Below are 72,089 nucleotides of genomic sequence, written 5' to 3'. Positions count from 1 at the left end.
TTAAGTACTGGATCTACTGAGCAATCAGCTATGTCCGTTGTGACTTATTATAAAGCAGTAGCCACTTTTCTTTGAATGCCTCTCATCTCTCCCCGACTCATTTTCTTTTTCCCTATCCTTTTAACTGCCAAGTGAATGCGTGCTGATTGCATCAGAATTAATCCTTGCCTTGGGCTCTGTTTTGATGCAGACCTGTGACAAATGCGTTGATGGATGGATAAATGAATAAAACAAATATTTATTATTATACCAAGTATGTCAATATAATATGAGAAGCACTATTATAAAAGTCACATGTAGCCCCCTATATCTAAGTCCAGAAATCATAACTGTAAAATTTTTTACAAATGTATATTTTGGTCCCTTTTTAAAAACTTCTTCAGCTTTATTGAGATACAACTGACATATAACATTATGTAAGTTTAGGGTGTACATTGTGATGATTTGATATATGTATATATTGTGAAATGATTAACACAATACAGTTAGTTAACACATCCATCACCTTACATAGTTACTTTTTTTTTTTTTTGGTGAGAACATTTAAGATCTACTCTCTTAGCAATTTTCAAGTATATAAAACAATATTGTTAACTACAGTCACCATACTGTACATTAGATCTCTAGAACTTAACCCTCTTATAGCTGGAAGTTTGCACCCTTTGACCACCTTCACCTATTTCCCCCACCTCCCCACTCCCCACCCCGGATTCTAGAGGCTGGGAAATCCAAGATCAAGGCACCATCGGATTTGGTGTGTGGTGAGGACCTGCTTCCTGGTTCATAGACAGCTGTCATCTCACTGTGTCCTCACATGGTAGAAGGGGCAAGGGAGTTCTCTGAGATGTATAAGGACACTAATCCCATTTATGAGGGTTCTGCTTTCATGATCTAATCACCTCCCAAAGGCCCCACCTCCAAATTCCATTACACTGGGAATTAGGTTTCAATATGTGAATTTGGGGGAGACACAAACATTCAGTCTTTGGCAGGGCTGATGCTAAAAGAACTATTCCTGTGTAAATTACAGGGTCTCCAAAATAGAACACAGCAAAACCCAGTGAAGCCTTCAGCAATATCTGTATCTAAAGAAAGGAGAAATCCTTAAAAAAGCTTTTTTTTGTTTTTCCTGGCACCTCTTATCAGCTTGTTTACAAAGATCATTTGTGGACTGGCCCAACTCTGGGAAAATAAACCAGGCTAAAGGCGGCTTTACTGATACTATATCATGAAAAAGAAAAGGTGGCAAAAGTCAACCAACTATGCTTCTAGGAGAAGCTTACAAGTATGTTTGCTTCTTCCCTTGGAAGCGAAGCTCAGGAAGAATGTCAGGAAGAAGGCCACACTCGAGAGAGGCTACATGTAACTGGGAGGGGGCAGCTAAAATTGAGTAAGGCTATAACAGCGAGAACATAAATAAATTTATTTCCTTGTTACCTGCAACTTCTACTTTTCTGCAGAAGTGAATAGAGAAAACCATCTGATGGAAGTAAAATAATGCACTCTTCCCACTGTAACCTTATGAGTGGTAATATATAGGAGCATCCCTTTTAGAAACAATTCTTGATTTTAGTTTTATCAATGACATTCAGGTTTGGAATTCATATTTGATTTAGACTAGGTCCTGTGCTGAATTTGCCATTTAAAAATCATAAATAGACATATATATAGAGAGATAGATATGTGATTTGTCTATTTTTATATGCTTTAGGAATGAAAGGATTCAGTGATCTTGATCATTTCTTGAAGCAATAATATAGAGTTGGGAGAGCAAAGGCATTTGAATTCTGAGTCTTTTCTTAAAAGACAAGAAAAAACAAAATAAGATATTTTTGAAAAACACATTGTCTGGCTTTTTCTCACTTTTCAATTCTCTATTTGCTTACCACAGGGCTTAAAGCATTTTTTGGAGTGGTAGGATTAAACAAAGGCAAGCACGTTTCTCCACAAACTTCCCCATGTTCTCTCACCTCAACTTTTAATTAAAATATTGTCAGCTGGGGATAAGGGGAGCAAAATACAAAAGCAGTTATGTACAGAAAACAAAACAAAACAAAAGCGTATTTCACCACAGCATAAGCTATCAGCACTTTCTTAGCTATCTGACCATCTGAATTTAAAATCACATGCTGAGCTCCTGTGAGACACCAGCATCCAACTCCGTGGAGAGGGGGAGTCAACATCAAAGCAGGGAAATGGAGCAGATGCCCTTGTGAATGAACACAAGGCCAGAGCTAAGGACAGGCTGCCAGTCTCTCTATGGTAAATCCACACAGGCCTGAGCCTCATCATGAGGGGCACCAATGGCTAGTCGCAGTCCCTTTCAAGGGACACACAACAGACATGAGTACCTAGGAAAGTAGAAGCCCTGGTTTTCTACAAATGAGGAGGAAGAGAAATCAACTGTGATCAGTGAGTCCATTGATCGTAATTCCCACCATGTTGTTTGGAGGCCATGATTCAAGCAAAAGTTTAAAAGATAATGAAGGGTTCACATGGAGCAAGAGTCAGGCTTGCACCTCCGTCGCCTCCTCTCACTGACACCCCCTGAGCTCTCCAGAGCACTTTGAAAATCACTGATTTGGGACATAACTGTTGCCAGTGCTTGACTCTCTCTCCAACACGCCTGAGGGATTTAACATTCTGTCAGTCCTGCCCCTACTCTGCAAATGGGTGGCCAGATTTCCACTGGCTGAAGATTTCCACCTACTTTCGATCCACGAAACTAAAGGTATCTACTTCAGTTGGCTTTGATTCCCTAGTTTGGTTGACTTTGTAATGTTACATCAGAAAAAACATAGGTTTTTTGTTTGGTTGGTTGGTTGGCTTTTTCTTTTTTTGGCTGTGCCAAGCGGCTTGCAGGACCTTAGCTCCCCCACCTGGGTCCCGGCAGTGACAGCGCCAAGTCCTAACCACTGGGCCGCCAGGGAACTCCCAGAAAACATAGGTTCTTAAAGGCTGTTACAAAAAGGAATGTTAATGCGTCTTTTTAAACATCTATTATGTGAGAAGTGCTTGAAACAAATTGCTCATTTCATAATCTGGATGAGACGCATATTATCTCCATCGTTCACATGAGAAAACTCACCTGGATCATGCTGCTTAACTTCCCCGAGCCTCAAACAGCTAATGAAGAATGAAACCTGGATTTGACATCATACACACACACACACACACTTTTACCTCCCCTACAAATGACAACTCACAGGGGCCCTAGGGAACAAGAGTATCTCTCTTCAGATCTTTTTAAGCAGGCCAACTCATCTACTACAGTTCATCTCAAAGAGAGGTGATGAATTTGAGCTGATGATTGGATGTAAACTTTGGTTTAAAGAGGACTTGGAAGAAACTGCAGGAGGCTTCCGGGAAGATGGCGGAAGAGTAAGACGCGGAGATCACCTTCCTCCCCACAGACACACCAGAAATACGCATACACGTGGAACAACTCCTACAGAACACCCACTGAACGCTGGCAGAAGACCTCAGACCTCCCAAAAGGCAAGAAACTCCCCACGTACATGGGTAGGGCAAAAGAAAAAAGAATAAACAGAGACAAAAGGATAGGGACGGGACCTGCACCAGTGGGAGGGAGCTGTGAAGGAGGAAAAGTTTCCACACACTAGGAAGCCCCTTCGCGGGCGGAGACTGCGGGTGGCGGAGGGGGGGAGCCTCGGGGCCACGGAGGAGAGCACAGCAACAGGGGTGCGGAGGGCAAAGCGGAGAGATTCCCGCACAGAGGATAGGTGCCGAGCGGCACTCACCAGCCCGAGAGGCTTGTCTGCTCACTCGCCGGGGTGGGCGGGGCTGGGAGCTGAGGCTCGGGCTTCAGTCAGAGCGCAGGGAGAGGACTGGGGTTGGCGGCGTGAACACAGCCTGGAGGGGGTTAGTGCCTCACGGCTGGCCGGGAGGGAGTCCGGGGAAAAGTCTGGACCTGCCGAAGAGGTAAGAGACTTTTTCTCACCTTTTTGTTTCCTGGTGCGCGAGGAGCGGGGATTCAGAGCACCGCCTAAATAAGCTCCAGAGACTGGCGCGAGCCGCGGCTAAAAGCGCGGACCCCAGAGACGGGCATAAGACGCTGAGGCTGTTGCGGTCGCCACCAAGAAGCCTCTGTGCGAGCACAGGTTACTATCCACATCCCCCTTCCGGGGAGCCTGTGCAGCCCGCCACTGCCAGGGTCCCGGGATCCAGAGACAACTTCCCCGGGAGAATGCACGGCGCGCCTCAGGCCGGTGCAACGTCACGCCGGCCTCTGCCGCCGCAGGCCCGCCCCACGCTCCGCGCCCCTCACCCCCCCCCCCCCCCGCCCGGCCTGAGTGAGCCAGAGCCCCCGAATCAGCGGCTCCTTTAACCCCGTCCTGTCTGAGCGGAGAACAGACGCCCTCCGGCGACCTACACGCAGAGGCGGGGCCAAATCCAAAGCTGAGCCCCGGGAGCTGTGAGAATGAAGGAGAGAAAGGGAAAACTCTCCTAGCAGCCTCAGAAGCAGCGGATTAAATCTCCACAATCAACTTGATGTAACCTGCATCTGTGGAATACATGAATAGACAACGAATCATCCCAAATTAAGGAGGTGGACTGAGAGCAAGATTTATGATTTTTCCCCTTTTCCTCTTTTTGTGAGTGTGTATGTGTATGCTTCTGTGTGAGATTTTGTCTGTATAGCTTTGCTTCCACCATTTGTCCTAGGGTTCTATCCGTCCATTTAAAAAAAATTTTTTTTTCTTAATAATTATTTTTTATTTTAATAACTTTATTTTATCTTATTTTATTTTACTTTATCTTCTTTCTTTCTTTTTTCCTTCCCTCCCTCCTTCCTTCCTTCCTCCCTCTCTCCCTTCTTTCTTTCTTTCAACTTCTACTACTTCTTTCTTTCTACTTTTTCTCCCTTTTATTCTGAGCCGTGTGGATGAAAGGCTCTTGGTACTGCAGCCAGGCGTCAGTGCTGTGCCTCTGAGGTGGGAGAGCCAACTTCAGGACACTGGTCCACGAGAGACCTCCCAGCTCCACATAATATCAAACAGTGAAAATCTCCCAGAGATCTCCATCTCAACACCAGCAGCCAGCTTCACTCAACGACCAGCAAGCTACAGTGCTGGACACCCTATGCCAAACAACTAGCAAGACAGGAACACAACCACCTATTAGCAGAGAGCTGCCTAAAATCATAATAAGTCCACAGACACCCCCAAACACACCAACAGAAATGGACCTGCCCACCAGAAAGACAAGATCCAGCCTCATCCACCAGAACACAGGCACTAGTCCCCTCCACCAGGAAGCCTACAAAACCCACTGAACCAACCTTAGCCACTGGGGACAGACACCAAAAACAACGGGAACTACGAACCTGCAGCCTGCAAAAAGGAGACCCCAAACACAGAAAGATAAGCAAAATGAAAAGACAGGAAAACACAGCAGTTGAAGGAGCAAGATAAAAACCCACCAGACCTAACAAATGAAGAGGAAATAGGCAGTCTACCTGAAAAAGAATTCAGAATAATGATAGTAAAGATGATCCAAAATCTTGGAAATAGAATAGACAAAATGCAAGAAACATTTAACAAGGACCTAGAAGAACTAAAGATGAAACAAGCATTGATGAACAACACAATAAATGAAATGAAAAATACTCTAGATGGGATCAATAGCAGAATAACTGAGGCAGAAGAACGGATAAGTGACCTGGAAGATAAAATAGTGGAAATAACTACTGCATAGCAGAATAACGAAAAAGGAATGAAAAGAACTCAGGACAGTCACAGAGACCTCTGGGACAACATTAAACGCACCAACATTCGAATTATAGGGGTTCCAGAAGAAGAAGAGAAAAAGAAAGGGACTGAGAAAATATTTGAAGAGATTATAGTTGAAAACTTCCCTAACATGGGAAAGGAAATAGTTAATCAAGTCCAGGAAGCACAGAGAGTCCCATACAGGATAAATCCAAGGAGAAATACGCCAAGACACATATTAATCAAACTGTCAAAAATTAAATACAAAGAAAATATATTTAAAGCAGCAAGGGTAAAACAACAAATAACACACAAGGGAATCCCCATAAGGTTAACAGCTGATCTTTCAGCAGAGACTCTGCAAGCCAGAAGGGACTGGCAGGACATATTTAAAGTGATGAGGGAGAAAAACCTGCAACCAAGATTACTGTCCCCAGCAAGGATCTCATCCAGATTTGATGGAGAAATTAAAACCTTTACAGACAAGCAAAAGCTGAGAGAGTTCAGCACCACCAAACCAGCTCTACAACAACTGCTAAAGGAACTTCTCTAGGCAAGAAACACAAGAGAAGGAAAAGACCTACAATAACGAACCCAAAACAATTAAGAAAATGGGAATAGGAACATACATATCGTTAATTACCTTAAATGTAAATGGACTAAATGCTCCCACCAAAAGACACAGATTGGCTGAATGGATACAAAAACAAGACCCATATATATGCTGTCTACAAGAGACCCACTTCAGACCTAGAGACACATACAGACTGTAAGTAAGGGGATGGAAAAAGATATTTCATGCAAATGGAAACCAAAAGAAAGCTGGAGTAGCAATTCTCATATCAGACAAAATAGACTTTAAAATAAAGACTATTAGAAGAGACAAAGAAGGAAACTATTTTGGAAGGATTGATCAAGGGATCAATCCAAGAAGAAGATATAACAATTGTAAATACCTATGCACCCAACATAGGAGCACCTCAATACATAAGGCAAATACTAACAGCCATAAAAGGGGAAATTGACAGTAACACATTCATAGTAGGGGACTTTAACACCCCACTTTCACCAATGGACAGATCATCCAAAATGAAAATAAATAAGGAAGCACAAGCTTTAAATGATACATTAAGCAACATGGACTTAATTGATATTTATAGGACATTCCATCCAAAAACAACAGAATACACATTTTTCTCAAGTGCTCATGGAACATTCTCCAGGATAGATCATATCTTGGGTCATAAATCAAGCCTTGGTAAATTTAAGAAAATTGAAATTGTATCAAATATATTTTCCAACCACAACGCTATGAGACTAGATATCAACTACAGGAAAAGATCTGTAAAAAATACAAACACATGGAGGCTAAACAATACACTACTTAATAACGAAGTGATCACTGAAGAGATCAAAGATGAAATCAAAAAATACCTAGAAACAAATGACAATAGAGACACGATGACCCAAAACCTATGGGATGCAGCAAAAGCAGTTCTAAGAGGGAAATTTATAGCAATACACTCCTACCTTAAGAAACAGGAAACATCTCGAATAAACAACCTAACCTTGCACCTAAAGCAATTAGAGAAAGAAGAACAAAAAGCCCCAAAGTTAGCAGAAGGAAAGAAATCATAAAAATCAGATCAGAAATAAATGAAAAAGAAATGAAGGAAACAATAGCAAAGATGAATAAAACTAAAAGCTGGTTCTTTGAGAAGATAAAGAAAATTGATAAACCATTAGCGAGACTCATCAAGAAAAAAAGGGAGAAGACCGAAATCAATAGAATTAGAAATGAAAAAGGAGAAGTAACAACTGACACTGCAGAAATACAAAAGATCATGAGAGATTACTACAAGCAACTCTATGCCAATAAAATGGACAACCTGGAAGAAATGGACAAATTCTTAGAAATGTACAACCTGTCAAGACTGAATCAGGAAGAAATAGAAAATAGGAACAGACCAATCACAAGCACTGAAATTGAAACTGTGATTAAAAATCTTCCAACAAACAAAAGCCCAGGACCAGATGGCTTCACAGGTGAATTCTATCAAACATGTAGAGAAGAGCTAACGCCTATCCTTCTCAAACTGTTCCAAAATACAGCAGAGGGAGGACCACTCCCAAGCTCATTCTACGAGGCCACCATCACCTTGATACCAAAACCAGACAAGGATGTAACAAAGAAAGAAAACTACAGGCCAATATCACTGATGAACATAGATACAAAAATCCTCAACAAAATACTAGCAAACAGAATCCAACAGCACATTAAAAGGTTCATACCCCATGATCAAGTGGGGTTTATTCCAGGAATGCAAGGATTCTTCAATATATGCAAATCAATCAACGTGATACACCATATTAACAAATTGAAGGAGGAAAACCATATGATCATCTCAATAGATGCAGAGAAAGCTTTCCTCAAAATTCAACACCCATTTATGATAAAAACCCTGCAGAAAGTAGGCATAGAGGGAACTTTCCTCAACATAATAAAGGCCATATATGACAAACCCACAGCCAACATCGTCCTCAATGGTGAAAAACTGAAAGCATTTCCACTAAGATCAGGAACAAGACAAGGTTGCCCACTCTCAACACTCTTATTCAACATAATTTTGGAAGTTTTAGCCACAGCAATCAGAGAAGAAAAGGAAATGAAAGGAATCCAAATCGGAAAAGAAGAAGTAAAGCTGTCACTGTTTGCAGTTGACATGTTACTATACATAGAGAATCCTAAAGATGCTACCAGAAAACTACTAGAGCTAATCAATGAATTTAGTAAAGTTGCAGGATACAAAATTAATGCACAGAAATCTCTGGCATTCCTATACACTAATGATGAAAAATCTGAAAGTGAAATCAAGAAAACACTCCCATTTACCATTGCAACAAAAAGAAGAAAATATCTAGGAATAAACCTACCTAAGGAGACAAAAGACCTGTATGCAGAAAATTATAAGACACTGATGAAAGAAATTAAAGATGATACAAATAGATGGAGAGATATACCATGTTCTTGGATTGGAAGAATCAACATTGTGAAAATGATTCTACTACCCAAAGCAATCTACAGATTCAATGCAATCCCTATCAAACTACCACTGGCATTTTTCACAGAAGTAGAACAAAAAATTTCACAATTTGTATGGAAACACAGAAGACCCTGAATAGTCAAAGCAATCTTGAGAACGAAAAATGGAGCTGGAGGAATCAGGCTCACTAACCTCAGACTATACTACAAAGCTACAGTAATCAAGGCAGTATGGTACTGGCACAAAAACAGAAAGATAGATCAATGGAACAGGATAGAAAGCCCAGAGATAAACCCACACACATATGGTCACCTTATCTTTGGTAAAGGAGGCAGGAATGTACAGTGGAGAAAGGAGAGCCTCTTCAATAAATGGTGCTGGGAAAGCTGGACAGGTACATGTAAAAGTATGAGATTAGATCACTCCCTAACACCATACACAAAAATAAGCTCAAAATGGATTAAAGACCTAAATGTAAGGCCAGAAACTATCAAACACTTAGAGGAAAACATAGGTAGAACACTCTATGACATAAATCAGAGCAAGATCCTTTTTGACCCACTTGCTAGAGAAATGGAAATAAAAACAAAAATAAACAAATGAGACCTAATGAAACTTCAAAGCTTTTGCACAGCAAAAGAAACTATAAACAAGACCAAAAGACAACCCTCAGAATGGGAGAAAATATTTGCAAGTGAAGCAACTGACAAAGGATTAATCTCCAAAATTTATAAGCAGCTCATGCAGCTCAATAACAAAAAAACAAACAACCCAATCCAAAAATGGGCAGAAGACCTAAATAGACATTTCTCCAAAGAAAATATACAGACTGCCAACAAACACATGAAAGAATGCTCAACATCCCTAATCATTAGAGAAATGCAAATCAAAACTACAATGAGATATCATCTCACACCAGTCAGAATGGCCATCATCAAAAAATCTAGAAACAATAAATGCTGGAGAGGGTGTTGAGAAAAGGGGACACTCTTGCACTGTAGGTGGGAATGTGAATTGGTACAGCCACTATGGAGAACAGTATGGAGGTTCCTTAAAAAACTACAAATAGAACTACCATATGACCCAGCAGTCCCACTACTGGGCATATACCCTGAGAAAACCATAATTCAAAAAGAGTCATGTACCAAAATGTTCATTGCAGCTCTATTTACAGTAGCCCGGAGATGGAAACAACCTAAGTGTCCATCATCGGATGAATGGATAAAGAAGATGTGGCACATATATACAATGGAATATTACTCAGCCATAAAAAGAAACGAAATTGAGCTATTTGTAATGAGGTGGATGGACCTAGAGTCTGTCATACAGAGTGAAGTAAGTCAGAAAGAGAGAGACAAATACCATATGCTAACACATATATATGGAATTTAAGGAAAAAAAATGTCATGAAGAACCTAGGGGCAAGACAGGAATAAAGACACAGACCTACTAGAGAATGGACTTGAGGATATGGGGAGCGGGAAGGGTAAGCTGTAACAAAGCGAGAGAGTGGCATGGACATATATACACTACCAAACGTAAGGTAGGTAGCTAGTGGGAAGCAGCCGCATAGCACAGGGAGATCAGCTCGGTGCTCTGTGACTGCCTGGAGGGGTGGGATAGGGAGGGTGGGAGGGAGGGAGACGAAGAGGGAAGAGATATGGGTACATATGTATATGTATAACTGATTCACTTTGTTATGAAGCAGGAACTAACACACCATTGTAAAGCAATTATACTCCAATAAAGATGTAAAAAAAAAAAAAAAAGAAAAAGAAACTGCAAAACTGTTTCGCAAAAGGACTGTACCATTTTGCATGCTGACCAGCACTGCATTGAGAAGTGCTGACATCCTTGTCAGCACTAAGTATTGCCAATTTAAAATAAATTAATAGCCATTGTAAAAAAAAAAAAAAAAAAAAGAACTTGATTCCTGTATCAGGGTTCTTAGTGCCAAGCAAAACTGACTCTTGTAAGTTTAATCATAAAATTCATGCATTCATCTCCACTCTTGACTATGTCTGTGTCTTTGGCAACTTACTCAACTCCTTGGACACTCAGCTTTCTCTTCTGTAAAATGGGAATCACAGAGATTCCCAGATAGAGTGGATGTGAGCTCAGAATTTGATAACCGATATAAAATACCAAAACAGTGTCCAATAACTGTGAGTTCCTTTCCCTGTCCCCATTGTCAGTGGACAAAGGAAGTCTGACCCTGAAGAAGCAGGGGGGAGTTAGCAATGATGTCAGACTGCTTTAGAAAGCCGGAACTTTTAGCAGAAGCAGAAAGCATCTCTACAGAGAAGCTTCAGGTCAAGGGCCACATCCACAGACAGCTCCAAATGTAGAGTAACAAGCATCTCCAGTACTTCCAACATTTTTATTCCATCATGTTCAAGGGTAAGTGACACCAGCAGACGTAGAAGCCATTTTATTGGCAATTTTCACAAAATGCCCTGAGCAGGCACAAGAGCAGACTCCAAGGTGAGGTGATGCCAAGTGATGCCAAAGCAAGTACAGCCCACCTCTCTGAGCTGCAGTCTGGATTCTGAGCCCATCGCTGTGTAAATTGACATGGCTGAGGGAGGGAGGGGAGGACAAGGCATTGCAGAATAATTCAAATAAGTGTCCGGATGCAACCAGAAAAGTCTGGAAAATGTTGCTAGAAGTAAAGGAGAGACATCTGAAATATTGGTGCTGGAGAATTTCCAGAGGTAGGTTGGCCCATAAGGATTTTATGATTCTAGGCAATTATATATTCTAGATGATGAACAGCTATAAGGATAACTAGAGAATCTGTGGAAGGAATCTTGAAGGATAACTTAATACAACCTGCTCTTCCAGTGCTCAGTCCTCTCCACCACACATTGGCCAAGTGTTAATGCAGTTTCTAACTGAGCATCTCCAGTTGCCCATTCAGCGTTCCAACTGTCACATGGTAAAGTGCTTCCTAAGGTCAGACTGCAATCTTCTTCACGGTGATCAGAACCCATTGTTTCTAGACCGTACTTCCAGGGCAACGTAAATGAAGACTCACTCTCCACAGGGAAACCCTCCAAGATCCTGGTTCCTCATCCCTGAAATGAGGATGGTTTGTCAACATTCTGCCTAAAGGACCCCAGAAATGCTTACTTTCAGTAGATAACAAGAGCTGAAGGACAGTGGAATTTTCCCCTCCCTCGCTTTTAATATTTTACTTCCATTAACTCATTCTATGCACTCATTAGTTTTCTGATAAGCCACAACAGATTGAGAATAAATACACTCAAAATTTATTGAACTCTTGATATGTGCTTTAGGTACTTTATTATTATTATTATTTTTTTTTTTTGCGGTACGCGGGCCTCTCACTGTTGTGGCCTCTCCCGTTGCAGAGCACAGGCTCCGGACGCGCAGGCTCAGCGGCCATGGCTCAGGAGCCCAGCCGCTCCGCGGCATGTGGGATCTTCCTGGACAAGGGCACGAACCCGCGTCCCCTGCATCGGCAGGCGGACTCTCAACCACTGCGCCACCAGGGAAGCCCAGGTACTTTATTATTAATACTTTACTTAATCCTCTTTTCTACCCTGGAAAGTGTTGTTTAAACCATTCATGAGTGAGCTAATTTAAGCCAGTCTGTGGCTATACAGTTAGAAAAAGTTAAAGCTTTCCAAGGTCATATCCAGGTTTGTCTGCTCTAGAATTCATGCTCAAGCCCACCAGTTTCTTATACTGTTCTTGTTCATGTGAGCTACAAACACAGACAGAGGTATTTTCAACACTGGTTGCACAGGCATGGTTTAATCTTTGTTAGTCAACAAAGCACTATGACCTACATCAATTAAAGAAAGACAAGTATTTTCTGACCTTCAAACCTTCGGTGTGCTCAGTTTCATACACAGTTCTATCAGGGAGAGAGGAAAAGGAGAAAAATCGGAGTGGGAGGGATGGAGAGAGAATCTGCCCTTGAGAAACTTTTGATGGAATTAGGAACTTGAAATAAACTAGCTTAATTCAGTTAGAAAAAATTACCAGGCATAACATGATAAAATATTAAGTAGTATAGGAAGGACCCCACACACTCCAAAAGCACAAAAGATCAATGCAGAAATGAAGTAGTCATGGGGGGCTGTACTCAAGAGCTGGAATTTAAATCAGTTCTTATAGGATAAGTCTGTATCCTGAATAACAGAAACTGCTGTTATTCAGTCTACCAGGCAGGTTTTTAATATATGCAAATTCTATGCAAATATATACAATTTATGCAAAAAAGATCTTATTGGAAGGATATATTATACCTCATAGAATCAACAGAAAGCAGAGAACAGAACTAGGAAAATGAGCAGGAACCAAGCGAGGACAGCATAAAAGTAAAACTCAGCCAAGGTCATTTGGCAGGATGCGTCTGAAGACCACCACTGACATGCAGCCAGAGTAGTCACCGGACAGCTGGTGTCACTACAAATGACCCTTGACCCTGCTGCTGTAATTATGAAATCCTTCACTGCTGGATAACTGCCTCAGTATTCAAGACAAAAGAGCAGGAAGGGAGGAGGGAAAAGGAAGGGAAGGAAGGAAGAAGAGGAAAGAGGGGGCAGAAGAGGAAGTGGGAGCAGAGGGAAAGAGGATGAAGACAAGGAGGAAAAGCTTTTGTTAATAATAAAATAGGGGCTTCCCTGGTGGCGCAGTGGTTGAGAGTCCGCCTGCCGATGCAGGGGACACGGGTTCGTGCCCGGCCCGTGAGCCTTGGCCGCTGAGCCTGCGCGTCCGGAGCCTGTGCTCCGCAATGAGAGAGGCCACAGCGGTGAGAGGCCTGCGTACCGGAAAAATAAATAAATTAATAATAATAATAATAATAATAAAATGGTGTCGTGAATATACAGATGAAGAAAGAAAGATCCCCTTAACCCTTTACCCAACCCCCTTCAGTTTCTGAAATTGGAGGCACTCCTACACTATATACAATAGGGAACTTATTCTATATAGAAAGTTTGAAATCTGAGTAGCCTCAAAGTTTAAATTCCCACCCCACCACGCCCTTCACATGAAAGCGTCTTGGAGTTTAGGTGTTAAAGTTGTACCAGACAATTAAAAAGGACTAAAATTAAATAGATTATGAAAAGGACTGTGAAGAAGGTAAACTGGGTGCTAGTTACAGTATTTCAAGAAAATTACTTAACATGCTGACTTTAACTTTCTAAGTGTCTTCTCCATGTGTGTTCACAGGGAAGACCTCTGAAAAGTGACACTGTAGTTTTTTCTAGATTAATGGCTCTGTTGAGAAGAGGTGGGGTGGGAGAAGTTTTCCCATGCTAATGTAAAGGGCCATTCACTTGGTTTTAGACTCTCTTTCCCAGAATGAATTGCTCACCTGCCCCAAACCCCTCCTACAGAAGTTCTGGAGTCATCACTGATTCAGTGGTAACCCCTAATAATAGAGTGGTGAATTAATAATGAGACGTGAATACTGAGAGTTTGGAGGAAATGGCAACATTTTATTTTATTTTATTGTTTTTTATTTTTTTAGCATCTTTATTGGAATATATTTGCTTTACAATGGTGTGTTAGTTTCTGTTTTATAACAAAGTAAATCAGTTATACATATACATATGTTCCCATATCTCTTCCCTCTTGCGTCTCCCTCCCTCGCACCCTCCCTATCCCACCCCTCTAGGTGGTCACAAACCACCGAGCTGCTGTGACAAAGTGAGAGATTGGCATGGACATATATATGCAACATTTTCAAATACTCGTAAGGTGTGTTCCCCTCCCGCCACCCAACTGGTGCTCATTTTGCTGGTCAGCTACTTTTCTTGTCAGCCATGTGGCCAAAGGGAGGAAGAATGTCTCTCAGACTTCAGCTCTGAGGAGGAAGAGTTCAGATTTCCAGAACTGGACTGGCACTTTTGAATTTCCCAGAATGCCACGTAATGTGGTTTCCTCGGGAAGCTCTGCATCCTTTCTAATCCCCCTCGGACCCTGGGCTGCTGGAGGTTGGGGCCACTTGGGTCTGCAGCCCAAATCCCGCCTCATTGTTTGGGGCCAGGGAGAGTAGGGAGGGGTTGGGAAGAGGGCCCGGCAGGAGGTAATTGTCGCCTTTGCAAGGGGAAGGATGGCTTGCGCCCTGGGGACTCTGGGAAAAAGGCCCACTCTGGTGGCGCGGATTGGATCTCCGCACGAACCTAATAAAGGTGACGTAACTAAAGATGTCATAAATAACGGGTGGAACGTTAGGCGGGGGAGGGGCGCGCGGCTGCTAACGTGAGCGCTGGCGTCGGCACTGGCATAGCGGTTCAGCTCGGATGCAGGATGTGGCTCCGGCTCCTCACTGGCCTGGGTCACTGCGCCTGGGAGCCGCCGCACGTTATGTCCCGGCTGCGCCTTTGGTTGCCACGGCTCTTCCTCACGTGGCTACAACTGTGGCTTCAAGTCCAAGCAGTTCAGCCTCCGGAGTGGGCCCTGGGCCCCGTCCAGGTGACCCCCAACTCCCCGCGGCTGACAGAGGCTTGGTCTTCATACGCCTCAGACCCCCCTCCCAAATTGCCCCATGCCCTTACACCCCTAGCAGAAGCCGGGGGCTTTAATTACTTGACGTCCTCGTCTCCAGTCCTGATGTTGGCCCCGCCTCATCGGGAGTTGACTGAGACTGAGGTTCCATACCCGGACACGGATTCCGTTGCAGAGCTGCCTACAGGGCCAGATCGGTTTGCTGTTCCACATCAGGATCTGAATAACAAGCAAACCCAACATCAAAAGATCCCAGAGGCGGTTCCAGTGCCAGACTGGGGTCAGAATCAGCCCTTGGTTCTGCCTTCTCGACACAAAAGTAAGACTAAACACATAGGTCTAGGTCAGGCTGAAGGTCACCGATCACTTGAAATACCTGTTCCACCTCTAGGTAGTAAGAGCTCAAAACCAATGAAGTTTATTGTTTCTCCCCCAAACCTGAAGAAAGATCGAGTTCAGCACCAATGGCTTGCCAAAGTTGTTGTTGGAACTACAAGCCAATTTGAAAAAACCACTCAGGGTCTAGAACAACAGTTGCAGGCTGATTATTTAGATCCCAGTATGGATGCCTTTCGTCTTGAGGAGAGCCTATCTAGGGCTTTTCTGGGTAGCCCAGATGGACCTCCAGAGCCCCCAGAGGAAGCTGAAATTTCTCCATCCCAGCAGGAGGCCCAAACTCGTCCTCCAGAGCTCACTGAGGAGGCTGAATCTTTACCCCAGCAAGAGGCCCCTGCTCAGCATCCACAGACCCCTGAGGAGGTTGAATGTCTTCCACCCCAGGCAGAGACACAGCCTCAGCAACCAGAGCCCACTGAAGAGGTAGAACCACCTCCACTTCAGCAGGAGGCTCCATCTCAGCCTCCAGAGGCCCCTGAGGAACTAGAAACTCCACGTCCTCAGGAGGCCCTAGCCCAGGTTTTGGAGACACATAAGGAGGTTGTAGTTCAAATAGTAGCACATCATGGGGTAAATGAAGCTCAGCAGTCAAACTTGTACAATGTCACTGTTAAACCTCTGGATCTAGCACTTACCGTAACTCCACAGGTCACCAAAGAGGTTGAGCCTTCTCCAGTCCAGCAGGAGACCCCATCTCAGCCTCCAGAGAGCCCCGAGGAGGTTGAACCTTCTCCAGTCCAGCAGGAGACCCCATCTCAGCCTCCAGAGAGCCCCGAGGAGGTTGAACCTTCTCCAGTCCAGCAGGAGACCCCATCTCAGCCTCCAGAGAGCCCCGAGGAGGTTGAACCTTCTCCAGTCCAGCAGGAGACCCCATCTCAGCCTCCAGAGAGCCCCGAGGAGGTTGAACCTTCTCCAGTCCAGCAGGAGACCCCATCTCAGCCTCCAGAGAGCCCCGAGGAGGTTGAACCTTCTCCAGTCCAGCAGGAGACCCCATCTCAGCCTCCAGAGAGCCCCGAGGAGGTTGAACCTTCTCCAGTCCAGCAGGAGACCCCATCTCAGCCTCCAGAGAGCCCCGAGGAGGTTGAGCCTTCTCCAGTCCAGCAGGAGACCCCATCTCAGCCTCCAGAGAGCCCCAAGGAGGTTGAGCCTTCTCCAGTCCAGCAGGAGACCCCATCTCAGCCTCCAGAGTATGCTGAGGAGGTTGAACCTTCTCCAACCCAGCAGGGGACCACAGGTCAGCCTCCAGAGCCTCCTGTGGAAGCTGAGCCTTCTCCAAGTGAAAAGGAACAACCGACTCAGCCTTCTGAGCCTACAGAGCCTCCAGCAACCCAGCAGGAGACCCCAGCTCAGCTTTCAGAGTCTTTTGGAGAAGCTGAAATTTCTGCAACCCAGGAGAAAGCCTCAGCTCAGTCTCCAGAGCCCCCTAATGAGGCAGAATCTTCTCCAACCCAGCAGGAGATCCCAGCTCTATCTCCAGCGGAGATAGAACCTTCTGCAACCCTGCAGGAGCAACCAGCTCAGCCTCCAGAGCCTTCTTCAGGGGAGGTGGAACCTTCGCCAACTCAACAGGAACAGCCAGCTCAACCTCCAGAGCATCACGAAATGACAGTTTCACCTCCAAGTCACCCTCAGGCTCAGCATTCAAACTTATCCGGTGTCCCTGTCAAACCTGCACATGTGGAGCTTACCATAACAAAAGAACCCACTCCAGAGGTGGGCCCTTCTCCAAATCAGCGCAAGCCTTCAGCTCAGCCCTCAGGGCCCCTTACTAATGCAGAATTTTCTACAACCCAGCATGAGGCCCCCACGCTGCCTTCAGAGCCACCTGAGGAGGTTGAACCTTTGCCAGTTCAACAGGAGGCTCCAGCCCAATCTCCAGAAGCTGGTACACATAATACACCTTCAGTACAAGCGGAGCCCCCAGCTGAGTATCCAGAGCATCCTGGAGAAGAGGTTATACCTGCCACAAGCCAGCAGGCGACTCCAGATCAGCGTCCACAGGCTCCTGAGGTTGTACCTTCTCCACCTCAGCAGGAAGCCACAGCTCAGCCTCCAGAGCCTCCTGGTGAGGTGGAATCCTCTCCAACTCAGTCTCCAGAGCTCTCTAATGTGACTGTAGTTTTCTCTCCAGAGCATCCTGTGCCGACAGTTTCTCCTCCAGGTCAGGATCAAGCTCAGCTTCTGCAGCGGCCCGATGTCACTGTTAAACCTGTGGGTCTTGCACTGATCGTAACTCCAGCGTTCACTAATGAGCTTGAAACTCCTCCACCCCAACAAGAAACCTCGGCTCAGTCTACAGTGTCCTCTGAGCAGTTGGAACCTTTGTTAGTCTGGCAGCAATTTTCAGATCAGCATCCAATCTACTCTGAAAATGTTGATTTTTTTCCAGTTCGCCAAGGACCCCCAATTCAACCACCATACCCCGAGGTGACATTTCCAAATCCAGAGCAAGTTCAGGCTCGCCACCCAACCTTGATTGAGGTCACAATTCAACCATTGGACCTTGGACTGACCAGAAGGCCAGAACCCACTAAGGAGGACGAACCTTCTCCAGTCATGCAGGAGACCTTAACCCAGCCTGCAGAAACACCTAAGGAGGTTTTTGTAGCTCAGCCTCCAGTATATCACAATCCAATAGTTCCAACACCGCATCAGGATCACACTGAGCCTCCAACATCACCCAGTATCACAGTTAAACCTTTGAACCTGGAGCTGACCACAACTCCAGAACCTACTACAGAGTCTGAACATTCTACAGCCCGGCAGCAGACTACAGCTCCCCCTCCAAAACACCCTGAGGTGACACTTGAACAACCAAACCTGTCTCAAGTCACAGTTTCACCTGTGGACCTGGGAGTTAACGTATCTCAGCAACCAAGGCCATCTGAGACAGTTCCTTTTCCTTCGACTCAGTATTCAGTATCCACAGGTCTTCCTGGTGTAAGATATACCCCAGAAAAGAAGCAGCCAGGGCAGAATGCCACCACAAACATCAGCATATGTGAGCTCTGTACCTGCAAAAATGAGACGCTGTCGTGTGTTGGTCTCAGCCCAAAGCAGACGCTCCACAGAGTGCCTGAGCCAGAGCCTAACGCCTACAACGGCACCTTCACCATCCTGTAAGAATCCCCTTTCCTCATTTGTTCTCTGCATCCTGCCTGACAATGCAGTCTTTCTTCAGGTCTTCCTGGGCCCTCCTTATCTCCCCAATCCACATTGACTGACTTTGTGTTTCCACCTTTTGTTTGTCAATGATTCCTTATCTTCATTCTCCTTCTTAACTATTATTCCCTCTCCTCCAGTCTTTTACTTTTAATTGCCCTTATTTTTTCCGTCTCCATTTTTTACCCCATTATTTAATTCCTTAACATCTACTCTTCTCCCATCTTTACTCCATCCTCTTTACAGCAACATGTCCCTCTCCCCATCTCATTGGTGGTAATACAACAATGTGTTTAAGAGTAGAGATTCCGGAGCCAGACTACCTGGGTTTGAACCCAGGTCTGTCATTTATTAGCTTTATGACTCAACTTCCTCATCTGTAAAATGGGGATTATGGTAGTCATCGTCTCATAGGATGACTCCTATGGCTGCTAAATCTCCCAATGACTCCAATCTCATTGGGAGATTTAGATGAGTTAATATACATAAAGCTCTTCTATCAGTGCCTAGCATATATTTTAGTGTTAGCTATTATTATTATCAATCCCTCAGTTATATCTAGAATTCATCTTTGTCCCCTGGCTTTCTATATGTAGCACCCATTTTGTGCCCAACCCAGGGCTAAGTACTGTGGGAGCCACAGAAGTACATGTCATTGTCTCCAGAACATGACAATGACAAGTGGGAAGAAAGGGGATATGCCTTAAAAGGGAGGTAATATATAATTAAGTATTAAGAGAAATACAGATACGTGCTGTAATTCACCAGAACCTGTAATCACAGGGGTGTGGAGGTCACAGAAGGCTGCATGGATAAGCTAAATCTTTAGCTGGGACTTAAAGATTGGCTGTGATTTGTCAGAAAAATAATAGGCAGTACAGTGTAGGCAAAGGTGTGACTGCAGGGATGATCAGAATTTAATAGATTAGCCTGGCTGTAAAGAATTGGGTTAGGCAACAATGAAAGATAGGATTATAAAATATCTTGACTATCGGCAACGGGGGTTTGAAAGTTATGCTGTGAGATATGGGGAGCAACTGCAAGTAGTCAAGCAAGAGAGACAAATGATTAAACCAAGAGGCTGATTTTAGATTTCATATGTAGAGCGATCTAGAGAGGAAAGCTTGGTTCAGGGAGACCAAATAGAATGGTTTATCAAAATCTAGGAGTAAAGTGAGAAGGGGCCGAATTAGAGTAGTTGTGAAGGAAGTAGAAAGAAAATCCTTAGAGTACTACAGAGAAAAACCTGACAAGATGTAGTAATTGACTAGAGTTGGGGGATTGTAGTACAGGAAAGAGAAAAATCACATGTGTTGATGGGCAGAATGATGATGGTATAACAGGTGGAAATACAGCAGTTGGGAAGCAGAGTCAGTTTGAGGGAGATGAGTTCAGTCTTAGGCATCTTTTATTGGTGAGCATAAAGCAACCAGAAGGCTCTGTTTGAGTGGAAATGTCCCTCAGGCAGATGGGCAGACAGGTATCCGTTTTGACTTCTTTCTGACTCCCGTGAAAAATGTGCATATAAACTGAATACTTCCATTGTTGCTGAGGGAAGAGGGCAAAGCTAAAGCGAAAGATTCAGTCATCCACTGAGTTAGTGGTTCAAACTGAACCTCAGGCATTTAACAGCTTCTTTTAAACATGTCTAATTCATGGATACATTCTCACTGTTTAAAAAAAGAAATGTCACAGAAGTATATAGGGTAAAATGTGAAAATTCCACCCCACCTTCCCTACCACCAATAAGGTAACTCCTGTTACTGTTTTGATGTGTGTCCTTCCTTCCGATCTCTTTCCTTTGCATTTTGTTCCCCTAATGAGGTAATAACTTAATTCCTTGCTCAGTGACTTGTGCTTTTCCCTACGCAATATGTTTAAGAGCTATTTTCGTATTAGTCCCTCTAATTTCTAATTGCCCGTATCATTCTAACACCTGGAGAGATTCTGAGGGCACTGAGCCAAAGCTTTGGTGTTGCCATAGGATTTCTTAATATTTATTTGCTGATATTGATAAGTGTTTGCCATTTTTCTCATTGATTTGTAGGAGTCATTTTAGACACATAAGTGATTTTGGAAAAAAAGTAATTGGCATTATGTATCCAAGAATTTGGACAGATAGGAAGTTCAGGTTCTGAGGAGATGCCTCATTGTTTGTTCCAGTGGCCTCACAGTATGTTTTTATTAATTGTGCACACTGGGAAGCTGTCGGAATTAGAAAGCTGGTCTTTTCTGCATTTGAATATTCCCTACATGGTAGCTATGATTCTTTTCCTTATTCTCTACATTCTTTTCCTACCTATTCAAGCATATGAACTGTGTTTCTTCACAGAAATTTCCAAGGAAACTCTATTTCTTACATTGATGAAAGTATATGGAAGGCATACCCCTGGGCTGAGAAGCTGTGAGTATACTCTCCCCAAATATGAATACAAAAACCTAACTGCATTATAAGATCCCTCTTGGTCCAGAATTTTGTGGTCAATACCTGTGAGCAAAGGTATTTCCCCTTCCATATCCCAAAGCAACCTAATGATTGAAATTCTGTGTTTATTTTAAAAATTAAATTTGGCAGGACCTCTTTAAAATCAGTAAGAGACAATTTAAACTTATTTTCCATTATACAAGTAAGACACGATTATATTCTCAATATATAACAGTGAAATAACAGGTATAGTGAAAACCCTCCTTTTGCCCTAATCCCACTCCCGCTACTTTGAGTTTAGTATTAATCCTTCCAGACTCTTTTCCATATGTTTGAGTACATACATATTTACAGATAGCAAAAGAGGTTTGTGTGTTTTTCTTATCTGTTTTTACATAATTAATATCCTGAAACTTGATTCCTTCATTTCATGATATGTCTTAGATTTCTTTCCTTCCCAGTACGTAGAGGGTTACCCCATTCCTTTGAACTCCTGCATAATATTCCATAGTATGAATGTGTTACAGTTTAATAATGCCCCTATTTAAGGAGGTTTAGATTATGTCCAGTTTTCTTGTTACTTGCATTGCTGCCATGAATATCCTTGTACATGCATTTTTGTGAGCCTGGTCGTTTATTTCTATAGAATAGTTATCTAGAAATGGGATTGTTGGGGTGAAGACTATTTAGATGTAAAATTTTAATTGCCCTCAAAAAATTTGTGCCAGAAAAAAAAAAAAAAGTTGTGCCAGCTTACCCTCCAGTCACCATGCTGTGATGACATTCATTTCCCCACACCCTTCCACCACTGGAGATTCTCACTTTTTGTTTTTTTTTTTTTGCTAATCTGACAGATGAATAAAAGGGGTCCCGTCTGAATTTGAATTTTCTTATCATTTGTGAAATTAAATATCTTTATATGTTTACTGAACATTTGTGTTTTATCCCTGAATTGTCTGTCCTTTGCCCATTTTTCTGTTACTATTTTTTTATTGATTTATAGAACAAGTCAGTTTAGACACATACTTATTTTGGAAAAAAAAGCATTCAAAGTAATTTTCATGACAGTCTGTGGTCATATCCTTAGTTCAACTTGAATAGACGTCATAAATGACTTCTGAATTAATAATAAAAGACATAACAGTCAATCTAAAAACTGGTATTATGACCACCCTTAAAGATATGCCCCCTTAGTCTGATATCTTACTGGTAATGAAAAAAATGCTAGAACCAAGCACTTTTTTAAATTTACAGATTTCCTAAATACTATATGTAGTTTATATTTCCCGTGATAGTACCTAACTTGGAGATTTTATTTCCCAATCTTGTAAGAAAAATGAAAGTCATTTGGCACAAGAAATAGATAACTTAATTTCCTCTGGGAGTGGAGGGGTGTGGTAGACTGAGGGACAGAGGTAAGAGAAAAAGTTTGAATTGCGTGCTACATATTTTTGGAATTTTGAGATGTGAATATATATTACATATTTTTAAAAGATAAATTCAAATTAAAAATTAATTTTTAAAAAGCATGTGTTTGGGAGGCGGTACACTATAACATGAGTCTGGTAAGGTTTGAAGATTTCTAAGTCAGCTTGAGGTTTATACCTTATAAGCAGAGGTTCCTAACTTGAGGTCAGTGGTTCCCCAAAGCAGAATTTCTTAACCTCCCTCCTGCTCCCCCGTGTATAACTCTTTGGCAAGCTGCAGAAGCTTATGTTCTTGGGATAATGTTTTAAAATGTATAATAAGTCAAAATATATACAAAAACAAAGGAACCCAACTATATTGAAATAGTTTTCAGAATTTTTTTTTTTTTTTTTGCGGTATGAGGGCCTCTCACCGTTGTGGCCTCTCCCGTTGAGGAGCACAGGCTCCGGACGCGCAGGCTCAGCGGCCATGGCTCACAGGCCCAGCTGCTCCGCGGCATGTGGGATCTTCCCGGACCGGGGCACGAACCCGTGTCCCCTGCACCGGCAGGCGGACTCTCAACCACTGCGCCACCAGGGAAGCCCTCAGAATATTTTTAAAATTAGTGAAATAGTAATAAATATGCTTCTCTTAACACTTTAAATAACAAGATATAGTGGTAGGTCTAATAAATATTATTACTCCAGGGTAGTGATGAGAATAAATGATATTTCGAGGCATCTGCAGCATATACGTGATATGAAATGACCTGTGATTTCTATTGGGGACCAAATTAACTATACTGCTGATCTACTGTGGTTCGTTGCCTACATTCATAATAGAAGGAGGTGCTGATTTTAGTTAGAGATTTGTGAAAACTGAGGTGTAATTTTATTTCCCATCCAAGGTTGGCTCTCTGGATTCAGTCCTCTCGATTCACAGACCTCTGCCCTAAAAGGATGATCCACAAGTTGAAATTGCATGCACACTTGCGTGTGTTCAAGAAAGTGCAGTTTTTTAGGGAAAAGCACCATTGCATTTATGAAATTCTCAAAGGATTCTTGCCTCAAAAGATTGAGTCACAAATGTAGGGGAGAAAAAAGACATTTCTCTTCCTGTAATTATCCTCATGAGTGATGATAAATGGATAATTTGTTTTAAATAAAAGTATCTGATAGTTGATAATTTGTCACTTTCTGAATTCACTCAATAAATATTTTTCGAGTATGTACTATATGCCACGAACTGTTTTACATGCTAGGGTTTCAGGCCCAAGAATGAAACAGCCCAAGTATCCCAGTTCTCAGGGGTTTTACAAATAAATAGAAATAAGTATATAAGTATAATAAATAGATAGATATAATTTCAAGCATTGCTAAGTACTTTGGAGAGAAAGAAAGCAGGGGAAGGAGAGTAAATCAGTTCCAGAAAGGCCGATTGTTTGCATTATATATATAGTTAAATCAATCAAACAAACAAACCCTGAGCTCTCTCAATTTCCTAGAAGTTTCAGAGGTGGAGAGAAGGATAATTGTCAGTATTACAGAATCAAGAATGAATGTGAAGTTCAGAAGATTGCCTTAGACCTGAACCCTGGTCTTTCTTAAATGTTACTTCATGCCTAGTTTTGATATTTTCATGGTGTGAGAAAGTTTTAGATCTGGCTTTAACTCTGATTCCCCATAGTTTAAAAATTTTTTCTTCAGTCAAGATGAATATTTGAAGTTCTACAGATTAATGTATTTTGTTTCAGTTATTCAGTTATTGCTTATTTGAAGCCCCTTTTTGGGTAATTTTTTGGTGACTGACTCATTCTCAGTCTAAACTTTACTTCCAGGCTGAATTTACCATTGTTAGTTTTAAAATTTCTACTGTCCTGTCATGCAAACATCTTCACAGAAAGAAACCCAATTAATTTGAAATACATACTGTTTGGTTAGCCCCTGTCCAACCATGATATTCAAACTCTAACCAGTCTGATATGGGCATCAGCCAATCAGAGAAGACAGTGCCAGAGAGAGTTGAGGACCAGCCCCATCTCTTTGCTGTACTTACTGAATCCTTGTCAACGTTCAAAATTATAATTAGTATATATGAGCTCCACTTTTGTGTAGCCTTTCTTCATACACCATCATTTCCTGTGATGTTTGTATATCATTTATGGTATATACATACAGTTTTGTTACGCGATATGGGGAGGTAGAGTTTTTTCCTACCTTTGATGGTATGAAAAGGGTTACCATACATGTCGTTGGACATATTGATTTGGTTTTTTTCTTTTTGAATCATTTCCATGGAAATATGAAACCACTATTTAGAGGTGAGAAAACAATCAATCTTAACACCATCTGTTGACCATTCCCCCTAACATATATTCTGACAATCACTGCGATTCCTCCTAAAATGGTGAATTTCAAATTGAGCTCAGGGTCTTTGAATCATGCTCAGGTCTCCAAGAGTTCTTTGTGGGAATTGAAGTCTTTTGTGTTTTTGTTTTAGTGATCTTTTAAAAATGTGTGTGACTATATTCTCTATAATATGAACCACCTTAATAACTGAGTTGCAGAGTTTCCAGGTCGTAATATTTTAATTCTCATAAGCTATGAGTAAAGAATTAATTTAAGAGCTGAAATTAAGCTATGAGATGGAATTAATATAAATATGTGACCAAGAGACACTGTGAGTGAAAAGCAGAACGTTTTAAATGCAGAATTCAGTGGAGATAGTTTCACAAGGCAACATAACCTGTGCTCAGATCCCCAAGGCTCCTGAAGGATGTACCATTGTTAATATCACCTGCAAGGAAGGGAATTCTTCCAGGCAAGAGAAACCTACTTTTGACATCTTATAGAGTTTCTTCCGTACTGGCTCTCTCTACCACTCCCTCACTCCACTCTTGGGATACAGGCTATGTGCCTTCCTGCTTATCAGATATAAGAAACTGGTGCAAACCCCCGCCCCTCCACCTCCCCACAGCATGTTCCTAGCCTTTATTGTGAGACCAGGGGAAGCAAAGTGCTTAACATTCCTCGGGCAGACCCAGGGGTCAGGCCTGACTGTGAATCCTTCCTGCTCCCTTCATTCTGCATTCTTGAGAAGTCATTGGCTGGATCTCTCAGTTTCCTAATTTATTCTTTAACTGTCATTTCTGCTGCTCATATACTGAGTTCTTTTTTAATTATTGCTAACACTTTTCATTCATATATTCCTGAGTTGATTAATGGATGCACTATCTGCTTACATCTGTCTGAGGGTAATAATTGTGCTGTCCTAAGGTTCTCTTGTGCTTTGTGAACTCTGATTCATTGGCTATAAGCTCTTATGTTTGTTTTTGTTTTCTGTCCTTAATGGAGTTGGCTTTCTCACATTGTTTGGTCATTCCTGAGTGTAATTCATCTTTGTAGTTGAGATTCTACTGCGTTTGTTTCCCAGCTTTAGGGGAGAAGTGAAATGAGCTGTTGGGGCTTATTACTCCCAGTGGGTTCCCCTGAGAATAAGACAGAGGTGGAAGGTGCCTTCTGGTGGCTAGTCAGGGAGTGCATACCTTTCTTCCAGGGTTCTGGGACCTTGTCCCCTTTATAACACCAATTGCTCCTGCCTAGAGGAAGACACCTTTTGCTGCCTGGACCAAGGAGGGAAGATGTGGGGTTGATGTCTGCTGTAGGCTACTCCTACCACACTATTCCAACTGATCACCCTGTAGGTAGCTCCGGGCCATTTCTGGTAGGGGGGCATTTGTGCAGCTGCTCCCACACATTGAACTAAGGTTGTGAATTTTATGTTATATCTTTTGTATCATTCTTAGCGATTTTGGTGGAAGTTGAAGGGGTGGAGACCTGACATGTTTCAACCTGCCAGCTTGAAATAGCACAACTTCTTAGGAAACAATTTTGTATCCCTAATGCATCCTAGACAAACTCAGACAAATATGTGTCAGGATACAAATACAAGAATGTTCAAAGCAGTACTGTTTTTAATAAATAAAAACTAGAAAAATCTCAGTCTACACCAACAGTTGAATGAATACAGTGTGGTATAATCATACTTAGAAGTCATACACTTCATCAGAAACATAATGCAAGCCACATAAGTAATCTTAAGTTTTCTGATAGACACTTAAAAATAAAAGTAAAATGAAACAGATGAAATATATGTTAATTTCTTTTACTTAACCCTTATATCCAAAATATTATCATTTTAACATGTACTCATTTTATACATTATTAATAATATATTCTACGTTGTTTTCATACTAAGTACTTAAAAATATCCAAAGTAATATCATATCTACATGTCTCAATATAAAAGTTAATGAGAGAGAGAGTCATGGACATATACACGCTAACAAACGTAGTAAGGTAGATAGCTAGTGGGAAGCAGCCGCATGGCACAGGGATATTGGCTCGGTGCTTTGTGACAGCCTGGAGGGGTGGGATAGGGAGGGTGGGAGGGAGGGAGACGCAAGAGGGAAGACATATGAGAACATATGTATATGTATAACTGATTCACTTTGTTATAAAGCAGAAACTAACACACCATTGTAAAGCAATTATACCCCAATAAAGATGTTAAAAAAAAAAAAGTTAATGAGAGAATCTACATTTCTTTCCCATACTAACTCTTTGAAATCACAATTTGGTTTCTAAATTTTACTACAAATACTTGATCGGTATTTATATTTCATAAAATTTACAGTCGAAAAAGTAATATCACATATGTAAATTGTTGCTAAAATAAACATTTTCCAATAATTACATTGAGTATCAGTTTTTTAAAATTTTAGAATAATTAAAGTTAATTAAATTAAAAATTCAACTCCTTAGTCACGTTAGCCACTTTCAAATACTCAGAAGCCTCATGGAGTTGGACATGCAACACTACATACTACAGGCAAACATAAAATAATTTTACAAAATAATGTTGAATGAAAGAAGCAATGTGGCAAATAATACATATAATATGATTCCACTTATATAAAGTTCAAGAACAAGCAAGACTCAACTGTGTTGTTTATGGCTGATAGAGAAAAGGCAAAACTACATTTAAAAAGCAAGGAAATTATTATTAAAGTCAGGATAGTGGTTCCCTCTAGGAAGTCACAGAGAGGGCTGTGATTGGAAAAGGGCACACGGGGGGCTTCTGGGATGCTGGCAGGATTCTTTCTTGATATGAATGGTGTTACATGGGGATCTGTTTTGTAATTATTAAACAGCTGAACAGTTGTTCAACTGAATTATTGAAGTTATGTATATTTTATGCACATATTAGTTTTCAAAAAAATTTTAATGGAGGAAAAATTCAGATGGCTTCATTTGCCCTGATACAGTTCTGTGTGGGACTTCCCATTAAGGTTTGGGGAAAGAGAGGAGGGAAGGGCAGCTCTGCAACGTTGGTGCCACCCAGAGCTGGGTTCTAACAGAGACTTCGTGATCTAGAGAGTAGACATTAACTATATGATTCGGTGGGAAGAGTGGGTGGTGTGTGTGTGTGCGCGCATGCACACATGTGTGGTGGAGAGAGATGGACACAAAGGAGGACGTGAAAAGAAGGTATAAATGGAAACAGAGCAGAAATCACCATCCCTAAATTAAATAAGAATTAGGTTGTTTAGGAGACACCATTACCCAGCTTTCCTCCACATATTGGAGTTAGTCCTATGTAGTATATAGTTGTAGTTATTTTGCATTTTGATCCAGAAATAACCTTTTCATTTTTCAGAAATCTCAGTGAAAATGATTTGATTGAATTGCATAAGGACTCATTTGAAGACTTGCTATCCCTCCGATATTTGTAAGTTAATCATATTTATTTATGAGTTCTTATCTATAAAGTAATTAAGGGGTTCAAGTTAGATAATCTCTTCAATTTCTTCTAGCAATAAACTTCTATAGCTCTGTAAGTCTGTGTAGGGCCCAGCCCATCACTAGCCCTAAATATCTCCTATTCATTTTTAAGTTTTTAATTATATAGGCAAGGTATAGATAGAAAAATACCCTTTAGTTGTAGAGGAAAAGAGGTAATGAGGTCTGAGCAATTATAGACTCCCATATGAACCTTGTTATATAAGTGTTCATATACTCTCCATCTGTATTTATATTTTGTTTATGACCTATGGATCAAATGTGGCCCACAGTCCGTTTTTATACAGCCCATAAGTTAAAAGTGATTTTTAAAGGGCTGTAAATGAGAAAAAAAAGAAATGAAGAAAAATAAGTGACACACATTGTATGTGGCCTGCAAAGCCTAAAATATTTACTTATCTGGCCTTTACAGCAAAGGTTTGAAAAAGTTGGTTTAGTGAAATGAGAGGAATTAAAGTTAACCTCAAATTGTCACCTACAGGACAAGAAAATACAGACCCCTTACATTAATATGAATGCCATTAACTCATAACTTTGATAATTTAATCTAAATTGAATTAACATTTAAATATTAAATATTTAAGCAGATGAATTATGTAAACAGTATTGTCAAGGGACTTCCCTGGTGGTCCAGTGGTTAAGACTTTGCCTTCCAATGCAGGGGGTGCGGGTTCATCCCTGATCAGGGAGCTAAGATCCCACATGCCTCATGGCCACAAAACCAAAACATAAAAAAAAAGAAGCAATATTGTTACAAATTCAATAAAGACCTTAAAAATGGTCCACATCAAAAAAAAAATCTTAAAAAAAAATCAGTATTGTTAAGAACACATTAAGTTACCAAAAGAACAAGCTGTTGTTGAGGATTTCAATGCAGGAATTGTGATGCCAATATTAAGAATGTTTAAGATGATGGTTAAGTGGTATATTTACAAATGTTTACACAAATAAGCCTATCAATAATGCCCCTAACAAAAATCTCTCCAGCCTTTTTTTTTCTTGTTTTTTGTTTGTTTGTTTTCGTTTTGGGGCCACACCACAGGACTTGTGGGATCTTAGTTCCCGGACCAGGGATTGAACCCAGGTCCCCAGCAGTGGAAGCGCCGAGTCCTAACCCCTGGACAGCCAGGGAATTCCCTCTCCAGCTTCTTTATCAAAGAGGAAATGCTTGCCTATTATTTCTTTTTATTTAGGGATAAGGAGCTAACAGTGTTTTTCGCTATAAAAGCTCAGTTCTTGTCCTTTGTCCATGGCCTCCAAAGCTGTGTATGTCATTAATCCTTATTAAACCAATTAATGATCCTCTTTAGCAAATAGATTCTTCTTGCAAACATAAAAGGCTCAAGGGAAGTGGGTATAAAGAGACTCACATGACCCTAAAAATAGTTCTTTTAATTATCAAACCGTCCAAGCCTTAAGGGACAATCACCTTTATATTAATCTCTTCTCTGCCATCTGGGCTCCAAACCTTACAAACACAGTTTGGAGAAAAACAAATAAGATAAGTGCTCAGTGGACTAGGCCCTTCATTACTTCTACTATGAAATACTTTATAATCTGATTATTTCACGTTAGCATAAGTATTCTCATTCTTAAAAAAAAAAAGCCAATCAATAAAAAAGCGAAAAAAGCATATGCTAATAAGCACTATGCCTAGTGTTGTAAACACGACGGCGGGTAAGACAGGATTCCTTTTAGCAGCTCATGATCTCACAGGGAAAATAAACATATAACTCAAACCATACTGACAAAGTGCTGTGGAGGCACCATGAAGTAATAAAATCACATTTCTTTTAAAACAGTCATTTCCTCCTTCTATCCACTCCCCAGCTATTTGTTGATTTTATAAATATTTGAGTTTGCTTTATGTCCACGCGTTGGCTTTAAACATGATAGACGATGCACATAAGCAGTATCTAGTCCATACTTTGAAGGAGTTTATGCTCAGAGGAAATGGGTTGCAAAAATAGCTATGTTTAAAGAAAGAAATGAATATGGGCAATGAGAGCTATAAATTGGTATTGGAGCACAAAAGAGGGAAAGAAGACTTCAAATTGCATCAGGGAAGATGTTACTAGAGCAATGCTGTTTAAATGGGACCTTGAAGGGCCATTGGGTATCAATGACAGACATCTTGGGAAGAATAAGCTTGCAAAAGGAAAGTGGGAGAAAGGCAGAACACAGGAAAAATACTCTGAGTACCTGTAGAGTACAAGTGGGAAGAGTAGGAGATGAGAGCCAGATCATCTAGGGCTTTGGAGGCCAAGCCAAGGATAACATGCCCAGCTACCATGTTACCACAGCAGGGCTTTAGGACAAGCTTGAGCCTGCAAGAGAACCAACCACTGGGAGGGCTTGTGAAAACACAAGCTCCACCCCCATAGTTACTGATTCAAGAGGTCCCCAGTAGGGCTGAATATTTGTATCTTCAATAAATTCACAAGTGATGCTGGTATTTGAGAACAACTTCCGGAGAGTTAATCTGGGGATCGCGTGGAGGATGGCTTAGAAACGGATAGCAAAGAGATGGAAACACCAGTCAGAAGACAGTTATACCCATCCAGGTGAAATGAGAGACTAAGCTGGAATCAATGGAAATAACATAGTCAGCTATAGTCAAGACTAGGTATTTTCGAATAAAAGTCAATATGATAGAAAGTGTAATACTGAATTAAAGTTACATATTAATTGAGAGGAGTAACTTCCTTTCAAGTTGTGTGAAAGGGTATCTTTTATTTCTTCTGGTAATGAATTGGCCTAGAAAAACAGAACTATACTGGGAAGTGTGTAAATATAAGAATATTCCTTTGAATATTAGAAATTATAATGATATATAGAGATAAAAACTTTGAGCTCATAATCTTGAATTTGATAAGACCACAAAAGGTGGAATCTCATCAATGCTTCTGCTCTCAGGAAAGATTACCTCCAAAATCTATCAAGATCTATAGTTGTATATTTAATTTATGAAGATCCTCAAGGTGAGACTCTTAAGAGAGGTGAAGGCAGGGTTAGGGGCTCTGGAAGGTTCAAATAATAATTCCTAAGGTTTGGAGTTTAGACCAAAGCTTCTTATTTATTATTATCATTCTAACCTCTACTAGTTATTCCTACTAATTAGATATCTAATAGCTAATTGAGGCAATATTCTCCTTTTACTTTTCCTAGAGATTTATCCTGCAATAAAATACAGTCTATCGAAAGACGTACATTTGAACCACTACCTTTTTTGCAGTTTATGTAAGTTACAACTATAACTTCATTATATTTGGAATTTTTATAAAGCTTAATTTTTATAAAATTAATTTGTTACTCATTTTGAAATATGATTAAAATTACTACTAAAATTTTGTAGCAAATCCTTTTTGTCTCTAGCAAAGGTTAGTGTGAGAGTTATTACACAGATCAGAGTGCATCATTGTAGAGCAGTGGTTCTCAACCAGGGTGATTTTGCACACAGGTGACATTTGGTAGTGTCTGGAGATATTTTTGCTTGTCAGAACTGTATATGCTCCTGGCATCTAGTGGACAGAGGCCACAGATGCTACTAAACACCCAACAGTACAGGAGAGCCTCCCACAGCAAAGAATTATCCAGCCCAAAATATCAGTAGTGCTGCCTTTCTAGAGAAATAAAGATCACTTAACACAAGTATTTAACGAGCATTTACTATTTTGTATCTAATGCACCACATATATAATCATGAAAGTATAAATCATAATATCTTCCACAGTGAGATTTCATTAGTGTATGGAGGGAGTAGAGATGTTATGTTTCATCATATGTAAATTAGAATTATTGCCAAACGATAACTGTTCTGAAAGAATATATATTTTTCTTCTTCTTTTGCATGTGTCTTTTTTTGTAGAAATCTTGGTTGCAATTTACTCACAGAACTGAGCTTTGGAACGTTTCAGGCCTGGCATGGAATGCGCTTTTTACACACGTTGTAAGTGAAATAGAAGATGAATACATGTAAAAAACTGTGTGTAAAAACACCATGAAGTTATTGGTTAGCTGGGTGTAAACCCAGTTTGAATTCTGGAAAGTATGTCTTGAGAGCCATTTATTTTCTTTTCAAATGAGGAAACTAAGGTACAAAGAGGCCAAGAGACTTGTTTAACTCGTATATATGAAACGCTGTGCTTTCCATAGCACTGATCTTTGGCACGAGCAATAAAAGGCACCAAGCAAAAACGCTCAGATTAGCGTTGTCATGGAAACCCACTGATGCCTCTCCACTATGCGAGTGGTCCATGAAGTTCCGCTTTTGAATTTAACTTTGATTCCTGCTCATGTGCAAAGTTCCTAACTGCTTAAAATGTATGCAACCCAGAGCTGCAACGAACTAAGTTTAGCACCCAGTTCTTCAGGGAGCAAAAGGTGTGGGTGCTTCCCCAACCGTTATTAGCTCTTTTAAATGGTAAAGCAGAAAGAATTCCTGAACACACACCACAGGGCTCTCCCCAGCCACCCAGAACATTATTTTTCAAAAAGCATATATCTCTGAAGTGAATTATCTGTTGCCAATAGGAACCTTTGTGGTATGGAAAAAGACGTGTTCAGCTGTAGTGTGAAAAATATAAGGAAAATACATTGTTGTAGCCTAATTCAATATACTTTCTTTGCTGACTACTCTTCAATAAGAAGTGTGGGTTTTACACCCTTTCAGCTCAAAAATGCTGTGATTTCTCATGACACAGGAAATGATAGTGGGTACGTTCAGTGGCCCGGAGGCGATTTTAGACTCAAGGTAAAGAGCTCTTCTACACCTGGCTTTGGAAAAGACTCTCTTCCCTGTCTTGTGGTTCAGAAATCCAGTTTCACACAGTTCACACATTTGGGTTAATGAAGGTGTTGAGGCTGTGTCTGGAGCTGCATTAGCAATTCCTGCAGATGCCTATCTTTAGCGGCCTCCTTCCTTTCCCTTGTTAGTTTGCTGATGCCTACCTTGGGAAGAGACCACCAGGGTCAGGTTTTCTTTTGCCAGCACAACGGAGAGCAGGCTCATGACACCCCTTTACCAGGAGGTTTTAGTAGCGTCAATACAACCTCTTAAACTCACCACCTTTCCTAAACATCCTATAACACCAAGAGTTCCTTATAAGAATCTGAGTTTCACTACAGTTATGTAGGCAACCCAGGAAAATACATTGTGGAAATCAATCAATCAATCAATCACTGTTTAAAAATTAATGAATTCATTCAAAAACATTCACTGAGTGCCATGCCCACTGTGTGTCAGCACTGTACTAACTGCTGGGGATACAAAGATGCATAGGGCAGGGACTTTGTCCCCAAGAAGCTTTCATACTGGAAGGAGAAAGATGGATGTTGATGGGAAAACATATATGAGAGCCATATATGGCTCTTGTGGTCTTCTAGCATCTATGCAGCAGGGTAACAAGGTGAGGGAGGGGAGTGATGAAGTAGAAAATGGGTGGTAAGTTAGAAAAAATTTGTAATGGAAGAGGCACCAACTTGTTCCTTTTGAATTTGTGTTCCTCTTAAATGACAGAAAAAGGTAGTGAAAGAATCAGAACTATCTGGTGTTGGAAATAAATTAGTACTGTACTCCTAAAACTCGTTCACAGTTACTCTCAAAAGATTGTCACAGTATAGTAAGTCTTTGTTTGGGGCTAAGTCTTTCTAATAGAAAAAGCTAATTTGCTTCAGGAAACATTTGCCATGATGAGATATAAACTTTATTGCATCTCTTTCCAAAGGCAAGCCACCAAGGGAAGATACCACCCTCGAGTTAGGTCATTTTACTACCCTATAATGACATATTACTGGGGTGTTTATAAGTTGCCTGCATTAAATAAGTTTGGAAAAGGGCCCCAGCTGAGGTGGATTTATGAATTCAATGAAGCTTAGGTTTCAGGGCTCCTCACTTGCATAGCTCCCTTGCAAGGTCTTCAGAGGGGTCCTAGCGATTTTTGTATTCATAACTTTGCATGTTTTTATTAGATATGATTTCCCAAAGTAGATGAGGTTCAGGCCCCACAAAACCTTGATTCATCACTGGGTTTCAGGTAATTATAAGACAGTAGGTTTCTTGAATGACGCCTCGATGTTATTGACAAGCATAAGGTGAAGTAGTTAGCAGTGTGGTAGTCTATTTTAAATCTGAAATCTACCTCAAAGATGAGCCAAGAGCTTATTCATTAATAAAGTACCACTCTTTGAATGGTGGTAGTAATCATATCTCTTTCAGATAAAATCAGGAATGAAATATATTATGGAAAACCAGCAGTGGTTGATAATCCTAAATGTTAAGTATACTTTTTTTTTCTGGCTTTAAAGTGTTTCTCGTTCACTCACCTATGCAGGTGCAGACTGATGGCTTATTTTTAAAAATTCTTTTAGTCACTTCATTGGTTCTAACAATACAAGCTCCATGATTTTAGGAACTGAAGAACTCTACAATGTAGAAAGTCTATGTAACTTAACCAGTCAGAGCACATTCACATGCTGGCTTGTCTGTGGTACATCAATATTGTACCAAGAACAGAAGCACTACGAGAGAATAAGAGGAAAATCAAAGCCTTATTATCCCTATTGAATTATTTACCCCATTGTTGAGAATATCAATGAGGGAGGTGAGGCCACACTATGAAGGCAAATTGAGCTGCGGTCACAGAGCCGCCCTAATGCTCCCCCATTCAGCTAGCATTGGTTTCCTTTAGATAGCTGTGTACACACCAAAGCTTACACACTTCAGGGTGCTGTCATCGCTTTTTGCTATGTACTAGAATCCTGGCAGCTTCTCAGATTTACAAAGGCATAAACGCTAAAAACAAAAATAACTTGGGCCTGCCCTTTGGGGTGATTCATGGTGGCTGTTTTATTTGTAATGCTTCAAAATTTTGAGATTGTCACACCTAGCAACTACTATACTTTTCTTCTCCCAACTGCATCTTATTCTTCCCACCTGTAGTATTTTCTCCCATTCTATATGTTTTCTCACTTTCTTGATAGTGTCCTTGGAAGCACAAACTTTTTAATTTTTATAAAATCCAATTCATCTATTATTCCTTTGGTTGTTTGTGCTTCTGGTGTCATATCTAAGAAACTGTCGTCTAATGCAAGGTCATAAAGATTTACTCCTGTGTTTTCTTCTAAGAGTTTTATAGCCTTAGCTCTTACATTTGGATATTTGATCCATTTGGAGTTAATTTTCATGTACTGTGTGAAGTGTAGGAGTCCAGCTTCATTATTTTGTGTGTGGATGTACAGCTGTCCCAGCATCATTTGAAAAGACTGTTCTTTCCACATTGAATTGTTTTGGCACCCGTGTTGAAAATCAATAGACCATAAATATGATGGTTTATTTCTATACTGTCAGTTCTGTTCCATTGATTTACATGTCTGTTCTTATTCCAGTACCACACTGTGATTGCAGTAGCTTTGAACTGAGTTTTGAAACCAGGTTGTGTGAGTCCTCCTACTTTGTACTTTACCAACATTGTTTTGGTTTATTCTGTTTCCTTAAATTGCTATATGAATTTTAGAATTAGCTTGGCAATTTCTGGAAAGAAGTCAGCTGGGATTTTGAAAGGAATTGCAATGGAACCATAGGTCGATTTGGGAAGTAGTGAAATTTTAATAAGATTATCTTCCAGTCCATGAATCCAGCATGTCTTTATATTTAGATCTTCTTCAATTTCTTTCAACAGTTTTGTACTTTTCACTGTGAATCTTGCACTTACTTGGTTAAATTTTTCCATAAGTATTTTGTTTTGATGCTGTTACACGTGGAATTGTTTTCTTAATTTCATTTTTGGATTACTTATTGCTGGTGTGTAGAAATAATATTGATCTTATATCCTACAACCTTGCTGAACTCATTTATTAATGCTAACAGTTATTTTCCTAGATTCCCAGGAATATGTCTTGTGGTCTTCCAGTTTCCCAGGAATACGGTGGAACATTTCAAAGTCTCTGTGGACATCTCATTCCTCAGCTTTTCTTTTTAAGCTTTTCGGTTGGGCAGTTTTTTGCCCCCAACTCTTATCCATTGCCTCATGCAACCGCCATGTTAAAATATTTGCTTGAAAATGTTTTCCAGAAATGCCACCTGAGGAGAGGCTTTTCTCACTAGACAGCTCTCAGTCAGGTCAAAGGCAAGCCTTTCAAGTGAGGTCTCCCAGGGGACCACCAGACATGTAAAACAATGACAGTTCTTTGGGAATGAGGCTTTGAAGGACCTCCCAGTCCATGCTGCTCCTTCTGGTACCAGGGATGTGGGCTGTTTCTCAAGGCTACCACTGGCATGGAGAGCAAAGTTCAAGGACAAGTTAAAGCAACACAGATCTCATTTTTCTTACAGAAATTAATTTGTTTTCCTTGAATAAATTGCTCCCCAATTGGCTGCCAGCATGTTGGTTAAATTTCCAGAGTTCAGAAGTTGATTCTGACCATTTTTGCCAGTTTTGTTGTTGTTGTTATTTTTGCTTCTATGGAGGGATGAATTTTCAGATGTCCTTCCTCCAACATTTTTACTGATTTTCCTGCAATTTTTAAAAAAATCTATAAAGTCTCAATGTCCATATGCTAATCAAATATTTATCGTGAGAGATGATTAAGGAAAAAAATAAATAAAAAGAGAAATAAATAAATAAATAAAAAGAGAAAATATAATTCTCATAGAGGCTTTCCCAGATGGGTAGATGAAGTTTGAAAAGGTATTTCTATATTTAGTGCTCTGCAAATTAAGGTTAAAGTAACAGATGTTTTAACACCCCCCCCCACCTTTTCTTTTCATTCAGGTTAAACACAGCCTTTAGAGTCAGAACTAAGTTCAAATTCTAGCTCGGCTTCTTACTAGCTTGATGACTTACGACAACTTATGTAACTTCTCTGTGCCTCAGTTTCCTCATTTGTACAATGGTGTAATATATATATCACATAAGGTTACTGTGAGGATTAAATGTTAAATGCCGATCACAGATGCCTGGCAACCCAAAAGATATTAGTTTTGATAATTATCTTTATAATATTCTGCAAAAATACGCTAATAATTCTTGAGTAGAGTTAACCTAAAGTCAGATATTCTTTTCTTTCTTCCTGTTTCTTTTGGGGTTTTTTTCCCCCCTTATTTGTTTTAAAGAACTAAGAAAAAAGAAAGAAAGAAAGAAAAAACTAAGAAGAAAATCTATTCCAGGATTTTGGAATAAAATTTTGTTCCCCAAAATTAATTTGTTTCTTTTATTGATATATAAACAAAATGTTATTTATTTATTCAGCAAACATTTATTAAATACCTAGTAAATATTAGGCACTATGTCAGTCACAAGAATAATAATGAAAATAAAGTGTGGCCTCTGCTCTCAAGTTGCTGACAATCTAGGAGACTGACAAGTAAACAGTTGATTGCATACACAGTAACAAAGGCTATGATACAAGAATACACACGGACTATGTGATGGGAGTATGGCTTTCACCAGTTCCTCTTGGATTTATCTTTTCTTCTTTGGCTCCAGAACCAAGGAATTAGCCCTATTTTTGTCTTTAGTTGGGTAGTTTAAATCATGAAATTTTAAAAAATTTGTAGAGATGAAAGAAAAACACCTTGAATTATGGAAGACACTAGAAATAGTACTTTTTTACAGAGCAAGGGCTTCCTACCAGCGTAGTCACTTCAAGGGTTTTTAACCTAAAAAGTTCTTTGGCATATTTTTTCTTTGCTAGCCACTTTTTTTCTATTTTATTGTTTGTTTGCTTGTTTCTCTTCTCCACTTTATCATCTAGAGACCTGGGTAGTTCCCAGTGAAAGAGTGTTTTACAGATTCTAAGGGTGATTTATAGGTAAAGACAGAAAATGATTTTTTTTTTAACCTTCAAGTTCCATACCAAAAAAAATGAATATAAGCTTTCATGGAAGCAATTGAAAATGCAGATAATTTTAATTCCATTCCATTTTTCAGAATTCTCAATCGTAATCCTTTGACAACAGTTGAAGATTCTCATCTTTTTAAATTGCCAGCATTAAAGTATTTGTAAGTATTGTAACAGTTTCATGGCTCATGAGATAATTTCTCCTTTTTACTTTCGTCAAAGATTGAGTACTTTAGCTAAAAAGTCATAATTTAGATTTTAACTGGGTTATTGAAAATAAGAGTTATTGGCAAAGAAAAGGATTAAGAAAAAATATATATGGATAAGACAGCCCCCAGAGTATGAGAACAGTGTTGAAGAACACATATAGATATGGAACATGTAGATGCATGTAGGAATATTATTTATCCCAGAAAGAAAAAAGGAATAAGGGGTACATTATTTTTTTTAAAGAGTGATCAAAAGAGGTAGATGCAATTGAAAATGAGAAGTTAGGATAATAGAAAATGATTGTACTGTTCAGCACCAAGGTCATTAATTTGATGATGCAAATTTAAATTTCTTCAATAAGAGCTGTTTTGGATTATCACCCATGGCAAGTAAGAAGCCAGAATTGAAGTAATCACATGTTAAGTATCTTTTTAAGTTTAGAATTTTTGTCTTTGGGTTTTCTATCATGCATGTTTGGGCTTCTCCTTCAGAGACATGGGAACAACACAAGTGTCACTCACAACAATTGAAAGCATCCTCATGATGACCCTTGAATTGGAAAAACTGTAAGTCGATTTTTCTTACATTTATTTTCACTCAGTTGTTTTTTTAGGTTTGTTTTATTATTTTCTTAAGTCAGGTTTATTTATTTATAATTTTCATTTAACCAAATGCACTATTTTTAAATATACAGTGTGATGTGTTTTGACAAACGTATAGTTCTGTAGCCACCACCACATTTGAGGTAAAGAAAACGTCTGCACTCCCAAAAGACCGCTCATGTCCCTCTGTAGTCAATCCATCCTCCTCTCTCTACCAGTCCCTGGCAACCACCGATCTGAGTTTTGTCCGTATAATGTTGCCTTTTCCAGAATATTTTATAAATGAAATCATGTGGTATGTAGCTTTTTGGTTTTGGCTTCTTTCACTTAGCCAGTCTCTTTGGAGATTCATCTGTTTTGTTGCACCTGTCAGTAGTTCATTCCTTTTTATTGCTGAGCAGTATTCTAGTTGAGTGGATACACAGTTTGTTTATGCATTCATCGTTCGATGAACATTTGAGTTTTTTCTAGTTTTTTGGCTATTATGAACAAAGCCTCTGAAAACAGTCACATGTGTGTCTGAACATATGTTTTGTGCGAGCATATGTTTTCATTTCTTTGGGGTAAAATCCCTAAGGGTGGGATTGCTTCATCATATGCTAACTGCATATTTAACTTTTTAAGAAACTGCTAGACTGTTTTCTAAAGTGCCTTGTGCCAGTTTGCTTCCCCACTGGCAGTCTATGGGTGTTGCAGTTGCTCCACATCTTCACGTGATTCTTATATTTAAAAAAAAAAAATTCAGCCTTTCTAGTAGGTGTATAGTTGCATCTCATGGTTTTTGCCACATTTTGCATTTCTGAAATAGCAGATGATGTTGAATGTCTATTCATGCGCAAATATATTTTAAAATGAAGTGTCTGTTCAAATCCATTTTTAATTGGATATTGTTATTGAGATTTAGGAGTGCTTTGTATAAAAAGCAATGGAAAAAGTCCTTTCTCTCAAATATGTGTTTAGTAAATATCTTCTCCCAGATTGTGACTTATCTTCATTATATTAAAGTGTCTCTGAAGACTAGAAGTGTTAAGTTTTTGAAGAAATCTAATTTAGCAATTTTTCTTTTTTTTCATATTTATTTAATTTATTTGTTTGTGCTGGGTCTTAGTTGCGGCAGATGGGCTCCTTAGTTGTGGCTCATGGGCTTCTTAGTTGTGGCATGTGAACTCTTAGTTGCGGCATGCATGTGGGATCTAGTTCCCTGGCCAGGGATCAAACCCAGGCCCCCTGCATTGGGAACTCAGAGTCTTAACCACCAGGGAAGTCCCTTAGCAATTTTTCTTAGATGGTTTGTACTTTTTTGTGTCTTATCTAAGAAATCTTTCTCTGAGACCCCATTGTCTAACCCATAATGACAAAGATTTTCTCCTATGTTTTCTTCCAGAAGTTGTATAGTTACATTTAGGTCTATGATTCATTTTGTGTTAATTTTCATATATGTTGTGAGGAAAGGGTCAAGTTTAATTTTTTTTTTTTTGCAGTTGAAAAAACTATTTCTGTAGGACCCTATTGTGACAGTTTATTACACAACTTACTGCACCTTAAATTGTGCCATCCCCCTTACAATATGGGAAGCTAATAGAAACCTTCTGTTATGCCAAGGCTAGGTGAGGGGATTGCATGACATTAGTATGCGGAAAGGGCCCTGCATTTAGCAGTCTGTTCCAACCGTCTTTGTCAGGTCAGCTGACAAATGACTGTCTTCACCACGCCGTCACACATTGGTCACTGCTCTAGCCTCATCTTCCTCAGCCTCCCACAGAATCTGCCACAATTGCGATCCCTCTCTTGTCAGCTAGATGCCCTCCTCTCTGGATATTAAAAAGTATTTCCCTATGTAATGACAATACTGTTAACACACAGTACTAAATAAATTAAATTCCTACACAATAATATTACTTAATAAAGATTTGCTATTCAAATTTCCCCAATTGGCTCTCTCATATAATATCATTTCTTTTAACAGCTTTTTGAGGTATAATTGGCATACAATAATCTGTGTTCACACACACACATACATACACACCATGAAGACATCACCAAAATCAAAATGTCCATCACCTCAGAAAGTTTCTTAATGTCTCTTTGTAATTCTTCCTTCCCATGGTTCTTTGCCCTTCCCAGTTGCCATGCAACCATTGGTCTGCTTTCTGTCTGCATTTTCTAGAATTTTATGCAAATGGAATCATACAGGGCATACTTTTTTCTAACTGGCTTCTAACTCAGCATGATTATTTTAATCTTCATCCATATTGTTGTATATATCAGTAATCCATTTCTGTTTATTGCTGAATAGTATTCCATTATATGGATGTACCACCATTTATCTATTCACCATTGATGGACATTTGGGTTGTTTCAGTCTTTGTCTGTTACAGATAAAGTTGCTATGAATATTTGTGTACAAGTCTTTGTATAGATGTATACTTCCATTTCTCTTGGGTAAATACCTGCAAGTAGAGTGGTTGGATCATTGGTAAGTGCATGTTTAAGTTTTTAAAGAATACCTATTTTCCATAGTGGTTTGATCATTTTACATCTCTACCAGCAGTGTATGAGAGCTGCATTTTCTTCACGTTGTGGCCAACATTCGCTATGCTCAGTATTTTTAATTTTACATAGTTTAATAGGTGTGTAGTTGTATCTCACTGTAGCATCCCTAATGATTAATCATGTCAAACATCTTTTCATATGCTTATTTTCCATCTGTATATCTTTGAATCTTTTATCTATATTTTTCTCAAGTTTTGAGAGTTCTTTATATATTCTGGAAATTAGTCCTTTATCCAATATGTAAGTTGCTAAGTATTTTCTCCCATTCTGTGACTCATCTTTTCGTTCTCTCAGGAGTGTCTTTTGCAGGGCAGAAATTCTTAATTTTGATGGTGTCTAATTTATCTATTTTATTCTTTTATGGATTATGCTTTTGGTGTTGTATCTAAGAAATCTTGCCTAACTCAAGGTCAAGGTCATAAGCCTTGAAATCAGTTACTGTTAGTTCTTCAACTTTGTTCTTTTTCAAAGTTGTTTTAGTTATTCTAAATTTTATTTCCATATGAATTTTAGAATTAGCTTGTCAATTTCTATAGAAAAGCCTACTGGGATTTTGATCTATAAATCGATTTGGGGAGAATTGATGTCTCAACAATATTGAATCTTCTGATCCAGGAATACATTATATCTCTCCATTTATTTAGGTCTTCCTTAATTTCCCCCAGCAACATTTTACAGTTTTCAGTGTGCAAGTCTTTTACATCTTTCGTCAGATTTATTCTAAATATTTTATATGTTTGATTCTATTATACATAGTATTTTAAAACTTTGATCTCTGATTGTTTGTTGATATAAATTAATCTTTTTTTATGTTGATCGTGTACCCTGCAAACTTGATAAACTCATTTGTTAGTTCCAGTAGTATTTTTGTAGATTCTATCAGGTTTTCTACATAATCATGTTATCTGAAATAAAGATAGATTTACTCCTTCCTTTCCATTCTGAATATCTCTTTTCTTTTTGTTGCCCTATTGCACTGGCTAGAACCTTCAGTGCAATGTCAAATAGAAGTAATGAGAGCAGACATCCTTGCCTTTGTCCTGATCCTAGAGAGAAAGTACTTTGTCCTTCACCATTAAATATGATGTTAGGTATTTTGTAGAAGTCATTTATCAAGTTGAGGAAGTCTCCTTCCTTTCCTAGTCTAATGAGGGCTGTTCTTTTCTTTAATCTGGAATGGATGTTAGATTCTTTCATTCTTTTCCTGCATCTATTGCAATGACTATGTGATTTTTCCCTTCTTTTCTTTTCTTAATTTGTTTACTTATTTTTGGCTGCATTGGGTCTTCTTTGCTGCACGCAGGCTTTCTCTAGTTGTGGCGAGCAGGGACTACTCTTCGTTGCAGTATGCAGGCTTCTCATTGCGGTGGCTTCTCTTGTTGCAGAGCACGGGCTCTAGGTGCACGGGCTTCACTAGTTGTGGCACATGGGCTCAGTAGTTGTGGGTCACGGGCTCTAGAGCGCAGGCTCAGTAGCTGTGGTGCACAGGCTTAGTTGCTCCATGGCATGTGGGATCTTCCCAGACCAGGGTTCAAACCCATGTCCCCTGCACCGGCAGGTGGATTCTTAACCACTGCCCCACCAGAGATGTCCTGATTTTTCTTTTTTAGTGTACTAAGTTGGGTAAGTTGATTTTCAAATATTAAAGCAACCTTTCATTTTTGAGATAAACCCCACTTGGTCATGATGTATCATCTTTTTATATATTATTGGATTTGATATGCTAAAATTTTGTTAAGAATTTTTGCCTCTGAGTTCATGAGAGATATTGGTCTATAGTTTTCTTGTAATGTCATTGTCTAATCTTGGTATAGTGAAAGTTGGCCTTATAAATAAGTTGGGAAGTATTCCCTTCTCTTCAACTTTCTGGTAGAGTTTGTGTAGAATTGGCATTATTTTATTCCTTAAATGTTCGGTAGAATTTATCAGTTAAGCCACCTGGACTTGAAGCTTTCTTTGTTGGAAGGTTTTAAACTGCACATCCAATTTCTTTAATATCTTTACTCTTGAATAAACTTTAGTAGTGCATGTCTTTCAAGGAATTTGTCCATTTCATCTTGAATTTATTGGTATAAAGTATTCTATAATATTCTCTTATTATCCTTTTAATATCTATAGTACTTTTCTATTTTGCAGTTTATTTATTTCTACTTTGATTTTTATTGTGTTCTTTCTTCTCTTACTCTGTGATTAATTTGCTCTCGTTTTTCCAGTTTAAGGCGGAAGTTGAGGAAGCTGAGTACAGCATTAGCAATATCCCACATGTTGACATAATATGTTTTCAGTTTCAGTGAGTTCAAAATAGTTTTTGATTTCCCTTTTGATTTCTTCTTTGACCACAAAGTTACTCAGAAGTGTGTTTAGTTTCCAAATATTTGGAGCTTTTTCAGCATTTTTAATTTCTAATTTAATTCCATTGTGGTCAGAGACATATATTGATTGACTAAAATCCTTTAAAATTTTTTTTTAAGTATTTTTTTAAGTTATTTTTTTGCTGCGTTGGGTCTTTTTTGCTTTGCCTGGGCTTTCTCTAGTTGCGGCGAGCAGGGGCTACCCTTCGTTGTGGTGCACGAGCTTCTCATTGGATAGCTTCTCTTGTTGCAGAGCACAGTCTCTAGGTGCGTGGGCGTCAGTAGTTGTGGCACACAGGCTCTAGAGTGCAGGCTCAGTAGTTGTGGTGTACAGGCTTAGTTGTTCTGCAGCATGTGGGATCTTCCCTGACCAGGGATTGAACCCATGTCCCCTGCGTTGGCAGGCAGATTCTTAACCACTGAACCACCAGGGAAGTCCCAATTCCAATATTCTTAATCTTTTGTGTAGATCCATATTCCAATCTGGTGTCATTTTCCTTCTGCTTAAAAATACTTCTTTTAACATTTCTTATAGTGAAAGTCTACTAGTAATGAGTTCTTTCAGCTTTTGTATGTCTGAGATAGTCTTTATTTTGCTTTTGTTTTGACAGATGTGGGTATAGAATTCTAGTTTGATAGAATTCAATTCATTACTTTAAAGATGTTATTCCACTGAGTTCTCGTTTACATTGTTTCCAACAAGAATTCTACTGTCATTTTTATCTTTGTTCCTCTGTATGTAGTGTATAGTTTTTTCCTCTGGCTGCTTTTAAATTTTTCTCTTTATTGCTGGTTTTGAGCAATTTGATTATTTTTTGTGCCTTGGTGTAGTTTTGTCCATGTTTCTTATGCTTAAAGTTCATTGATCTTCTTGACTTTGTGTGGTTTTTTTTTTGTTTTTTGCGGTATGCGGGCCTCTCACCGCTGTGGCCTCTCCCGTTGCAGAGCACAGGCTCCGGACGTGCAGGCCCAGCGGCCATGGCTCACGGGCCCAGCCGCTCCGTGGCATGTGGGATCTTCCTGGACCAGGGCACGAACCCGTGTCCCCTGTATCGGCAGGCAGACTCTCAACCACTGCGCCACCAGGGAAGCCCGCTTTGTGTGTTTATAGTGTTTACCAATGTAGAAAAATTTTGGGTATTATTTCTTCAAATGTTTGTATTTCTCCTCTCCTTCATGGACTCTAAGTGCACATGTATTAGACCACTTGAAGTTGTTGCACAATTTGCTGATGCTCTATTCATTTGTGTTGTTGTTTTGCTTTGTTACACGTTTTGTTTCATTTTGAATAGTTTCTATTACTATGCCTTAATGTTCACTGACCCTTTCTTCTGCAGTGTCTAATCTGTCATTAACCTCATTCAATGTCTTTTTCATTTAGACATTGTTTGTAATCTCTAGAAGCTCAATTTGGGTGTGTTTTACATTTTCCGTGCCTCTACTTAACATTTTCAGTGTTTCAGTTCAGTGTTTGGGTTTCTTAACAACTGAAATACAGTTATAATAACTTTTCTTCATGTATAATAACTTTTGTGTGTGTGTGTGTGTGGTACGCGGGCTGCTCACTGTTGTGGCCTTTCTCGTGGCAGACCACAGACTCCGGATGCGCAGGCTCAGGAGAGCCTCATGTGTAATACCTTTCTAAATGTTCTTTTCTACCAATTCTAACATCTGTGTAGATTATGGGTTAGTTTTGATTGGTTGCCTTTTCTCCTCAGTATGGGTCATATTTTCCTACTTCTTTGCATGCTTGGCAATTTTTCATATGATAACAGATGTGAGTTTAGTTTATTGTGTGCTATATATATTTATATTCCTGTAAAAGGCTTGGGTTTTGTTTTGTGTGAAATTAAGTTACTCAAAACAATTTTATTCTTTTACGTCTAGCTGTTAAGATTCGTTGGGTAGGAGTCCAAGTAGCCTTTAGTCTGGAGCTGATTATTTGCAACTACTGAGACAAGTCCTTTCTGAGTATCATGAGGTTTTCCAGTCTGACTTGTAGGAACAGGTAATATTCCTACAACCCTGTGTGATATCCAGTTATTCTTATTATTAATCCTTTCATGTGGTTCTTTTCCTGGCATCAAGTAATTCCTCACACAAATGTACTGACCAATACTGTGTTGAATTCTCAAGAGATCCCTCTGCATATCCCCAGAGTTCGTTGTCTGTGCACTTCTTTTCTCTCTCATACTCTGCTTTGTGAACTCTAGTTACCTTGGTTTTCCCAGACCCTCAGCTCCATTTCCTCAGTCAGGGAGTACACCAGTCTCGGCCTGGACTTCTCTTCCCTGTACCATGACCTGGAAACTCTCTCAGAGAAGTAAGTTAGGGCTATTATAGGTATCAGTTCATTTATTTTCCATCTTCTGGGGATCACTGAACTGTATTGCCTGACGTGCAGTTTCTTGAAAACTGTTGTTTCATATGTTCTGCCTGATGCTTTCATTGTTTCAGGTGGGAGGTTAAATTGGTCCTTGTTACTTCATCTTGGCCAGTAGCCAATAACATTCTTTAAGTCTGTTTTATTTTGATACAGGGTCCAATTAAAGATTAGTCATTGCATGTCATATCTTTGTTTCCTTTAATCTAGAATATTTCCCTACTATTTTTTTTTGGTCTTTTATGACATTGGCATTTTTGAAGAGTCTAAGCCAGTTGTCTTGTAAATTGCCCCACAATCTGGATTTGTCTGTTTCCTCATTTGATTCAAAGTAAACGTTTTGGGGAAGAATACTATATAGGGGATGTATTCTTCATACTTCATCACTTCAGGTGGCCCAGTGCTAAGTCTGATCACTTGATTAAGGTGGTATCTTCCATATCTCTCCATTGTGAAGTTATTTTTCCCCTTGGTAATTGATAAATAATATGAGGTGTCATACTTTGGGATCAGTGAAGATCCTACTTTCAAACAACTCTTCATCCAACTGTGCATCAATGATAATCCTTGTCTGAATCGATTATTACATTGATACTTGCAAAATGACACTTTCCTAATCTAGCATTCCTTTTGCATTTATTAGCTGACATGATTCTATAGAGAAGAGCTCCCCACTTTTCATTTTGAGTATCATTATGAGCTCATGTGCTTTTTTTAAAATTAACTATGTTATACCTTATTATAATGATCATGTTATTCTTTGGAATGTACCTTTTGTCTAGATTTGGCCAATGTGATCTCTGTTATTGTTTAACCAAATGATGCTTTTTTATTACGAGAATAATTTCTAATATATTACTACTGACAAATAGGACCTGAGAAAGGGACTCCAGAAGGTGTGGCCTTATTCAGACTCTTCTTAGAAGTCTGCCTTCTTCCTGTGTACTCTCAACCCAAAGTGAGGCTTTGGGGTTGGAAGGAGATACTTCTGAATCAAATTACAGATCAATGTCACCCAATTCTAATCCCTATTCCCTTTTTTCTAGGAATACCACACCTACTGCCATCCTAATCCTTCTGTTGGACACCTCTCTCCTCCTCTATATTTATTTACAACAGTCAAGAGCAGCAATTGGCCAACCGGCCCCTATCCTGTTCTCCAGTCCATATGCCCCAAGAACTCCTTTTTGCACTGGTCTGTGGTGGCCTTGGACTCCCCCTTCTACCTACTCAAGTAACTCTTTTATCACAAATTTAATTACCAATGTTTCCATTTATAGGATCTTACCTAGCCGTATGGCCTGCTGCCTCTGCCAATTTAAAGGTACTATTGAGGTTGTCTGTAAGACAGTCAAGCTGCATTGTGACAGTGAATGCCTGACAGACATGACACGCTGTGGTGAGTCTCAATTGTGGAATAATAAATTTTTAATTTAATTTTTAAATTTTTAATCAAGGATGATAAATTTTAAAATTAATGATGTAATTGCATTATTTTAATTCATTCATTCAGAGTTCCGATCCCTAAGTTTCTAAGGACCACCCCCTTGCTAAAAATCAGATTCTTGGTTACATTATTAAGCTAATAATAGCTCAGGTAAATTGTTAGCTTAGTAATGTAACTGATCCGCATACATAAAGGAACAAGAGAAAGGAATGGAAGGGGGAAGGGAATTCACATTAATGACCACATATCCTATGCTGTGCTCTCTGCAAATGAGAACTTATTCATATAGCACATCACATTTTGTAAACTGATTTATATACATTAAGTCTCAGGCACTCTTTGTCTCATAGGAGAGGAGTAAATATACTTTTGTTTATTTTGTGTGTTTCTGCAATTTTATAAAGAGTACAGGTGATGCTGTTTTATGTCCTATTTGGAGCCTGGGATTTTCTGGTTCCATAACCAGAAGCTGCTACCTAGCCCTTCTAATGGATGGGAGAGCTAGTTTATTCTTAGACTGTCTAGCTCTGAGCTTGCTCTGAATCTCAAGCTTTTCTATCCACAAAACACTCAGGGGGGTTCAAATATTTTTCTATATATTAGATTTATTGGCACTAACTTGATGACTTCCAAAATGTGCTTTCATGCCCAGGTAGCTTGAATACAAGTCTCTTTCAGTGATCTAGAGCACATCCTACAAACAACACTTTGCTACTTATATAAAGACAATATTGCTGATTTTTCAACACGGTTTTTTTTTTTCTGGCCGTGCCACACAGCTTGTGGGATCTTAGTTCCCCAACCAGGGATTGAACCCGGGCCACAGCAGGGAAAGTGCCGGGTCCTAACCACCAGACCACCAGGGAACTCCCCCAGACAACTTTTTTTTACTAATTATATTACTCCCTTCTCCCCCAGATGTGGGCAGAAAAGGCATTTTTACTCTCCTTTTACAGGTGAGAAAAAACAAGATCAGAGGTGTTAAGTGCTATGACCCTCGTGCCCCGATCTCCTGTCCCCAGTTTGGTGCTCTCTGCAAGCCCATTCTCCTCCTTTCTCATGACCCTCCCCTCCTCCTCTGACCCTCACCAAAACTACTTTTAATCCTTTTGGAAGAGAAGCCCACCTGCACAATGGTACACATTGCCTTCACACAGTCAGAAGCTTTGGACAGTTCCCCAAGTAAAGCTGGAAATATTAGAAGTAAAACGAAATGAAAGCAAAGTAGCCAGCTGAGAGAAGTTGCTTGTTCCCTTCTGCAGTTGAAGACCTCAAGTATTATTCCATTGATTTGTTGAACATTCCACATTGGCCTATAATCTGGCAAATCTCTTAACTTATACCCCAGATCCCGCCCAAATTTTAGCAAAGAGCCAGGGCGGACATAGTGTTCTTTTCTGTATAGATCCTTGTGTTATGGGCGCTGGGATATGTGGAAGCAGGGACTGAGCAAAGGACTCGGTGGGCGGGTGGAGAAGGACATGTCCAGATGACGACCTGTTAGCGGCGGTTGCTGTCGTGGTCATCTGTGATAGCAGCAAGAACACAAGCACACTGAGGGGGTGGAGAGGGGAAGCCTCACACTCCTCTGCCTCTGAGGCAGGACAGGATGGGGTATATGAATGTGAGGAGTCACAGTAGATCTGCAGAGAGTCCAGCTGAGTAGGGGAATATTTGTCTTCCAGCCTTGGCTTTTCTACAGTACTGGCCCCTGGGAACCAGTGGCGTAATCCTGAACATAGTTACTATATTTCACGCTACAGAATTTTCTGAGTACATAGCCCCTTTTTCAAGAGATATCTTTTTCACATTTTGTTGTTGCCAGTCATAGGCTTAAGTGCGGGTTTCTTTTTCTCCTCAGTGGCACTCAAACGTTGACTGATTCCTAATTTATTTGGCTGTGGACTGACAAAAAGCTGTCCCATTAGTTTTCAATGATCAAAAACAGTCCCTTCTTTTTTGACAGATGAAGAAACATCTATACAGAATGCAGAAGGATCGTTGATGAAGGTGTTACAAGCCCGCAAGAAGAACAACACCACTGAGCTGACTATTGAGTCAGAGAGGGCGTCGTCAGATGAAAGTGCTGTCAGCTTGTCAGGCTTCATGAATGAGCAGCTGGACTTTAATAATAAAAGTGATATTATCAGTACACTAAACCACATACAGCCTTATACCTCAGAGGAAAATCTAGGAGATGTGGAATCAACATTATTCCCATTCATTCAACTTCTTTTCTCAAATACACCAGATGGAGATATGCCGCAGGGCCTTTTGAAAGGCGATACAAGGAGCCCTTCTGTTAAACCTGTAGCCAAGAATTCAACTAATAAAAACAAACTGAGGAAACTCCATTTTGCGGAAAATTTGTTAGCTGCAGAAACTCAAGAAAAAGTTGATGAGGTTAAAAAGGAAGAAAAACCTGCCACGCGTACGCGTTCCAACATTTCAAGTGCCACGTTTAAAAGCTACATCTTTCAAAAGAAATTGCAAACTGCCCAACCACAGAAAGACAGCCTAGCAAACCCTGAGAGTACAGAGGAAAGCCTGCTGAGAGTGAACAGGGTCCTCAAGGGCCCAAGGGGCATACAGAAAATGCACCTCAAAGCAGTGGGAGATGAGAGCGTCAGCGGGAAACAGAATGCCCAGCCATCTGGGGCGAACACTGCTGAAGAAAGAAGGCTCAGGAGGCCATCCCCAAGAAACCTGAAACAGCTTCTCATGGTGCAGAGTCCCAGGAAGCTGGTGGGAAAGTCCTCCAATGCAGAGTCTGCATTCATAAAGGAACACAAGGCAGCAGGCTCCTCTTCCCAGAAACAGTACTTCAAGGGCAGGCCTTATGCCTCCATCCCTCCAAAATCCTCATCTGAGGTTAAAAGCAGATCGAAAGACTTATCCGACACTATTCATGTTCTAGAGGATGCGAAGGCTAGAATTAGAAGTATTAAGGACTTCGAACTAATCTCACATTCTGGAAAAAAATACATCTTCCATAAAATTAGGTCTCATCGGGTCCAAAGAAAACCCAAAGGCAAAAGGAGTCGAAAGTTCAGAAAGAAAAGTTCACTCACTAGAATGATGCTTGCAAGCCCTCCGTTCTCTGTACTGAGGAGTCTCATAAATTCCCCTCCACGAGAGGCTGCTTCATCTTCAGGAGAAGTGACTTCTCAGGAAAAGCCTTTTCCAGAATTATTTTCTCTTTCAGACCCTTCTACAGAAAACACTACTTCAGGAAACAATACTGCACAAAATGTTTCTGAACAAATTATTTCTACAGGAAACTCTACTCTGCCAGGAGTAACCGGCCCTGGAAACACCACCCATAGGAACGTCTCCACTGCACATTCTACTGTTGCTGCAGACAACAGTATGCCAACTGTTCAACACACCAATGCAACACGATGGGAGTACCACAACACGGGCACTGAATTATCCTCCAAGCCCACAGGCTTCACTTTCCCAGGGCTCACATCCCCGGGTGATCAAGTTGAAACTCAGCTAAACCAGCAGCTACGGTCCCTCATCCCCAACAATGACGTGCGAAGGCTCATTTCTCATGTTATCCAGACTTTACAAATGAACTGCTCGGAGACCCACGTGCAGCTGGCCTGTGCCAACCTCATCTCTAGAACAGGCCTCCTGATGAAGCTTCTCAGCAAGCAGCAAGAAGCAAATGTGTCCGAAGCGGAATGGTATACGGACCAGTGGAAAGCTGACAACTACATCAGTGAGAGCACAGAAGCCCAGAGTGAGCAGAAAGGGCAGGAGTCAAGTGAGGTGAGGGTAACCCCTGACACATGGGACCTGGACTTTTACTCAGTTTAGGACACGCCATTAACGTGCCCAAGCAGGAATGCCACGGGCTCCTAGTCTGTTTCTTATCTTCAGCCATGAAACGGGCTAAGACAGTGATCTCCCACTTTGCTCATTTAGACCGTGTGGCACTATTCCTGGGGCAGACGAGAAAAGGCATGACACAAGATAAATAAATTGTAGAAGAAAATGCTAATGATAAGATGAATAACATTAAATCTGGCTTGTTCTTATAGAAGCTACTAGCCTGAAAGGATTGGGTTTTATAGTAGTTTAAGAATAGTTAGTTATTGTTTAGAATAGGTTTAAGAATAGTAAGTTTTCATCCCTTCTATCTCCTTGTTTTTTAAAAATTGTTATTTATTTTTTTAGCTCACAAAAGAAGTTCCAGGATATGGCTATAACAACAAACTCATCTTGGCAATGTCCGTAACTATAGTAGTGACGATTTGGGTTATAATTCTCTGTCTCATTGAGGTAAGGACAATAATTAATTCAGATTCAGAACCCACAAACTGAGAATTAAATCCACCTTTCCACCTACTACTACTTGATTCTTCTCTTTAGTCATGAGGACTGACATACACTTTGTTCTTTTACTGAAAAGTATATTCCTAGATTTTTTTTGTGGGTTTTTTTTTTGGCAGGGGCTGCGTTGGGGCTTCATTGCGGTGCACGGGCTTCTCATTGAGGTGGCTTCTCTTGTTGTGGAGTACGGGCTCTTGGCGCGTAGGCTCAGGAGTTGTGGCGCACGGACTTAGTTCCTCCGCAGCGTGTGGGTCCTTCCCAGACCAGGGATCGAACCCGTGTCCCCTGCGCTGGCAGGCGGATTCTTAATCACTGTGCCACCAGAGAAGTCCCCACAGGATTTTTAAAGGAACTCCACTCCCAGGAAATCTCTATGGAATTGGATCCATGATAACAAGCCATTGGACTATTTTGACAAGTTAAGTTTATAGGAAGTCCAGAGTTGACGTGATAGTAAAATTCCTTCAACTCAAAACACTGTGCTGATTTGATGTACTCACCAGTCACTCTCATTCTACTTTTGATTTCTTTCCTTGTTGGCTGAAATGATGAGAGATATACGATCTCCAAAGTCATGGAGCTATCAGTCACCCTGGGAGAGATAAAAGGACATGCCTAAACGATAAAAGTGGGATCTTTTCAATTCCTTAGGTTTACTTAGCATCTTTCTTCTCCGGTGTATTAGGAATTGTGTAGATAGGTTCCATTAAACCACTGCAAGTAAAATCCTGCAGCAGGCTACCCTAAAGTATGTCATGTTTATAGTAGCCTATTCCTGGAGGTAGCCTGTTTACCTTTTGTTCAGTTACACAATGGTTTATTACTTTTCCCCACAGGCAGTTGCTAACATTAAAAGAGTGACTTTAATAAGCTGACAATCTTGATTCTACCCTTCGAATCCAACCTACTTTATTTACCTTTTCTCTTGTAATGGCCTCCCTCCATTCCAGCCAAAGCGGCTCCTCACTATACGCTCGTTACACCATACCCATTCCTACTTCGGTCTGTGCCTTTGCCCATCTAAAATTCCTTTATTTTGCTTTGCCTGTGGAAGTCCTATGAATCTCTGAAAAGCCAACTCAAGTTCAGATATCTTTCTTCGTAAAGCCTTCCCTGAATACTGCAGCCCTCCTGATCCTAGTCCTGTGAGGTTTGTCACCATTTCTTAGGGGCCATAGCAAAGCGGTCCCTCCCCTCAGAACTCACAAAAGTGGTAAGCAGTTTCTTAAAAGGCAGCCCCCCAAGAGAGAAACACCAAGGTTAGCACATCATGGAGCTGAGCAGAGATGGGTAAGGACCAATGGCTTCCTGGCCTAGCAGACTTGAATAAAACCTGACATGATATACAAACTTCTAAAGAGAAATGTGTCTGTCTGCAGAAGGGTTGGTCAGTAGTGAAAGCATAGAAAAGGTGAGGAGAGACCAGCATGGGCAGTGCCCATCCTCACATTGCCCGAGAGTAGAGATGGCACCTTAGGCAGCATAACTGAAGAGTCAGGGCCCCTAGCCAGGCTGTGCCTGTTGAGGAGCTGGACGGATCCAGCTACCTCAGGCCTTCCCATTAAATTCTCGATTCAGCTGATTCCTTGTCTAATTCTGTTCTCACCAAGTAGCCTCCGATCGTGTCATTGTGCTTTAGTGTGCCACGGAGGCCTGTCCCACAGAAGGCAGTTCTCTCATTGTGTAGACACGGATGCCCTGTGTGTAGAACAGATGTATTTCTCATTGTCAAGTAATAATTTGGCATTCTGATTTTTGATCAATCCTGTGATATTGATAAAGTGCGACCGCCACAACAGGAAGACGTGAGTTCTCTCTTGGTGAGGAAGAGTATGATTTCTGAGCCTAGGAGGCTGGGGACTGGCATGGGGTCAGCTTGCTAGTCATTGGCCATTGCCCGGACTGTGCCCTCTACATCTCCAGGTGGCATATGGCCTTTTGCTTTTTTAGAATTTCTGGAAAGTCCCCTTTTTATTGTTTTTAACTTCTATGTAGTTTAACCTTGCATTTGTTTTGTTTTGTTTTGTTTTGGCCTGTGGGATCTTCGTTCCCCAAGTAGGGATTGAACCTGTACCCTCGGCAGTGAAAGCGAGGAGTCCTAACCATTATTTCCTCTCCCCACTTATATGATAAGCTTTTTGAGGACAGGGGCCATGCAGTGTTCTTCCTATGGTAGACAGTAATGGGGTTCAATGGAAGAGAGATGAGGCGTTATGTCAATTCCACAGTGAGGAATAATGCAGCCGAATATTGATTTGAAGTAGCATAGAGTCCAGCAAGAGACCCATGTGTTCTTAAGACTTTTGAAATGTCATGTTTTAATATTCGAATCCGTGGAAAAAAATGAATTAATGGTGGTAGAATAGCTGCCTGGCTCTTTGGGGGGTAAATAATAGCAGATCCCCATTTTTCATCTTAAATAAACCTATTTCCATAAATGGGAAGAAAGACCACATAAAGGCATTAGAAGAAAATGAAAGCAATATTTTTATAATCTTATGGTGGGAAAGAGCCTTCAGAGCCTGATGCCACAAGCAGAGCCTTTGATACATTCCACCATCTTGTCTGTGACACCAGCTTAGCACTGATTCATGCCAAGCGTAAGAGGAAGAGTTTTCCATATATTGTCTGATTTAATGCCCACAGTCCTCTGAGGATGATATTACTATCCCTCCTGCATAGATGAAGGAGATCAATGTGAGGGCCCAGTGGCCAAACCAAAAGCAGAAGCCAGTTTCACCCGACTGCAAAGCTTGTGCTCCCTACTCCACTCTTTTGTCGTGTCTCCTTAGAGACAAAAACACTGGTAAGATTCGAAACCCTGAAATTCAATGAAAGCCAGTATTTCTTTACTATGAAGAGTTGTTTGTTTGTTTGGGGGTGGTGGGGTTTGACCATGCTCTGCAGCTCGCAGGATCTTAGTTCCCTGACCAGGGATTGAACCTCAGGCCACAGCAGTGAAAACGCAAAGCCCTTACCACTGGTCCACTAGGGAACTCCCAAGAGTTTCATAAGTCAACAAGACGAAGACAAAGAGTCAAGGGGAAAAGGGGGCAAGGGCTGTGAAGAGTAGGAGGTGTGTTGACAGTCTGCCACCATATCTGCCCGTCCTCTCCTCATGGCTCATGTGGGGTGGGTTTTGTTAGCGAGGCCTTTGTCACCTCATGACGTAGAAATCATCTCTAATATTTTCTTCAAGTACTTTTATAATCTGTCTAGAATTTGTTGTATTTCTTTTTTAGTGTGGTTGAGGTAGGGAATCTAACTTTTTCCCCCTACATGAAGATCTAGTTGTTTTCAAATCTTTCACTGAATGGTTTATTCTTTCTTCCCTGGTCTAATATACTATCTTCATCTGGACTCTATTCTGTGATCCAGTTATCTTGTCCTGTACCAGTACCAGTATCACACTGCTTAATTCTAGTTGCTCTATAACATATTTTGTATCTGGTAGGACAAGGTCCTACTCTTTGACCTTCTTTTTCATACATTTCGTAACTATTCTTACATATATTCCCTACCAAGTGTCAGCTGGCTAGGTTTTATTTAAAAATTATTTTGGATATAAATGGATTGCATTGAATTTGTAGGTTAATTTGAGGAGAACTGACCTCTTGACAACATTCTAGGAGGATGGTATCTCATGCCATGTAAGTACTTCTTCTTAAGGTCCTTCAGAAAAGTTTTAATATTTTCATCACATAGGTCTTACAAATTTTTGGTTAAGTTTATTCCTAGGTACTTTATGCATTTTTATGGACATAGTAAATGGGATGTTTCTTCTGTTGTTTTGTTAGTTATTTGTGTTATATGGGAAAGCTATTGAGGCTTATATGTTGATCTCTTGATTTTGTATGGAGTCATCTTCCTCATGTTACTTCCAATAAAATTTTGGTTGATTCTTTTGGTCTTTTTAGGTCCCTCATTTCATATGCAAATATGTTTGTCTCTTCCTTTCCAATACTTCGTTTTTCTTATCTTACTGTTTAAGACCTCCCCCACAATGATCAATAGTAGCAGTGATCATGGGCATCCTACTCTTGTTCTTGACTTTAAAACAAAGCTTAGGGGCTTCCCTGGTGGTGCAGTTGTTGAGAGTCCGCCTGCCGATGCAGGGGACGCGGGTTCGTGCCCCGGTCCGGGAAGATCCCACATACCGCGGAGCGGCTGGGCCGGTGAGCCATGGCCGCTGAGCCTGCACGTCCGGAGCCTATGCTCCGCAACGGGAGAGGCCACAACAGCGAGTAGGCCCCCGTACCGCAAAAACAAACAAACAAAAAACAAAAACAAAGCTTAGGTTTCTGCTAGATACTTTTATTTTCTTTTCCTACTTCTAAGAGTTTTTATTAGGAATTATCTGTTGAACGTTACCTAAAACAGTCAATAAAATATATCGCCGGCTGCATGCAAGACCCTAAGTTAGGTACTGTGGAAGAGTCAAAGGATTTTGAAACAGGGTAGAATGCCTTTACTTAAAAAAGTTATCATCTCACTGGGTAGAAAAGATTTAAAGTAAAAAGGAATGAATAAGGATTTGGAAATAGTTGTAATGGATAATCATGATCATGTTTTCTTTCAAAACAGACTTATTCTCACAGAATCGCAAAAGACGAAGATACAAAAAGCAGCAGAAGGTAAATATTGGTCTCTGAAAGCAGAATTTTTCAACTAGAGGAGAACTTAGAACTCATCTGTTTCCATTTCCTCACCAAAGGCCGCAAGAATGTTTAATTACCCTAATGGTTTACCCTAATTTATGTATCAGCAGAATTAGCTCCCCAGCCCAAGCTGAGTTAGAACAGGACTGGCACAGATTCATCTGCTTTCACTAGTCCTTTAAGGGAAGAGGGTGGACGGGGAGGGGTTTTGGTTGTACCTGTTCCTGCTGGCCTGACGCCTGGTTCCTAGGCATCAGGCCAGACCAGACGCCTTCTAGGAGGCTCTGGGGTCGGGAGGGCCACATGGTTGGGGATTTAGGGGCTGGCCTCACTCAAAGCTGACAAAAGGTAGAACATATGAGTCCCTTCTGTAAAGTGGCAAGAAAACTTCCCTTCTCATCCTACTGTTTTTCAGTCCCCTACTCTCTATTCCCTTTATCCAAACCTCATGGAATTTTAACTGGGAGAAACTTTAGACAGTAGTTTGTCTCATCCTTTTATAATAAGGAACTGGAGAAAGAGAAAGGGAAAATATCTTGTCCCATGGTCATACTGCTAGTGATTATCAAAAAGAAGATGGTCCCTGTCCACTGAGGACTTCTCTACTGATCCTACTGTGCTTGGGCTGTGAGCTAGATTTTATGTCACAATTCAGTAGACACATACTATATGGACAGAAGTAGTTTCTGAAACACACTTATTGTGCACTGATTTGTGTTCTATTCTATTGGTATTCAAAAAGAGTATTTTGTGCTTCCCTGCTGGTCATGGCCTTCAAACTGATTCCACTTTTCACTGACACCTCAGTGATACCGTGCAGTATGAAAGTCAGAGAGCTGTAGATAACTTTGCTTGTTGGGTTCACGTGTTTACTTGGTGTGATTCAACTTATAGGATAGAGCAGCCAGGAAAATAAAAGCACCTTCTCCCCACACCCACACCCCCAGCAAATGCTGCATGTGCGACTAAGTCCGAAGCAGACTGGTGTGAAGCGCATCTAGAGAGTACCGTGTTTCTGCCCAGCGCCCTTGTGCAGTGTTTTCACCACACGAGGGCACTTGGCCAAGGGCCAGGAAAGGTGAACGGGGCTGAAAATCCTGCCTATACTCCATGCTAAGCCACATGCAGTGGTCTCCCCGGAGACACTGGGGGTCCACTTTGGACAGACACAGAGAACTTCTGGAAGGCCAGCGTGCATGGAATGAATTTCAAGATCCCGGGTCTGTGGTGATTTTGCTCATTGTGATTATGGACTGAGGTACCCGTTTAGTCCTAATAAGACCAGAGATAACACATTGTGCGAGAGGTGAAAAATGACATGTAACACTAACTGTGTGTGTTTTCCTCCAAGGGGCTTTTTTCGATTTCTGTGGCGTAAGAGAAGCTCAGGGGAAAGTGAGAGTCAGGTAAATTTGAGGAGGGTAAAGTACTGTGGCCAGAGAAAGCAAGGGAGATGCAGAATTAATATTTCCCTTTCTGTGTTCTAGGAGGGCGTTTTCGGGGCAAGGGGGCCACTTCATGCCACGGGCCTGCCGTAGAAAGAGGATTTCACCGCCCAGGGTCAGAATGGAAGGGGTAAGGAACTGAAGTAGCACCGACGAATGAGGTCAGAAGGACCAAGACAACTGATGATTGCAAGACAAATTTTATTATGCTACAGTTGCAGATTATATAGACTAGAAAAAGGGAGGTTGGTTGTCAGATGGTGGTTTACATCATCTAGGGACTGTCTTGGCTTCAAGGTTAACTTCCCTGGGAGGAAACCCATAAGCCCAGAATCATGCAGAATAACCTGCGTGTGCAGGGGGGAGACAGCTTTGCTCGTCTCAGTTTCCATTCTTTCTGATCCCTGGGCCCTGGTGGTTTATCTCCCGTGGAATGGAACAAGGAGGGGAACAAGTAGGCACAGTCCCTTTGAGCAGCGGCGGCATGCCTGGTGTGTCCGCAGCTGGCTCTCAAGGCTGAACGTTTCCCACAGGTCCCCCTTTTTTATTTTTTAATTTTTGTTGCAAAATAATTCCATGAAGCTTAGTGCCGAGAGTAGTATATTGTTGCATGAGGATACGAAACAGACATGAGAAGATTATTATCAATAATAGGCAAATTATGGCCAGGGTAATAAATCCTGACCACCCTCCAGTAATCCAAGACTGAGGGTTTAACCACTTTAAATGATCCAGTAAAGTTTGAATTACATCTTCTGGCGAAATGTCAAGATGTGCATTTTGCATATCCTGAATTTCAGCATTTAACTTTTTAAGATCAAGACTAATATTATTATCTGACCAAACACTCAGCAGATGCATTTTTACTTTCTCTCATTCCCAAATAGTCATTATACTTATAAGGAGTAACACAAATCCATGTATACTTTGCATGACAAGCTAAACGCATCCTCAATTTTAACGCTGCCATCTGATCTCCTCTCCTTCTTCTTCTTTTTCTGAATCAACACTGTCAAATTTTCGTGAGAGATGCAGAGCTTCTTCAACTTCTAAACTTGTTGTGAGCTGTGGCGAGCCATCTATTTGCTAGCCATCAACCTCTCCCCTGCAGAACGGCCAAATTTATCAACAGTGAGAAAATTTAAAATAAACGAACCATGATTTATAAGGTTATATGGTGTTGTTCTGTATAATTCCCCCTTTTTTATTTTTTCAATAGTTAGCTTTAAAGATCTATTTGCACGTTCTATAATACCGTGTCCTTGAGGGTTATATGGAATGCCTGTAATATGGGTAATTTGTAATGAACTACAAAATGTTGCAAAAGCAGCACTAGTGTAAGCGGGCCCATTATCTGTTTTAATAATTTTAGGAATATTCATAAATGCAAAACAATGTAATAAATGAGTAATAACATGTTTGGTAGCCTCTCCGGTCTGTGCTGTAGCACAGAGAAAACCAGAATAAGTATCGATAGTGACATGAACAAACTGTAATTTCCAAAAGAGGGGATGTGAGTAACATCCATTTGCCATAAATGACTAGGTAATAATCCACGAGGATTAACACCATAATGTGGAACAGAAAGGTGAGGTAAGCATTGTGGGCATTGCTTAACAATTTGTCGGACGGCTTCACGAGTAAGGGAAAATTGTTTGCATAAGGTGGTAGCTGATTGATGATGTAAAGCATGGGAGTGTTGTGCTGCTTGTAAAGGAGTTTGATCATAACTCACCATAACGCAAGGGCGTCCTGGATATAAACCATGTTTATTTACAGTACGCAAGTAGCGAATGCAATACATTAGCCATTCTTGACAGCATGACGCACGGAAAGGAGGAGTACGGTAAATTGGGATATGTCCTGCTTTAGGGAAAAGAGATTGAGGAGGAAGAGTAACTTTAACTTTATTTTTGGGAGGAAAATGCACAGGATAAAGATTACGTTTAGATCAAGTTAAAACACCTGCAGTCGCATTAAGTTTAGACAATGGACCAGGCAAGTTAGAATGAGCACGGATGTGTAGAGCTGCAACAGGACCATCGTGGGAACGAGTAAGCTGTTGAAGCAAACGAAAAGAGGATGATAATTCAGGGTCATTAGTATGTCCTACGGTAGCAGTTTCCAAAAGAAGTAATAGATCAATAAGGTATTTACTATCAGAAAACAGATTAAGAGACACAGAAGGAAAATGCTCAAAAGCCATAATAACAGCATGTAGTTCAACACGCTGAGCTGAAGTCAATGGAATTTGTTCAATCAATTTTGTCCCATCGTCAATGAGTACAATAGCCATTCCTGAGGAGGACCCGCTGGGAAAAACCAAAGGTACATGTGGAATAGGGTGTCGTTGGATTATAGAAGGAAAAATGTAAAGATTATTTTTACTAAATTGAATTATCAGCAGGATAATGACATTCTAGGTTTCCTGGAAATCCTGCAAGAGCAAGTCCCCATTCATTACTATGTTGAAAACGCCAATTGTGCTGACTAACTGAATAAGGGATAATAATTTGAGAAGGTTCTATTCCTATATGTTGTAAGCATCTAGTTCTCCCTTGCATTATTGAATTACTAATAAGTTCATAATAAGGGTTAATAACTTTAGAGGGTGTAGTTTTCATATGAATCCGTTCAATAATCCCAACAGTTTGTCATAAAACAGCTGTAGGTACATGAGGTGTTGGACAAACAATTAAAGAAATTGGCAGGTGAGTATGTATTCGAGTTAATTGTGCAGAGCTGATAGCTCTATTAACTATTTGTAAAGCTTGAAATCCTTCTGGAGTCATAGAGCGTGAAGAAGAAGGATCTGAGTCACCTTTAAGAATATCTAACAGGACTTCCCTGGTGGCGCAGTGGCTAAGACTCCGTGCCCCCAATGCCGGGGGCCCGGGTTCGATCCCTGGCCAGGGAACTAGATCCCATATGCATGCTGCAACTAACAGTTCACATGCCACAATTAAGAAGCCCACATGCAGCAACTAAGACCCGGCACAACCAAATAAAAAAAAAAAAAAAGAATATCTAACAAAGGCTGTAATTGAGCAGTAGTAAGTTTTAAGGAAGGCCTTAGCCAATTAATATCTCCAAGCCGTTTTTGAAAATCATTTAATGTTTTTAAATTATCAACTCGAATCTGCAGTTTTTGAGGCCTAATAGTAGTGTTATCAATATATTTTCCCAAATATAAAAACGGAGATTGTCTTTGAATTTTTTCTGAGGCAATGACCAAGCCAAATGATTGTAAGGACTGTTGTAAAAATTGAAAAGCAGTCTCTAATAAAGAAATATTATCAGTGGCTGAAAGCATATCACCCATATAATGTATGCGATATAACGATGGAAACCTTTTTCTCACAGGAGTCAAGGCCTGAGCCACGTATTTTTGGCATAATGTAGGACTATTTGCCATGCCCGGAGGCAATACTTTCCATTGAAATCTCCTCATGGGTTCCTTAAAATTTAAGGAAGGCAAGCTAAAAGCAAAATGTTTTCTATCTTCAGGAAACAAAGGAATAGTGAAAAGACAACCTTTTAAATCTACAGTTAAAAGATGGTAATTGTGTGGTATGGCTGTTGGAGAGGGTAGGCCTGGTTGAAGAGCTCCCATTATTAACATAGTTTTATTAACAGCTCTTAGATCCTGTAATAACCTATATTTTCCAGATTTTTTCTTGATAATAAAAATAGGAGTATTCCAAGGACTATTGGAAGACTCTAAGTGTCCTAACTTTAATTGTTCTATAACTAACTACTCTGCAGCCTCTAATTTGTCCTTAGTGAGGGGCCATTGGTCCACCCATACAGGGTCATCAGTCAGCCAAGTAATTGGATCAGCAGTGAGTGGAGGAGAATCCAAGGCCCCTAAGAAAAACCCAAACCTTGTCTATCATTTTTTATTTTCACATCAATAGGATAGACAGTTCCTTGTTGATTTGTTCCCAGCCCTTTTGTGGGAAGAAATCCTTGATCCAACATCATATTAGAGACTTGAGAATTTGGACTATAAAGTAATACTCCCATTTCTTTTAATATATCTCGGCCCCAGAGGTTTCAAGGCAGCCCAGGCAAAACATAAGGCTGGAAGTATCCTGAATGGCCCTCACTATTTTGCCATAATAATAACTGACTACTTTGCACAGGAGAAGAACTTTGTCCTATTCCTTGAAGTTCTGTAATAGTAGGACTAACGGGCCAATGTTTAGGCCAGTGCATCTGCATCATAACAGAGACATCAGCTCCAGTGTCTAACAAACCTGAAAAAACCTTTCCATTAATGGTTCATTTCATTTCTGGACGTTCTTTCTCTGTCTTCTGAATCCAGTAGGCAGCATTAGATGATCCAAAAGCCTTTGTTCCTCTCTTTTGATGTTGTAAAATTTGTCCATGAGGTACAAAGGGCAAAAGTAGCAATTGTGCAATTTTATCACCAGGAGAAATAGTTATTATATTTTTAATAGTTTGTGCCATGACTTTTATTTCTCCTTCGTAGTCAGAATCTATGACTCCTGGCATAATAGTTAAACCCTTCATGGTGACACTACTTTTTCCCAATAATAGTCCCATCAAACCCTTGGGTAAAGGTCCACAGATGCCCGTAGAGAGGGTCTGAGGACCCATTTCAGGAGTTAATACATACCGGGCGGAGGTACTGAGCTCCAGTCCTGCGCTTCCTGGTGTTGCTCTGGAGAGCGAGGATATTTTATGTTTTTGTTTTTGGTTAATGCCTGATTGATAATTTGAGGAGGATACACAAACATTGCCCCTATTGTTTGTTGGGGCCAGGGAAGGCCCCGGGAGGAGTTTCCCGACAGTGGTGTCCCATCCTTGTGGGCCAGTGAGCGACAGTCTTGTGCCCAATGTTTTCCCCTATTGCATCTAAGGCATAAACCAGGGATTTTTCGACCATCTGGAGGTTTTTGAGTAGGGAAGGAAGGACTAGGGTTAGGATTAAAAGATCTACATTCTCTAGCAAAATGACCTGCCTTTCCGCATTTAAAGCAAGTCTTTGTTTTCTTTTGATTGCTTCTAAACCCCACTTTAGTTAATGCTGCAGCCATAGCAGCACCCTGTATAGAAGCAGGTCCAATGTCCGCACAAAGGCGAATATAGTCCTCCAATGTTCCCCGTTTTCTCCAAGGTCGAATCGCAGCCTGACACGCATTATTAGCGTTTTCAAAAGCAAGTTGCTTAACTACAATTGTACCAGTGAGTCCGTCCACAATGAGTCTCCCCACCGCCTGTGACAATCCAGCTACAAAATCAGCCTATGGTTCATCAGGTCCGTGTCTAATTGTTGAAAGATCCTCAGTTTTGTGTGTAGAAGGTCATTTCCTCCAGGCTTGTAATGCCAAATGATTTATTTGAGGAGAAGCAACAAAGGGAGAAGTTAATTGATCTTGTAAATAAATATATTGTCCTTCCCCAACCAGCATATGATAATCAACTGGAATATTATGGGCAGCATTCTTTTCTGCTTGTTCAGCAGCCCGTTCATAAAAATCAGATTTCCACATCAAATAATCTCCACCATTTAAACAAGCTCGTGCAATAGACTTCCAATCAGCGGGGGAAAGAGCTTCTCCTGCAATAGTGTCAACCGTAACAGTAGTAAAAGGAGCAGTGGGCCCATATCGAGCACAGGCAGATTTTCAATCTTTCAAAACTTTAAAAGGAAGAGCCCGATGCTCCCTAGTAGCTTGTTGAGGATTATTAGGATCAGGTCTTTCTATGACGGGACAACAGAAAATAGGATCTTCTCCTCGTGTTATTGCTCCTTGTACAGCGCGCTGCAAGGCACTGAGCATTTTCACAGATGTAGATTTTTGAGGAAGACAGTTCGTATTAATCTGCAGCTTTTTCGCTGACTTATCTGTCACAGCCATTAGAAAATCATCCTCAAGGTATTTTTCTCTTTCGTGTGTAAAAGCCTCATCTGTTAAATCGAAATGTTCCTCTTCATCTGATATGTCAAAATTAATAAGTTCCCTAGATTTAGGAAGTGGCGGTGTAGAAGCCATTAAGGCAGTTTTATCTCCTGAAGAAGGCTTTGGCTCTTCTGACTTTACATTCAAATCACCACTATCATGAGAAGAATTTAAACATTCTTTTATCAGATTCCACAAACTAAATGTAACAACAGGAGTATGAGTAGGCCCTCGAGACTCATAATAATTTTTAAAATCTTCTTCAACTTTCTGCCAGATTTCTATATCAACAGAGCCGCCATCAGGAAACCAGGGAGATACACCATGGATATGCTGCAAAAATTCAGTCAACTGTGAGGTAGAAACCTTACTACCCCAAGCTTTAAGCATCGAAAGTAAAACCTGAGCAAATAATTCACGCTCCTTTGAGCCCTTTTGTCCCATCTTCTTGTACTTCTGACTATTGCCTTACGCCTCTATTAGTTTCACTTTTACTCGTGGCCACACATACTTTGCATAAGGATTCTCTTACCTGCACTTTCTTTTAATTGCCTTCACGCTTCAGGTCCCCGTTCAGGCGCCGCTGGCCGCGGACCAGCCGGAGAAAGAGGGTTTCACCGCCCAGGGTCAGAAGGGAAGGGGTAAGGAACTGAAGTAGCACCGACGAATGGGGTCAGAAGGACCAAGACAACTGATGGTGGCAAGGCAAATTTTATTATGCTACAGTTGCAGATTATATAGGCTAGAAAAAGGGAGGTTGGTTGCCAGATGGTGGTTTACATCATCTAGAGACCGTCTCGGCTTCAAGGTTAACTTCCCTGGGAGGAAACCCATAAGCCCAGAATCATGCAGAATAACCTGCGTGTGCAGGGGGGAGACAGCTTTGCTCGTCTCAGTTTCCACTCTTTCTGATCCCTGGGCCCTGGTGGTTTATCTCCCGTGGAATGGAACAAGGAGGGGAACAAGTAGGCACGGTCCCTTCGAGCAGCGGCGGCATGCCTGGTGTGTCCGCAGCTGGCTCTCAAGGCTGAACGTTTCCCACAACTTTGGCTTAGGGTTATGTATAGACCTCTCAACGCCACACGCAAGGAAAACATGGCACAAAAGCTACATGACAGGGAGTCTTCCGATGAGGATGAGATATTCTATAAGGACGCAACGTGAATGATAGGGTGCAATTTAAAATTCTCATCTAAAATGAGGAAATAATGAAACTATAATTGTTCCTTTCAAAAGTAAAAGCCTTGGCATTAGTCTTCTTACCCCAGGGAAGGCATCAAAGCCCCCGCAGAGAAGCTTCTGGCTGCATATTGGATTGATGCAGAGGTGGGTGAGGAAAGTGAGACAGCACACGAGACTGCCACAGAGTGAGCCCTGTTCTGCCTCAGGCCACCTGCAAATGTTATTTTCTAATATTGGCTCCTCAGCATTGCTTGTAAAATACTTATTTTTCTTATATTAAAATGTATAAATTCATAACCAAGTTTAACCATGTGGTAAAGGAATTAAAATGTAAATAGTTGAATATTTATATACCAATATCAAGGGCCTTCAAGAAGAAGCAGGGCTGAAACTAGAATCCCTCATGTAGCCAGTACTTCCACAAGAGGAAATGTGGGCAAAGGAGGATGAGTAGAAGGATGAAGAGGGGCTTCCCTCCCTTGTTTCCCCAGTATCATCCGTCCCTGGGAACTGGAAAACATACCATTCTCAAGGGGCATAGATCATTAAATCAAATAACAATTTATTCTGGTGCCCTCTCTCTCCTGGTTCATCAAGTACCAGTTATTTACAACATGCTCGACCTCCTGCCCATAGAGGATCATCTACTTCTGGCCCCTCACGTACGGTCATTGGGGTTGCGAGAATACTTGGATCACTGGGCCTCCCTCCACGGTGGAGCCAAGGCCTGACTTTTCTCCCAAGTTCTCAAACTCAGGTGCAATTGTGTACCCTGTCTTGGTAGGGGGTTCTCCACCATTTCAAGCTGGTGGAAAATTCCCATTGAGTTGTTTTTTTCCTTTAAAAAAAAAATCCAAAAAAAAAAAAAAAAAATCCCAACCCTTGGATAACTAGCAGAGAGGTGCCAGAAAGACAGGGTAAAGAAGAACGTGTGAGAGCAGCCATTGCCCAAGACGGCCCTCCTCAGGCCCTGGCCTCTCCTGACCCCACTGCGGGTCAGCTGTGTGCCGCTCGGCTCCCTGCAGCTCAGCCCAGCACCAAACCTAGCCACCTCCTGCCCCAGCCAGCACAGGCCCCGGGCTGCACGATTCCAAGTGATTCTATAATGACAGTGCCACCTGCAGAAGGTGCAAAGGCTCTTCCACTCCTGCCAAGAAAGTCATTAATCACATTTATTAAGTCATTAATCACATTTATTAAGTCAGTGAGAGTTAAATACAGTAATGAGTAAAAGAAATTCTGGATGAACAAGATATGATAATGTACCTAAATGACCACAGATAGTGCTGGCGGTTTAGTAATGTGAGGTGAAGAACGGTGCAAGCCATGGGGTAATAGCACACGGTCCCCAGAGGATCAGTGGGCCTGGGAGACAGCCCAGAAGGTTCTGCCGGTTGGGTGGGGTTCCAAGCAAAGTGAACGGCCCATCGGTTCTTCTGATTTATTAGTTCGCTGATGCTGCATGAGAGATATCTGTTCTCTCAGCGCCTGCCCAAGTCACCTCCCAAAGTTTCTTACTGAGAATGAAAAACAAGTGTTTTTCTCTGGGCGGTGACTTCAGTGAGGCAACAAGTATTTACTGTGTTTAAGGCGCATGACTAATACTAGTAACAATAGGAAGCAGCAGCAGCTAACATTTACCACTTGCTTGCTTGGTGCCAAGCCCTGGGTTAGGCATCTTATGGTCTAATTTAGGCCAACAGTCCGTGGAAGCATATCTTGTTATCTTCGTTTGACAGATAGGAAACAGGGTTTAAAGAATGTAGGTAACCTGCTCAAGGGCCCAAGGCCCCACGGCCCCACGTCCAAAAGTGTGAGTTAAGGTTGGAGCCCAGAACTGTTAGACTCCAACAGGGATGCAGAGAAGTATAAGCTGTGTTTGCCACCAAAGAGTTGATAACAATGATAATAATGAGGAGAAGGAGGCAGCTGCTGTTTATTGAGCACCTGCTATGGGCCAGGTACAGTACTAGGCACTTTGGTTACACTATTAGGTCACAAGAGCGGAAGGTCCCCCTGCCCGCTCAAACTCTGTAATGAGTGGGGGTCTGATTTCAATAAGAGAGGTGGTCACAAAGACAGGGAGCTGACGAGAAGCCAGGGGTAGAGATCCTTGTACTGCTGGGCTTCCCAAAGTGTGGACCAGCATTCCAGGTAGCTCCAGGTTCCTATTTTGGGAGATTTCCATTATTTCAAAGTTGGTACATAAATGAGGCTTAGATAATATTTTGGGTATCTTACTACCTCAGATTTGTACAATTTTTTATTAGTCTCAAATGCTACCCTACCGTATTTGTAAACTAAAATTCCCAAGAGTAAGATTCTGCATTGCCCAGCTTGACCTAGATTGGGCAGTGTTTTTGCCAGAGCCAGAGACTTCACCTGGCCAGCCTGTGAGTGAGCTGTCTCTCCTTGGATCAGGGACTCATCCCTGGCTGTGGCCCAGAAGCAGGAGGGGTGCCCAGGGTCAGGTGGTACAAAACATGGCCGCCTGGGGCTGCCTCTGTCACCATCTTATGATGGACAAACTAGCTCAGAGCCCAAATCCTTACTGAGACCTGAGAGATAGAAGGAGAGAGGGAGATACAAGGCCAACAGCTACTAAATGAATGAAAATTCTGATTCTGATGAACTCTATCAGAGAAATGAGCCACTTTTTGAAAGATAATGAAATGAGACAATATATGATTAGGGCAAAAATGATACAAAAATGTAGGATTCAGAGGAGGGAAGGTTAGGAAACTGGGGAGGGTCCATGAAAAATGTAGAACTTGTTCTGGGCCAGGATTATATACCAGACAATGTGCCTGGTGCTGGGGAAAGAGTTGGTTAGGACCAAGTCCCTGTCCTTGCGGAGCCCTGAGACTGAGAGGAGGCACAGACACCTGAAGACATGTTATACATAGAAGACAGTGTGTTGACATGACAATGGCAGTGTACCAAGAAGTGGTTCAGCTCTTGGTTCGCTGGAAAGGAGTAAATGTGAGGGATGGCTTAGAGGAGGGAAGAAGAAGAAAGCCAAACAGAAGTTTCTTGGGAGGACGAGATGAAGGAAAGGCATTCTAGACGGAGGACAGTACAGAGGCAAGAGGCAAGAAGCCTTGGGTGGGCTTGAAGCGTGTGCAGTCTGGTGTTCCCAAGCATGAAGCACAAGGAGGAAAGGGCAGCAGGTGAGGCTGAGCGGGCGAGCAGAGAACCGATCCCAAAGGGCCTGGTCAAGGCACATGGCCTCGAGCGAACAGAGCACAAACTACAACGTTTTCAACAGCGAAGAGACATGACCAAGCTCGAGTTTTACAAAGAGTACTTTGATGGTGGCCTAAAAGTAGAGAGGCCGAGAGGTCAACTTGGGTGTTTAGACCAAGTAGGAACTGGGAGAAAATGGGGCACCAGACCAGAGGTTTTGATGCAACTGAAGAGCATGTACGGTGGATACACGTGAGTGAGAACTGAAAGGACAAGAGCTTATGTTCAGAGAATGAAAGATTGTACTTTTAAGATTTTTTATGACAAATTCCAGATGATGATAAAGTCCAAATGTAACCTGGGAATGGAGGTCAGTGAGGTGTTACGAATCCAGGAGATGATGAGAAATAATTCAGATAGTCCTGGACACTCATCCCTTTCCCCTTTCAGTAGCTCAGCAAAAAGCTAGCTCAGCAGCTACCAGCGAGCTCGATGGAAAAAATAGGCTCCCCCTCCTACTGCAACCATTTCTGTCACCAAGCAGTTGCCACTGTTAGTAGTATAGACGTTCCCTGCCTCACCATCCCTGTGACTGTGACGCACTCCTGGCTGTCTCCTCCTCTACGGGAACTCTACAGGTCATGGGACACACAATCCGGCTAAGTCTGATCTAATCCCCTTCTCTGAAAGCTTGGGGGATTGAGTGCCCTCTGTTATTGCTCTGCTTATAAGTTCCCCCCGCCCCCGAACAATAAAACCCTACTGTATATTTGCACAGTAGGAGTTTGAGGAATTTTGTGCCCAGGAAAATCTGTGGGTTGTTGGCATAGCAAGTATTGTGGTAGAGGAAAAGGCTTGGGGTCCAGGACCAAAGTCCCCAATGGTTACGAGGGCACAATTCATTAATATGCCAGTTCGGGCTTCCCTGGTGGTGCAGTGGTTGAGAGTCTGCCTGCCGATGCAGGGGACACGGGTTCGTGCCCCAGACCGGGAAGATCCCACGTGCCGCGGAGCGGCTGGGCCCGTGAGCCATGACCGCTGAGCCTGCGCGTCCGGAGCCTGTGTTCCACAACGGGAGAGGCCACGACAGTGAGAGGCCGGCGTACAGCAAAAAGAAAAATAAATAAATATGTGTGATATGCTTAAGTAAAGATAGTAAATTGGGTTTTTCACACAGGGGTGATGGGAGTATAAACTGATAAGGGTTTTGTAAAGCAATTTAGCCATATCTATCCATATTTCAAATTAATACTGGTCCCATGTGCTTCACAGGGTCAGAAGAAAATGAAATAATAAATGTGACTACAGATGGATAAGTGTGAAGGACTATAGAAACACAAGGTAAAGACAAACTCAGGCTGCTCAAGCACCTCGTAAATGTCAGGGAGAGTGCTATACTAAGTCCTTTATACATATCATCTCATTGAACCCTTTATAATCTCTGTCAGATAATTATCATTTCAGATGTGGCAACGAAGGCTCAGAGAGGTTTAGTAACCTACCCAGAGTTACCTAGCCAACAAGTGAAAGAGCTTTCACTTCAGAAATACTACTCCAGAGGAAAGAGAATAGGGAAGCACTAGCATCTACCCTGACAATTCGTTGGACATCAAAGAAGAATGAAACCCAGTGCTTTCACTGAAGAAAATGGAATATTCTTGCTGATATATAAAAGCAAGAAGCCCAGAGGCCTTGGATGAGAAATAATCTTTTGTAGAAAGAGTAACAGTGTAAAAACACATTAGTATCTTTTCAGCAATATCATATTACAATACCTGTTATAAGAATTAAATGATTCTGGGCTTCCCTGGTGGCGCAGTGGTTGGGAGTACGCCTGCCAATGCAGGGGACACGGGTTCGAGCCCTGGTCCGGGAAGATCCCACATGCCGCGGAGCAACAAAGCCCGTGCGCCACAACTACTGAGCCTGCACTCTAGAGGCCGCGAGCCACAGCTACTGAGCCCGTGTGCTACAACTACTGAAGCCCGCGTGCCTAGAGCCCGTGCTCCCAACAGAGAAGCCACCACAATGAGAAGCCTGAACACTGCAATGAAGAGTAGACCCCGCTTGCTGCAACTAGAGAAGGCCCGTGTGCAGCAACGAAGACCCAACGGAGCCAAAAATAAAAATAAATAAAATAAAATAAAATAATTTTTAAAAACAAGTGTTTTTAAAAAGAAAGAATTAAATGATTCTGCAGTTTTCAAATGCATAAACATATGATAGGTCTTATTTCAAGTTGGAGGGACTCGAAGTAATTCTACTCAGTAGACATCTAGGTGAACACCCAGCTGAAGGCTCAGTGCTCACATTGCATGGATGAGCCCACCAGCCTCACAGCCACTGAGTGCCCTTCCTGGTCCCTCCTGAGAGAGACCTGCATCCCAGAGCCTCTGAGCGACAGGCAGAAGTTTGGCCCCGGGGTTTCTGGAGAAAGCACCAGGCAGAATTTTGGTAAGAGGAGGAGCAGCAGGAAGGAGAGAGAATTCACAGACATGAAAGGCAGGTCCCCAAGGGAAATACCACTCATTCCAGAGGCCACTCTGAGAACAGAAGGAGCACTGGACTCAGAGTCAGGACACCTGGGGTCCTGACTGTCATTTACTGCATTTGTGACCTCAGACCAAGTCATTTAACATTTCTGAAACTCAGCCTTCCCAGGGGCATAAAAGGGTTAATAAAAACTGCCCTGCCTACCTCCCCAGGCTGATGAGACAATAATAACAGCTGGCATTTACTGACTGCTTGCCATATGCCAGGCAACAGGCCACACGTTTTATATGCTGCAGTACTTCTTAATTCTCCATCAAGCCTCTGGAGTGGCCTCTATTACTGCCCCTCTTTTACAGGTGAAGAAACTGAGACTTGGAGAGTGTAAATAATTTGCCCCAGTTAGGGCTGACATTCTAAAGCAAGTAGATTGACTCTGGGTTCTATGCTCTTAACTGTGATGCTGTACTGCCCCCTGGAGTACATACAGCATAACTAAAAGGACCCTGTGTCCTTAAAACTGTACAACAGGAAGACACACAGTAGGTACCAAATGCCATCTATAATGCAACATCTCCCCAAGCAAAGCAGAAGGGATGCTTCAAGGACACCTCCAAGTGAAGACTGAGGAATGTAGGGAGATTCAGGAATATGTCCTTCAAACCCTCAAGACAAGAGAGACTTGGAAATAGCAGGAGGGGGTGTTGTATCCTCTCCTACCCCACCCCCATCCCTGTGAGACAGCCAGAGGTGCTCCCTGCACTGGAGAGAGGTCCTGGGAGTTTCCAAGGTTGCACAGGACAGTCCTCTTTTTGCAGAGGAGACAAGAGGAGGCTTCTGAGAGCACAGACTCAAGGTCTTCTGGTGAAAAGAGACAGGGAGCCCCACTGAGCATCCCCACGGAGAATGAAGAGCATGGGGTACTGTAGTAGAAACAGCATTAAAGTACAAGTCGGGA

At 41.1% G+C, this 72,089-nt stretch overlaps 2 protein-coding genes across 2 annotated transcripts; both read left to right on the top strand.

The window, feature by feature from the left end:
- The first annotated feature begins 15,064 nt into the window (after window positions 1-15,064).
- On the top strand, window positions 15,065-65,735 carry LOC132415172 (leucine-rich repeat-containing protein 37A3-like). The gene is made up of 15 exons (XM_059998357.1): window positions 15,065-15,430; window positions 17,759-18,777; window positions 21,153-21,224; window positions 28,371-28,442; window positions 31,682-31,753; window positions 32,382-32,462; window positions 38,443-38,514; window positions 39,055-39,129; window positions 47,733-47,851; window positions 49,866-51,676; window positions 52,085-52,189; window positions 56,825-56,874; window positions 58,386-58,432; window positions 65,329-65,433; window positions 65,542-65,735. Exons 1-15 carry the CDS (start codon window positions 15,065-15,067, stop codon window positions 65,733-65,735), a joined length of 4,260 nt encoding a protein of 1,419 aa, XP_059854340.1.
- LOC138413896 (leucine-rich repeat-containing protein 37A2-like) lies at window positions 15,824-17,727 on the top strand. Its single transcript, XM_069540109.1, has 3 exons — window positions 15,824-16,154; window positions 16,218-17,543; window positions 17,693-17,727. Exons 1-3 carry the CDS (start codon window positions 15,824-15,826, stop codon window positions 17,725-17,727), a joined length of 1,692 nt encoding a protein of 563 aa, XP_069396210.1.
- Window positions 65,736-72,089: the final 6,354 nt, after the last annotated feature.

The sequence above is a fragment of the Delphinus delphis genome, chromosome 19 (genome assembly GCF_949987515.2).
Source record: "Delphinus delphis chromosome 19, mDelDel1.2, whole genome shotgun sequence".
NCBI lineage: Eukaryota > Metazoa > Chordata > Mammalia > Artiodactyla > Delphinidae > Delphinus > Delphinus delphis.
The sequence above is the reverse complement of the archived record's forward strand: the minus strand, read 5'-3'. Positions and strand labels throughout refer to the sequence as shown.

Coding starts and splice junctions, on each gene's coding strand:
- LOC132415172 (XM_059998357.1), top strand. CDS start 15,065: ATGTGGCTCCGGCTCCTCACTGGCCTGGGTCACTGCGCCTGGGAGCCG. Junction 31,754..32,381: donor CTACCTTTTTTGCAGTTTAT/GTAAGTTACAAC, acceptor CTTTTTTTGTAG/AAATCTTGGTTGCAATTTAC. Junction 65,434..65,541: donor ATATTCTATAAGGACGCAAC/GTGAATGATAGG, acceptor TTCTTACCCCAG/GGAAGGCATCAAAGCCCCCG.
- LOC138413896 (XM_069540109.1), top strand. CDS start 15,824: ATGGATGCCTTTCGTCTTGAGGAGAGCCTATCTAGGGCTTTTCTGGGT. Junction 16,155..16,217: donor TGAGGAACTAGAAACTCCAC/GTCCTCAGGAGG, acceptor TTCAAATAGTAG/CACATCATGGGGTAAATGAA. Junction 17,544..17,692: donor AGCCCAATCTCCAGAAGCTG/GTACACATAATA, acceptor CCACCTCAGCAG/GAAGCCACAGCTCAGCCTCC.